General features: G+C 43.1%; 1 pseudogene; it reads left to right on the top strand.

Moving 5' to 3' along the window:
* The first annotated feature begins 36,792 nt into the window (after positions 1-36,792).
* On the top strand, positions 36,793-47,026 carry LOC136551951 (ubiquitin carboxyl-terminal hydrolase 17-like; annotated as a pseudogene).
* Positions 47,027-72,089: the final 25,063 nt, after the last annotated feature.

Below are 72,089 nucleotides of genomic sequence, written 5' to 3'. Positions count from 1 at the left end.
TGTTTGCACCTAGTGTGTCTGTGTCCGTCCTAGAAGCGGCCCTAGTCGCTCACTTTTATAGTTGAAGGGAGGCACAGGGGTGGTACATGTATTTGCTACGTGGCGTTTTGTGAGCGGAGGCGGCATGCCGAGCCCTATAGCTCGTCACTAGTGGCAGCATGGTCGGTGGAGCGGCCTTGTCCTCGGTGCACTGGAGTGACGTGCCGGTCACGCCTGATCCTGTGCGACGTGGGAGCTCCTGCAGGCTTGGCACAGGGTATGACCCATACTGTAGACGACGTGCCGGTCACTGTATGTTGACAACGTAGAGAGCCGAGGCCCAGTCGGTGCAGAGGCTGAACCATTGTGGGAGGCTTGGTGGGTGCGAGTCCCGAGGCTACAGGAGCCCGGAAGCGGATAGCCGAGGCTCGGAGGGAGCTAGTTGGTCTTGTACGTCGATTCCAAGGCTACAGGGACCCGGACATGACTCTCCACGCCACGCTGTCCTTGGAGCAGGGGTTAGGCAACATAGTGTAGCACGGGTGTCAGTCGTGGGCACAGTGCCAAGCACAGCGGCCGATAACCCCTGCCCCGTCCTGTCCCAGGCGGTATGGTGTCGATGTGACTCCCATCTCGTCGGCCACTCCGCTGTATCGAGCCGCCTGTTTGGCTGACGTCAGCGGGAGTGGTTGGACGTGTTGGTTGGATGTGACGTCCTTGTCCGAGGCCTCGTGGCGCGGGGCCTCAGGGCGAGGCGGAGAATCGGTACCTCGTCCGAGGCCTCACGTCCGAGGCCTTATGGGCGGGGCCTCGGGTGAGTCGGAGAATTGGTACCTCGTCCAAGGCCTTACGCGCGGAGCCTCGGGTGAGACGGAGAATCGGTACCTCGTCCGAGGCCTTACGGGCGGGGCCTCGGGCGAGTCGGAGAATCGGTACCTCGTCCGAGGCCTTACGGGCAGGGCCTCGGGCGAGGCGGAGAATCGGTACCTCGTCCGAGGTCTCGTGGTTTCATTTTGGGCCGAGCCCGCTTCGGGTGAGCCCGGACATTGTTCGAGGTGGGCCGGGCGGTCCAGCCGAGCCTCAGGATAAGGTGGGAGTTTGCCGGTGGTTGTCTCTTGGCTTCGATATTTACATGGTCTAAGCGATTTTTTCGGTTCTTGCTTAGGGGATCCCTTTTTATGGTACCCGACAGTATGTTTCAAAAGTAGATCGAGTATTGTACATGGGATGCACATGAGAAGCGGGAGGAGACGTGAGTGGTCCCCACACAAGCGTGCGGCGAGGGCCCCGCGTGGGCGCGAAAGCAGGCACTGATAGGTGACTCCATGTGGAACGGGCCCTCGCGTGGACGCAGCCAAACAGAGGTGCAAACCGTAGCCGTGGACGTCCGTCCAGACGCTAGCAGTGCCGAAACTGTTGCGTTCTTTCACCTTGCGCCACAAAACCTATGGCTTCTCTATGGGTTAAATTAAATCCATTACGAACCATTTGCAACACACTAAACATGTGGCTTCTCTATGAGTTAAATCCACTAGGAACCATTTGCAACCCACGTTTTGACGGTTTCACTCTTGCATTCTACTATGAATGGTACATAATACCACCAGTTACCAGATCAAAAACTATCTTTCCCGCCAAAAATGCAGCGGGCAAGTTGACAAAGTGACACTACATGTAGTTCAAATTCGGTTTATCAAAACTGTCAGCTTGTCCTATATGTAACAAAAAAGTGACACTACATGTAACAAAGCTGACAAAGTGACACTACATGTAACAAAGCACCACGGCAACAACCAGTCAACAATGTCAAGCCAACCGCAACAACAAATTCTTCAATGCCAAATTCAACTACATGCAGAATTCACTTGCTACAAGGAACAAGAACACAAGGGACCCACGAGATTAAATAATTGCCAAAGGTGAGCTATCTGCTATCTGAAAGCCAAAGTCCTTTCGACCTTAAGGGGCTATGGGCCTCTGGCACTCATTCGATCATTCTCATCGAATCATCATGCCAAATAGTAAAGGTAAGGAGGGGCCAGCAACCTTTGGTGAAAGTGGGTACATTTTAGAAGCCATGCTAATGTCGCACCTAACAGAGATACTGAGAGATGACTATGATATTCTCTATCCAGCAAAGCTATAGTCAATAAAGTCAACGGATCATCTCCACTACATGGTAGGGTGAGCAATCAAACAATGGTTTACTCCCTCTGGTCCAGTTTGTAAGACATTCACGTAGGTCAAAGTCAAATTTTACGGACTTTTACCGATAGTTTGGCCAATAAATTTTAACTATTTTAATATAAACTTAATACTATTAGATTTGTAATCAATATGCTATCCAATAATTATAATTTTGAGAGAATTACTTCAATGGCTCTAAAAAAGGTTGTGCTTACTTTTTTTAGAAAGTCGTGCTTACTTTCCTGGCCCTTTATGTTTTGAACTTCCATATTTGGGTCCAAAATGAAATTTGGTTCCTTTCTCGGACCTTCCGTTAGTTTGAGGCTCTAACGATGTTAACTTGTATGTAAAATTACCATTTTACCCTGGCGCCGAAGGCAAATGTACAACCACCTCATGTGCAACAGTACAACCATACATGCCTTTCATGCTACCTACTATTAAGAATTTCCCAAAATAAGGTAAAATATATTTTTAAGCATGGAATTATTTTTACAAGAATTTCCAAATTCCCAAAAAAAATGTGGCTCTAGAGACCTCTTGAAAGAGACTATGCATGGATGGATATCAGGATCAGCATAGTACTCGCAGTCACGGCAGTCGGCGATGATGGCGTTCACCCGGACACCATTGTCGCCTTTCTCCTTGGATGCATTGATGAAGTGAAATGCCACAAAAGGTCGCATTTAGGTCTTTTTTTGTTGCTCCGAAAGACTGGTTCACGGTAGAACCTAATGGATTAGACGGAAGGGCCAAGAAAGAAACCAAATTTTGTTTTGGGGCCAAATAGAGAAGTTCAAAACAGAAAGGACCAATGAAGTAAGTACAACCTTTTTTAGGGCCAAGGAAGTAATAATTTTCTCTATAATTTTATAACCATAAAAAATATAATAAATGAATGGTCACAATGTCATTTAGGAGAACGTACTATGTTAGACTACGCCTTAGTAGATCAGAAGGAGTATTAACGAATCTACGGATTTGATTGGGGTCGGTTGACCACTAACAAAGGTCGGGCTCAACCCCTGCTCTACTCCCTCTGATTTTTTATAGGGCCTATTATTAGGTTGAAAAAGGTTAAATTTATATGACTAATAATTTATCAAATTTATGTGCATGATTTAACGTACGAATGTACCCAAGTTGAAATCGTTGACTTAGCACGATTGCTCGCATTCTTTTGGTTTTATTACACTATTTCCTAGGTTAGTCCCTCTTAGGTGCTCGAAGTGGTGGATGACATGCGTTTTCGTAGGAGTGACTATGCAAGTGTGACGTTTTCATCAGTGCACACACGCTGTCAGATATCTATACCCTAGGTATCTAAGCCAAAAGATTAATGAGTGTCACGTCGGCTCATCCGATGGTTAAGGACGCAACTACGGCCTCGTCCGACCCCAAGGCATGGGCTTCGACTCCGAGGATGAGGTTTTCGCCTTGTTTGACCCCAGGGCGAGGGCTCCGACTCGTCCAGTCCCATGGGAGGGCTCCGTCTCGTCCGACCCCCGAGGGTCGGATTCCGCCTCGTCCGTTCCTTGGGGGTCGGATTTGCTACAGGACAAAAGCAGTGGCCCCTAGGTGAAAGATCCTAATAGTGGCTAGAGGGGGGGGTGAATAGCCTATTTAAAAATCTACAAATCAACTAGAGCAATTTGATTAGTATGACAAATAGCGAAATGCAAACTTGCTCTAGCTCTAAAGGGTTGCAAGCCACCTATCCAACAATTCTAGTTGCAATGATAGCTAGACACACAATTTGCTATGATACTACTCACTAAGAGCTCTCAATCTTTCTACTCTAAAGAGCTCCACTAAGCAAACTTAAATAGCAAAGCAAGCTCTCAAATCTAATTACACTAAAGAGCTTGCTACAACTAATTTGCAAGAATGTAAACGAGTGAGTAGGATGGTTATATCGCCGTATAGAGGAATGAATCAATCACAAGATGTATATGAAACCAATCACCAGGAGAATATCAAATGGCAAGAGACAACTGATTTTTCTCCTGAGGTTCACATGCTTGCCAACACGCTAGTCCCCGTTGTGTCGACCAACACTTGGTGGTTCGGCGGCTAAGAGGTGTTTCACTAATCTTGTCCACACGATTGGACACCGCAAGAACCTACCCACAAGTGAGGTAACTCAATGACACGAGTAATTTACTAGAGTTACCTTTCGGCACTCCGCCACGGAAGGTACAACTCCCCTCACAATCACCGGAGACGGCCATGAACAATCACCAACTCATGCCGATCCTCCACTGCTGCACCGAGCTGTCTAGGTGGTGGCAACCATCAAGAGTAACAAGTGAAATCCACAGCGCAACACGAACACCAAGTGCCTCTAGATGCAATCACTCAAGCAATGCACTTGGATTCTCTCCCAATCTCACAAAGATGATGGATCAATGATGGAGATGAGTGGGAGGGCTTTGGCTAAGCTCACAAGGTTGCTATGTCAATGAAAATGTGCAAGAGAGTGAGCTGAGCCGGCCATGGGGCTTAAATAGAAGCCCCCCACAAAATAGAGCCGTTGGCTCAAATATTTGGCTGACTGCGCATCGACCGAACGCTCCGGTCACAATGCACCGGACGCAGCACCGGATGCTCCGGTCGTGAATACCAGACACGTCCGGTCAGCCTACCGGACGTGTCTGATAGCTCCTAGACTGCCACGTGTCTAGTTCAAACCAACCTAGCCGTTGCTGCAATTTTGCCGATGACCGGACTCTCAAACACAATTGATCGGACGCTGAGCCGCCGAGTCCGGTCGAGTCCAATAAGCCACTAGGGCCGACCGGATGCATCAGTTAAAAACTAAATGGACGTTGAGCCTCAGTGTCCGGTCGAGTACAGTAAGCACCCACGAACGACCGGATGCGTTCGGTCACATCGGACCGGATGCTGCCAGCGTCCGATCAACTGCTCTGCCGAACACTGCCTTTTCTGATTCACACCGGACGTGTCCGGTGTGGCGACCGGGACACGTCCAGTCGCTGAGTACATTGCCAAATACTGGATGTGTCCGGTCACCATACCGGACGCGTCTGGTCTCTCTGTAACTGGAGTGACTAACTCCTTTTTGACTCTATCTCCTTCACCCTTGCTCAAATGTGCCAACCACCAAGTGTATCACCTTGTGCACATGTGTTAGCATATTTTCACAAATGTTTTCAAGGGTGTTAGTACTCTACTAGATCCTAAATGCATATACAATGAATTAGAGCATCTAGTGGCACTTTGATAACCGCATTTCGATACGAGTTTCACTCCTCTTAATAGTATGGCTATCGATCCTAAATGTGATCACACTCGCTAAGTATCTTGATCACTGAAACAAAATGGCTCCTACAATTTTACCTTTGCCTTGAGCCTTTTGTTTTTCTCTTTCTTCTTTTCCAAGTTTAAGCATTTGATCATCACCATGCCATCGCCATTGTCATGATCTTCGCCATTGCTTCATCACTTGGAGTAGTGCTACCTATCTCATAATCACTTTGATAAACTAGGTTAGCACTTAGAGTTTCATCAATCAACCAAAACCAAACTAGAGCTTTCAATCTCCCCCTTTTTGGTAATTGATGACAACCCTTTCACAAAGATATGAATTGAGATTTAATTGAATTCATGTTGCTTGCCCAAGCATATCTACCATGTGTAAAAGAGTATGGACAAGTTTCATGAACTCCAAATGGTAGTAATTGCTCCCCCTACATATGTGCTAAGAGTTTAGATTGTAGCTTGCACATATGCTTAGATAGGAAATATAGGAGTCAATTTCTACCAAATGATGCTAAGGTATCAGAGATGGACCTTTGAAGCATGATACCAATCGGAGTACACCAATATACCATCCTTAGCATCATTAGTAACTAGACATACACAAAAACTAGAATACCCCATGAGATCAACATTACAAGTAAGGGTCTAGTTTTTATAATGTGAGCATGAGTCTAGTTACTTAGCCTATGCATGCTAGTTTTTCATTTTATCACTCAAACCTATAACTAGCATACACCACACAAGCATGGATATTGAAATTAAGAACTTGTATCATGCAAGCAAATATATGAAATGTTCATTCAAATGCATCATACAAGTTTATAAGCTTGCTCCCCCTACTTGTGTGATCAAAAATTTTAATTGATCCCTTTCCTTTATCATATCTCTCCCCTTATGTCATATCTTTGTTTCTCTCCCCCTTTGTCAACAATTAGCACAAAAGGTGAGCTCAAATTATAGATAGGTTGGGGTGAAACCATGTGAAATGAGGATTATTTTCCCAATTTGGTTCAATCTAGATTACTTGCAAAAGATATTTAACTCGGTTTGATCCAAGGATAAGCTTCTTCACACCTCCAAATAAGGGTTATCTTGTACCATGTTGAATTAAACACTTATAGCTCATTTTCTAAATCAAACACTAGGTTTACAAGCCCACAAATATGTCATATGCTACCACTAGATCATTTCAAGCATACAAGCAATAGTGGTACCATACAAGCATCAAATTCATTTGATTTTCATGAATGAGCCTAGGACATGATAGGAATGACTAGATGCACTAAACAAGTCCTTAGCAATGGATGGATGACATGTCAATCAACTTTACCTTGCTTTGCTTGAAGGAGAGGCATGTCATATAGTGGGGTGCATCAACACATATTTGAGAAGTCAAGTATGTTCAATTCATTCCTTAGCTTGCAAAACCTCTTCTCATCAAGTGGCTTGGTGAATATGTCGGCAAGTTGATCTTCGGTGTTCACACTCTCAATGCAAATGTCCCCTTTTTGTTGATGATCTCTTATGAAGTGATGACGGACATCTATATGCTTTGTTCTTGAGTGTTGAACCAGGTTGTTGGTGAGCTTTACGGCACTTTCATTGTTACATAGCAATGGCACTTGCTTGAACTTGATCCCAAAGTCACTCAAGGTAGCCTTCATCCAAAGTAATTGAGCATAACAACTACCAACCGAAATATACTCTACTTCGGAGGTTGAAAGTGCAACACTATTTTGCTTCTTTGATGACCAAGACACAAGTGATCTTCCCAATAGTTGACATGTGCCCGATGTGCTCTTTCTCTCAACTTTGCATCCCACATAATCGGAATCCGAATATCCAATCAACTCAAATCTTGCTCCTTTGGGATACCATAATCCAACATGTTGTGTATGCTTCAAGTACCTCAATATTCTCTTTGTTGCTTTCAAGCAACTTTGCATCCCAAAAGTATGCTATGTTGGGCTTTCTTCAATTTAAAAGCTCATAAGGTGTTTTCTCCATCATGGGGTGACAATAGAGTCAGGTTGCTATAGTAGCACGCTGTGTTGATTGCTTCGGCCCAAAATGAATGACTCACATTGTACTCACTCAACATTGATCTTGCCATATCAATCAAGGTTCTATTCTTTCTTTTAACTAGCCCATTTGATTGAGGAGTATACTTGGCCGAGAATTGATGTCTAATTCCAAATTCATCACATAGCTCATCAATTCTAGTGTTCTTGAACTCACTTCCATTGTCACTTCTAACTTTCTTGATTGTTGTTTCAAACTCATTGTGAATGCCTTTGACAAATGATTTGAATGTTGCAAACACATCACTCTTGTCAACAAGAAAGAACACCTATGTGTATCTAGTGAAATCATCCACAATTACAAATCCATATTTGTTTCCACCAATGCTAGTGTATGTGGTTGGTCCAAACAAGTCCATATGCATCAACTCAAATGCCTTAGATGTGCTCATTATGCGCTTTTTAGAATGTGTGTTACCAACTTGCTTTCCGGCTTGACATGCACTACATAGTTTATCCTTCTCAAATGTGAAATCTTTCAAGCCTCTAACTAAGTCATGCTTAATCAACTTGTTCAATTGTTTCATTCCAACATGACCAAGCCTTCTATGCTATAACCAACCCATGCTAGACTTAGTGATCAAACATGTTGACAATTGAGCTTCTCTAGCATTGAAATCAACTAAGTACAGATTCTCATATCTAAATCCTTTGAATATCAAGTTAGAGCCATCTACACTTATGATCTCTACATCATCCACACCAAATATGCACTTGAAACCAAGATCACAAAATTGAGCTATCGATAATAGGTTGAAGTTCAAGCTCTCTACTAGTAGCACATTGGAAATGCTCAAGTCATTGGATATTGTAATCTTACCAAGCCCTTTGACCTTGCCTTTGCCATTGTCACCAAATGTGATACTATCAATCTCATTGCTCTTAGTTTTCATTGATTGAATTGAACATTCTTGGATCACCGGTCATGTGTTGTGTGTACCCACTATCAAGCACCCAATGCCTTCCTCCGGCTTTATAGTTTACCTACAAAAGAAGATCAATTCTTTTTAGGTACCCAAACTTGCTTGGGTCCTTGTAGGTTAGTTACCAAGGTCTTTGGTACCCAAATGGCCTTCTTCTTTGGGCCCACAATTGGTGTACCAATGAACTTAGCCTTCACACCGTTGGCACCCTTGTAAAGCATGTAACAAGAATCAAATTTGATTGAGGATATATTAGGTAGCTTGTTCTTGTTAGTCTTGCAATTTTGCTCTATATGCCCAACTTGCTTGCATATATTGCAAAACCGACCATTGCCCTTCACACAGCTAGCTTTGGGAGTGATAAAGGCCGCCTTGCCTTTCTTGGGGGTATAGCCTAATCCCTCTTTGTTGAAAGAAAACCTTTGGCTACCCAAGCACTTTAGCAAGCGAGCATCTCCACCATAGGCATTGCCTAAGGCATGAGTGAGCTTATTCACCTCCTTTTTGAGGGTCTCATTTTCCACTTTTAGTGAGTTTTCACAAGTGAGACCATCACTCAAGGGTGAAGTGGAAGTGGTAGTGCTACAAGAAGTGTTAGTGGGAGCAACTAAAATGGATTCATCAATAAGATCACATGTTAGTCCCACATCACATGATATGATCATTTGCTCCTTCTTGGCTTCCTCCACTTTGACTTTCTCAATGAGAGATGTGTGAGCCTTTTCAAGCTTAGAGTGAGCTTTGCCAAGCTTCTCATGGCCTTCCATTAGCCTCTCATGAGTAGCATTGAGCTCATCAAAGGATTGCTCAAGAAATTTTACTTTCTTGTGCAATTCTTTACACTCCTTTCTCTTCATCTCATTGCAAGCGTGCACTTGCTCACATATGTCCAAGAGCTCCTCCTTGGTGTACTCCTCATCCTCATCATCATCATTCCTACAAGAGTCACTTTCACATTCATCATCATCACTCTCATCATATTTTACCTTGGTAGGCTTTGCCATGAGACATGTCAATGGAGTGTCGAAGATGGAGAGCTTCTTGTTGATGGCGATGCTTGCTAGTGCTCTCTTGATAGATTTCTTGTCATCATCACTAGAGCTATCACCATCCGAGGAACCATCACTATCCCAAGTGACTACATAGCCTCCACCCTTCTTCTTCTTTTGGAAGGTCATTCTCTTCTCCTTCTTCTCCTTCTTTTCTTTCTTATCCTTCTTGTGCTTCTTCTTCTCATCCTCATTATTGTCATTATTGTAGGGACAATTTGCTACAACAGTGATCAGGACTCTTGCAATTGTAGCATCTTCTCACATATTCTTTGCTTTTGGTGTGATCTCTTCTCTTTCTTGCACCATAGCCCTTCTTCTTCATGAATTTTCCCATCTTGCATACAAAGAGGGCCATAGCTTCATCATCAATATCACTAAGATCATCATCATCACTTGATTCTTTCTTGGACTTGCCCTTGTTCTTGGATGATGATGAGCTAGCCTTGAATGCTATACTCTTCTTCTTCTTATCTTCTTCTTCCTTCTTGTCATCCTTGTCATCCCCTCCCTTTCCACACAGTATGTCTTTTGGGTCATGACATCACCTAGTACTTGGTTAGGGGTAATCTCCTTCAATCCTCCTCTTATGATAAGCAATATCAACATCTCAAATCTTGGAGGTAAGCACATCAAGAACCAATGAGAGACATCATCATCCTTGATCTTCTCTCCCAAGGCCTTCAAGTCATTTACAATCACTTGCAACCGATGGAACATTTCCAGGAATGCTCTCATCTTCCTTCATCTTGAAGCTTGTCAACTTATCCTTGAGAATGTACAACTTAGCACTCTTCACCGCCGATGTGCCCTCATATGTTTCCTCCAATCTCCTCCACACCTCATTTGCTCTTTCACAATCCTTGATTTGCTCAAAAACCTTGGAATCAATGGCATTGTATATGGTGTTGAGAGCCATTGTATTGCATTGCTTGTTGGTCTTGTCTTGATTGGTGGGATCATCAGGATCAATGATAGCATAGTTATTCTCGGTCACCTCCCATACTTGATCATTGATTGAACCAAGATACATCCTCATCTTTCTCTTCCAATAATCATAGCATGTGCCATCAAAGAACGGTGGTTTGCCCCCCACATGGTTGAACACAACTTGAGCCATAATTTGACACCAATGTTGTTAAGCCTTTAATCAAACTGGTGACCACGGCTCTAATACCACTTGAAAGGTCCTAATATGGCTAGAGGGGGGGGGTGAATAGCCTATTTAAAAATCTATAAATCATCTAGAGCAATTTGATTAGTATGACAAATAGCGAAATGCAAACTTGCTCTAGCTCTACAAGGGTTGCAAGCCACCTATCCAACAATTCTAGTTGCAATGATAGCTAGACACACAATTTGCTATGATACTACTCACTAAGAGCTCTCAATCTTTCTACTCTAAAGAGCTCCACTAAGCAAACTTAAATAGCAAAGCAAGTCTCTAAATCTAATTACACTAAAGAGCTTACTACAACTAATTTGCAAGAATGTAAACGAGTGAGTAGTATGGTTATACCGCCGTATAGAGGAATGAATCAATCACAAGATGTATATGAAACCAATCACCAGGAGAATATCAAATGGCAAGAGACAACCGATTTTTCTCCCGAGGTTCACGTGCTTGCCAACACGCTAGTCCCCGTTGTGTCGACCAACACTTGGTGGTTCGGCGGCTAAGAGGTGTTTCACAAACCTCGTCCACATGATTGGACACCGTAAGAACCCACCCATAAGTGAGATAACTTAATGACATGAGCAATTTACTAGAGTTACCTTTCGGCACTCCGCCAGGGAAGGTACAACTCCCCTCATAATCACCGGAGACGACCACGAATAATCACCAACTCGTGCCGATCCTCCACCGCTGCACCAAGCCATTTAGGTGGTGGCAACCACCAAGAGTAACAAGCAAAATCCACTAGCACAACACGAACACCAAGTGCCTCTAGATGCAATCACTCAAGCAATGCACTTGGATTCTCTCCCAATCTCACAAAGATGATGGATCAATGATGGAGATGAGTGGGAGGGCTTTGGCTAAGCTCACAAGGTTGCTATGTCAATCAAAATGTGCAAGAGAGTGAGCTTGCGCCAGCCATGGGGCTTAAATAGAAGCCCCCCACGAAATAGAGCCGTTGGCTCAAATATTTGGCTAACTGCGCATCGATCGGATGCTCCGATCACAATGCACCGAACGCAGCACTGAACGCTCCGGTCATGAATACCGAACACGTCCGGTTATCCTACCTGGACATGTCCGGTAGCTCCCAGACTACCACGTGTCTAGTTCAAACCAACCTAGCCATTGCTACAATTTTGCCGATGACCAGACTGCTCAAACACAATTGACCGGATGCTGAGCCACTGAGTCTGGTCGAGTCCTAGTAAGCCACTAGGGCTGACTAGACGCGTCAGTTAAAAACTAACCAGATGCTGAGCCTTAGCATCCGGTCGAGTACTAGTAAGCACCCACGGATGACCAGATGTGTCCGGTCACACCGGACCGGACGCTGCCAGTGTCTGATCGACTGCTCTACCAAACACTGCCTTTTCTGATTCACACCGGACGTGTCCGGTGTGGCGACCAGACGCATCTGGTCGCTGAGTACGTCGCCAAATACCGGACGTGTCCGGTCACCATACCGGACGCGTCCGGTCTCTCTATAACCAGAGTGACTAACTTCTTTTTGACTCTATCTCCCTCACCCTTGCTCAAATGTGCCAACCACCAAGTGTATCACCTTGTGCACATGTGTTAGCATATTTTCACAAATGCTTTCAAGGGTGTTAGTACTCCACTAGATCCTAAATGCATATGCAATGAATTAGAGCATCTAGTGGCACTTTGATAACCGCATTTCGATACGAGTTTCACTCCTCTTAATAGTATAGGCTATCAATCCTAAATGTGATCACACTCACTAAGTGTCTTGATCACCGAAACAAAATGGCTCCTACAATTTTACCTTTGCCTTAAGCCTTTTGTTTTTCTCTTTCTTCTTTTCCAAGTTTAAGCATTTGATCATCACCATGCCATTGCCATTGTCATGATCTTCGCCATTGCTTCATCACTTGGAGTAGTGCTACCTATCTCATAATCACTTTGATAAACTAGGTTAGCACTTAGGGTTTCATCAATCAACCAAAACCAAACTAGAGCTTTCACCAGGGTGGGACCCGAAACCGCTTCAATCACTATGGCATGGAGGCACACACCTAGGAGCACATCTTGGGTGCATCCTGATGCGACTAGCGGTCGCATTGGGCCATGCTGGGAGACTCACATTACCCACTACGTCAATAGGCCAGCACCGTGCTGCCAACTCCCTATCTAACCACCGTCCAACGTCAGTCGACCAATGCTAGTTGACTAGCACTGTACCGCTAGCCCCTGGTATGGCCTCTATCAGGGGACCCTTTGACCATTCCGTTCGCTCAGATGGGATGGAAGACAAGAACGGCGCACGACGCCTGCACATATGATGTAGCAGCCAACAAGACCCCAATGCGATGCTGCTGCCACCACGATCTACAGGGTTAGTGGGACCCACGTGAAGAGGAGGACGTCACACCCCCGGGAGCCTTATTTCTCGTTCTTTTTCCCCCTTCACTTCTCTCGGTCGCTGGTATCCTGTTCTCTCCCCATGGTCTATAAAAGGGAAGGCAGGGCACCATTCAGAGGGAGATCGATCGACCTGATAGATCAAGCAGTCGAAGCATCGAGCAATCGAACCACAGAGACTTGGGAGCTCCTCCCTCTCTCGCCAGTTTGTAACTCCCCTACTATAAACTCAGTGCTGGTAACACGAGCAGCCTAAAACTGGACGTTGGGACATTCGACCCTGAACCAGTATAATCCTTAGGTCCTCTTAGCACACCATATGGGTCAGACACGCAATATACAAATTTACTAGTTGGTGGCAACTCAAAACACCGACAGTTGACGTGCTAGGTAGGGGCTTTTTGTGTGTCTCGACATCAACACTAGACCTCGGATGGCTAATCGCAAGCGTCAGCTGGGTCCCTAGGCGTGCATGTGCGCTTTGGTGACCTAGACTTCATCACCACGATAGATGGAGAGTTGGTGCAGGCTCCCACCGTCGTCTAACCTCTCCACTCCACTGGCCTCGGCGCAATCATCGAGGCGCTAGAGGAGCTGTAGCTGCATGCACTAGAAGCCCGCACCGCCGAAAACGACCTAGCTCCTCAACTTCGACTATGGGAGGCTAGAGTGCCAACTCAGTGCCTTCTTGGGACCCCAACCATCCTGGGAGGACCTACGCCACCTTACTTTTTCATTCATCAACATCATGACATGGCTTATTAGAGGAGAGCCGCTCTCTCTAGAATACCTCACCCAGAGCACACCGACAAGCACTCCTAGGCAGGCCGCACACCGTGGTTTCGATGCACGAGCGTCTTCAGCCCCCACTGTGACGCACGCGATTCCCTCGATGCTTGTAGGCATAACGTGCCCTTAGAACAACCCAATGAGGATGTACCGGTCCATCAGGCCTAGCAAGGCAGTGCACCATGCACCATGGTTTTGGTACACTGAGCATCTCAGGCCCCACCACGATGCCAGCGACACCCTTGATGCCCGCGGGTGTGCCTACGGCTGATGCGAAGGAGGGGGCTAGCCGCGGCTACCATCCATGTTGTGGTGGATGCTATGACAGTGGTGAGGACCGAAGCCCGTGCCTTGACTTGATGGGACCTTAGGCCTTTGACCGATAGATCCTCAAGGGCAAGGCAAAGCGGGATGAGGACGTCGATGAAGGCGCCTCCAACTATCCCAACAAAAGGAAGAACAAGCGGCGGCATAGGAGCTCGCTCATCACCAACACCGACCGTAAGAGGGGCCAGAAGCCCACGGAGGGTACCCCGGACCACTTCAAGACTCTGCTTGAAGGGTCATGCCTAAACCATGCTTTCCCCGTCGAGCACCTATACCAAGACTGTGTCCTTTTGAAGCGATTCTTGTCCGAAAGCTCCAACAAGGGGGAGCATAGGATGGAGCCCAACTAGATGAAGTGCACGATGTCACCCTCCTTCGCTCATCCAAGTACCAGCAAGCATTGTGCTAGTACCACAGCCGTTGAGTGTGGGGTTGGTCCTTCAATGTCAGGGACCTGGTGCTCTGCCTCATCCAGAATAGCAAGGACCACCACAAGCTCTCCTCGCCATAGGAGGGACCGTACGTCATCATAGAAATGCTCCAGCCAGGCGCCTACAAGCTCAAGACCATCAACGACGAGGTCTTCGTCAATGCCTAGAACATCGAGCAACTACATCGCTTTTACCCTTAATAAACGCACACTTTCTCTTATTATCAGTTTCTCTATCGAACTCCCCGATCTTTTGTGACACCCACCCCTAGCAAATGGCAGAGGGTCAGGTCTCACTCAAAGACTAATAAGAGCATATCTGTTCGGTAGATAGTCTCTATGTTCGACCCTTTCTCACAATTAAGACCCACAAGCGAAGTTTGCGGAAAATAAACCCTGAGTAAAACTGGTCGGACTGTGAGAAACCTACACCCTAGTGGCTACGGCACCTCTGCTCACCAACATAATAAGAGTTTGTTTTCCGCACCCCGGGCTTTTTGGCCTTAGCCATGGAAAGGGTCGGTACAAGTTTAAGAGTCTATCCATCTAGCAAACATTCTCTGTGCCTGACCCCCTTTCACATTAAGACCTAGGAGCTAGGTTTGCGGTAACACGCTCTAAGTATAACTGGTTGGACTATGGGAAACCTATGCCCTAGTGGCTACAGCGTCTTTGCTCACCAGCGTGATTCAGAATTGACTCACCCGCACCCTGAGCTTTTATGACCTTAATGACGAAAAGGGTCGAAATGCACTAACCTTTTTATACAAAAAGGGGAGAAGAGCTAAAAAGTTGTTTGCTATAACAAAATTTAAGAGCTTGTCCATTTATTTCAAGTTCTCTGCCTGGCTTATCTACCTAACTCAATTCTTGCGCGAGATGTTCTCATCCTCTATCTCCACAAGAAAGTCTTGTCTCAGTAGGTAACACAAGTTGATCGGATGGCTTGGCCGCTATAGGGAAACGGGTAGGGAGCAGCAGGATGCCCCACACGGGTTATGCCAACCCTATCGCAAATAGCGGACCCAGATCCCGCTCGATCAGGTCCACAATAGCAAGGGGTCAGACATCGAAGAAGTACTTCAACCTAGCACCTATAAGCTCAAGACTGATGATGGCAAAGCCATCGCCAACGCCTAGAACATCGAGCAGCTACGTCATTTTTCCTTAGTCTTCCCATTCCAAAGCTTCTAATATGCTTATCAAACTAAGTAATGTTTATGCAAAAACCAAAAAATGTTACCTCCTATCGGGTTCGCTTCTGATCTGATCAGTCTTCAGTAACACTCAACCCCAGCAACTACCTAGGGTTGGGTTTTACTCAGGGGCTAATATGATTACATATACTCAAAAACATTTTCCCATCCGATCCTTCTTTTTTATGACAAGACTTAGAAATAAGAGTTGCCAAAAATTAACGATGAGTAAACCTGGTCAAAATGCAAAAAGCCTATGCCCCAACGGCTACGACATCACTTGCTCACTAGCATGATCATTACTTAGTCGCTCATAACTTTATATATATAAAGGCCAAACAACATTTTCGGCCATAATAAAAGTCTGTACAAAAAGACCGACGTCGGACTCAAATATCTAACTAAATACCCTTGGGCATGATTTCTTCTCCAACCTTCTCTGCTAGGTCCTGTGCTGGGGGAGCCACTTCCTTCTCAATTTTGTCTAGCTCGGCATCAGTGTAGTCAGGCACGAAGCCCTCACTGATCACCGGTAGGTCGATGTTGATGTAGTGGGAGCAGGCGATGGCGAATGCGTGATGGACGCTGGTGTACAGGGCCTCCCTTACGAGTGTGCGCGCTCAATCCGGGATCTAGGTAACCCAGACTACGAGTGAGCTCATCTCCATGGCTAGGGTGACCCCGAGGTCATTGAAGAACAACCCAACTGCAGTGCGCAAGGTGTTGTGGTTGTTGCTCTCTGACTGGAGTTGACCCCGCACCTCGTAGAGTTGCCCCTGTAGGACTGTCCAAGCTGAACATCAAAGAGTGTCAGAAAATTGACTGCAAACGTCAAGCAAAAAGGTAATTAGAGCCTCACCTTTCACTTGCTCCTCGAGGACCGTCTTCTCCCTCTAGAGCACGCCAACATCCCTGACTAAGGCGGCGGCCAGGCCCTCAGCTTCTTACTTCAACTTCTGCTCGTTTTTGAGCGCACACCGAGCGTTGGTGCTCTCTTGATGGGCAAGGTCGAGTTCCAGGCAGAGTCATCCAAGCTCCGTAGCATCTTCCTTGGCCTTGGCGACCACAACCTTGAGCTTGTCCTTGGCCTTGTTGGTGTGTTGATGGGCTTCCCATTCCTTGGTCTAGAGTCTCGCCACCTCCTCCTACAGCCTGCTAGCACTTCGATAGCAAGCCCCCAGACCTCTTTCTCACTATAGAGGAATAGGGACTTCTCCCTGGCTGCGCATCACAAAGGACTATGAAAGAATTAGGTTAGAATTATATAGATAGGGCTGGATAGTAGAAAATGTGAAGACATGACAAACCTGGCCGATCGGGGCAACATCATCCTTCAACACCCCCAACATGTCGGTCAGAGAGTGGACTGCTGGACTCAAGTCCTGAGCGCACGCTCATCTAGTCCTTCACCTCCATCGGGTCATCAAGGGTGAACACCGAGTCGCTCGGGTCCAGCCACCTAGCCCAATGGAGCCAGTCTCTTCCCCACGTGAGCGGATTGTCGCCTAGCCGAACAAGGGACTAGGAGGGCCTAGCCCCAATCGAGGGGTCGACCGTCACAACCGTCGGTGTCAGCCCGATAGGAGCCAATGGTACCTCCTTGAAAGCTCTAGTTTGGTTTTGGTTAATTCATGAAACCCTAAGTGCTAACCTAATTTATCAAAGTGATTATGAGATAGGTAGCACTACTCCAAGTGATGAAGCAATGGCGAAGATCATGACGAATGGTGATGGCATGGTGATGATCAAATGCCTGAACTTGAAAAGAAGAAAGAGAAAAACAAAAGGCTCAAGGTAAATGTATAATAGTAGGAGCCATTTTGTTTCCGTGATCAAGACACTTAGCGAGTGTGATCACATTTAGGTTAGATAGCCGTACTATTAAGAGGGGTGAAACTCGTATTGAAATGCGATTCATCAAAGTGCCACTAGATGCTCTAACTCATTGCATATGCATTTAGGATCTAGTTGAGTGCTAACACCCTTGAAAATGCTTGTGAAAATATGCTAACACATGTGCACAAGGTGATACACTTGGTGGTTGGCACATTTGAGCAAGGGTTAGAAACTTCACCGATGGAGTGTCCACCCGTAGAGCGTGGACAGTCCGTCGGTGCCACCAGGCACCCTATATAGAAAAGATAGAGGTTCATAGAGTGACCGGACGCTGGTAGTGTGCAGTGACCATACGCTAGATTCAGAGTCTGGTCAGTGACAGCAGTAAGCACACGGTCTTGGTCTTATGATGGGACGCTGGCGTGTAAACTGACTGGATGCTCATGGTCTGAGTCCGGTCAGTGCTGACGTACGCTGACGTGAGGCGCATAGAGGAAACATTGAGTGACCAGATGCTGGGTGAGTCCAATCGAGCATGACCGGACGTGTTTGGTTGTGAAATTTCATGTTTGGAACCTTACTATAAACGACCGACGCTGGGGTCCTATGTCTGGTCACTTTCTAACTGACGCGTCTGGTCATCACTTGACCGTTGAGATCGGGCGATCAGCGTTTGAAGCCGATGACATGTGGCAAGCATCGGGCAACCGAAATGCTAGGGTCCTGTGTCTGGTCAAACTGACCTGGAGCATCCGGTCACCCCGAGTTGTGCCCAGTGAAGGGTACAATGGCTCTATTTCGTGGGGGCTTTCTATTTAAGCCCCATGGCCAGCTCAAGCTCACTCTCTCAGCCATTTGCATTAACATAGCAACCTTGTGAGATTAGCCAAAGCTCTCCCACTCATCTCCATCATTGTTTCATCATCATTGTGAGATTGGGAGAGAATCCAAGTGCATTGCTTGAGTGATTACATCTAGAGGCACTTGGTGTTCGTGTTTTGCTATGAGGATTCACTTGTTGCTCTTGGTGGTTGCTACCACCTAGATGGCTTGGTGTAGCTGGAGGAGGATTGGCACAAGTCGGTGATTGTTCGTGGCCATCTCCGATGATTGTGAGGGGATTTGTACCTTTCCCGGCTGGAGCGCCGAAAGGTAACTCTAGTGGATTACTCATGTCATTGAGTTACCTCACTTGTGGGTAGGTTCTTGCGGTGTCCAAATTGTGTGGATAAGGTTTGTGCAACACCTCTTAGCCGCCGAACCACCAAGTGTTGGTCGACACAACGGGGACGTAGCGTGTTGGCAAGCACGTGAACCTTGGGAGAAAATTGATTCTCTCTTACCATTTGATATTTACCTGGTGATTGATTTCATATTCACCTTGTGATTGGTTCACTCCTCTACACTGGCAGGTATAATCACCCTACTCACTCATTTATATTCTTGCAAACTAGTTGTGGCAAGCACTGTAGTGTAATTAGAATTGAGAGCTTGCTTTGTTATTTTAAGTTCATCTAGTGGAGCTCTTTAGAGTAGCAAGATTGAGAGCTCTTAGTGAGTAGTAATATTGCAAGTTGTGTGTCTAGTAATTATCGCAACTAGAATTATTGGATAGGTGGCTTGCAACCCTTGTAGAGCTAGAGCAAGTTTGCATTTCGCTATTTGTCATACTAATCAAATTGCTCTAGTTGATTTGTAAATTTTTAAATAGGCTATTCACCCCCCCCTCTAGCCATATTAGGACCTTTCAAGTGGTATCAGAGCCATGGTCACCGTTTGATTGAAGGCTTAACAACCTCGGTGTCAAAGTATGGCTCAAGTTGTGTTCAACCATGTGGGGGGCAAACCACCGTTCTTTGATGGCACATGCTATGATTATTGGAAGAGAAAGATGAGGATGTATATTGGTTCAATCAATGATCAAGTATGGGAGGTGACCGAGAATGACTATGCTATCATTGATCCTAATGACCCCACCAACCAAGACAAGACCAACAAGCAATGCAATACAACGGCTCTCAACACCATATACAATGCCATTGAGTTCAAGGTTTTTGAGCAAATCAAGGATTGTGAAAGAGCAAATGAGGTGTGGAGGAGATTAGGAGGAAACATATGAGGGCACATCGGCGGTGAAGAGTGCTAAGTTGTACATTCTCAAGGATAAGTTGACAAGCTTCAAGATGAAGGAAGATAAGAGCATTCCGGAAATGTTCCATCGGTTGCAAGTGATTGTAAATGACTTGAAGGCCTTGGGAGAGAAGATCAATGGATGATGATGTCTCTCATTGGTTCTTGATGTGCTTACCTCCAAGATTTGAGATGTTGATATTGCTTATCATAAGAGGAGGATTGAAGGAGATTACCCCTAACCAAGTACTAGGTGATGTCATGACCCAAGAGACATACCATGTGGAAAGGGAGGGGATGACAAGGATGACAAGAAGGAAGAAGAAGATAAGAAGAAGAAGAGTATAGCATTCAAGGCTAGCTCATCATCATCCAAGAACAAAGGCAAGTCCAAGAAAGAATCAAGTGATGATGATGATCTTAGTGATATTGATGATGAAGCTATGGCCCTCTTTGTACGCAAGATGGGAAAATTCATGAAGAAGAAGGGCTATGGTGCAAGAAAGAGAAGAGATCACACCAAAAGCAAAGAATATGTGAGAAGATGCTACAATTGCAAGAGTCCTGATCATGTTGTAGCAAATTGTCCCTACAATAATAACAATGATGAGGATGAGAAGAAGAAGCACAAGAAGGATAAGAAAGAAAAGAAGGAGAAGGAGAAGACAATGACCTTCCAAAAGAAGAAGGGTGGAGGCTATGTGGTCACTTGGGATAGTGATGTCTCTTCAGATAGTGATGACTCTAGTAATGATGGCAAGAAATCTATCAAGAAAGCACTAGCAAGCATCACCATCAACAACAAGCCCTCCATCTTCGACACTCCTTCGACATGCCTCATGGTAAAACCCACCAAGGTAAAATATGATGTGAGTGATGATGATGAATGTGAAAGTGATGCTTGTAGAAGTGATGATTATGATGAGGAGCACTCCAAGGAGGAGCTCATGGACTACATGTGAGCAAGTGCATACTTGCTTTGAGATGAAGAGAAAGGAGTGCAAGGAATTGAACAAGAAAGTTAAATTTCTTGAGCAATCCCTTGATGAGCTCAATGCCACTCATGAGAGACTAATAGGAGCCCATGAGAAGCTTGGCAAAGCTCACTCTAAGCTTGAGAAAGCTCACTCCTCTCTCATCGAGCAAGTCAAAGAGGAAGCCAAGAAGGAGCAAGTGATTGTATCATATGATGTGAGACTAACATGTGATCTTATTGATGAATCTTTTTATAAGCCCATTATAGTTACTCCCACTAACACTTTTGTAGCACTACTACTTCTACTTCACCTTTAAGTGATGGTCTCACTTGTGATGCCTCATTAATGGTGGAAAATGAGACCCTTAAGAAGGAGGTGAATGAGCTCACTCAGTGCCTTAGGCAATGCCTATGGTGGAGATGCCCACTTGCTAAAGTGCTTGGGTAGCCAAAGGTTTTCTCTCAATAAAGAGGGATTAGGCTATATCCCCAAGAAAGGCAAGGCGGCCTTTGTCACTTCCAAAGTTAACTTTGTGAAGGGCAATGGTCAGTTTTGCAATAGATGCAAGCAAGTTGGGCATATAGAGCAGTAATTGCAAGATTAAGAAGAACAAGCTACCTATTGTATCCTCAATTAAATTTGATTCTTGTTACATGCTTGTTAAGAGTGCCAATGGTGTGAAGGCTAAGTTCAATGGTACACCAATTGTGGGCCTAAAGAAGAAGATCATTTGGGTACCAAAGACTTTGGTAACTAACCTTCAAAGATCCCAAACAAGTTTGGGTACTTAAAAAGAATTGATCTTCATTTGTAGGTCAATTACAAAGCCAGAGGAAGGCATTGGGTGCTTGATAGTGGGTGCACACAACACATGACCAGTGATCCAAGAATGTTCAATTCAATCAATGGGATTGATAGTATCACATTTGGTGACAATGGCAAAGGCAAGGTCAAAGGGCTTGGTATGATTGCAATATCCAATGACTTGAGCATTTCCAATGTGCTACTAGTAGAAAGCTTCAACTTTAACCTTTTGTCGATAGCTCAATTGTGTGATCTTGGTTTCAAATGCATATTTGGTGTGGATGATGTAGAGATTATAAGTGTAGATGGCTCTAACTTGATATTCAAAGGATTTAGATATGAAAATCTGTACTTGGTTGATTTCAATGCTAGAGAAGCTCAATTGACAACATGTTTGATCACTAAGTCTAGCATGGGTTTGTTATGGCATAGAAGGCTTGGTCATGTTGGAATGAAACAATTGAACAAGTTGATTAAGCATGACTTAGAGGTTTGAAAGATGTCACATTTGAGAAGGATAAGCTATGTAGTGCATGTCAAGCCGGAAAAACAAGTTGGTAACACACATCCTAAGAAGAGCATGATGAGCACATCTAAGGCATTTGAGTTGATGCACATAGACTTGTTTGGACCAACCATATACACAAGCATTGGTGGAAACAAATATGGATTTGTGATTGTGGATGATTTCACTAGATACACATGGGTATTCTTTCTTGTTGACAAGAGTGATGTGTTTGCAACATTCAAATCATTTGTCAAGGGCATTCACAATGAGTTTGAAACAACCATCAAGAAAGTTAGAAGTGACAATGGTAGTAAATTCAAGAACACTAGAATTGATGAGTTGTGTGATGAATTTGGAATTAGACATCAATTCTCGGCCAAGTGCACTCCTCAATCAAATGTCTTAGTTGAAAGGAAGAATAGAACTTTGATTGATATGGCAAGATCAATGTTGAGTGAGTACAATGTGAGTCGTTCATTTTGGGCCAGAGCAATCAACACGGCTTGCTATTATAGCAACCTGACTCTATTGTCACCCCATAATGGAGAAGACACATTATGAGCTTTTGAATAGAAGAAAGCCTAACATAGCATACTTTCGGGTTTTTGGTTGTAAATGCTATATATTGAAGAAAGGCACTAGATTGAGCAAGTTTGAAAAGAAATGTGATGAAGGTTTCTTGCTTGGTTACTCCACTACTAGCAAGGCTTATAGAGTTTGGAATTTGGCTAGTGGTACTCTTGAGGAGGTTCATAATGTGGAGTTTGATGAAACAAATGGTTCCCAAGAGGAAGATGAGAATCTAGATGATGTAAGAGGCACTCAATTTGTCAATACAATGAAGAATATGGACATTGGTGATATAAGGCCTAGAGAGGTGATTGATGTTGAAGATGACAAGAATCAAGTGCTCTCTAACTCAAATGTGCAAGCTAGTGGTTCTCATGATCAAGTTCAAGCAAGAACTAGTGATGACAAAGTGCAAGATCAACAACAAGTGGCTAGTTCATCATCTCAACCAAGTGATCTATCAAATGCAAGCAATCAAGTGCAAGTGCTTCAACCAACCAATGTTGCAAGAGATCATCCCTTGGACACTATCATTGGTGATTAGACGCTGTCAGTTAGAAAGTGACCAGACATAGGACCCCTAGCATCCGGTCGTTTCTAGTAAGGTTCTAAATGTAAAATTTCACGACCGGATGTGTCCGGTCATGCTCGACCAGACTCACCCGGCGTCCTAGTCACTCAATGTTTCCTCTGTGCGCCTCACGTCAGCATACATCAGCACTGACCAGACTTAGACCATGAGCATCTGATCAGTTTACACACTAGCGTCTGGTCACAAGACCAAGACCGTGTGCTTACTACTGTCACTGACCAGACTCTGAACCCAGCGTCCGGTCACTGCACACTACCAGCGTCTGGTCACTCTGTGAACCCCTGTCTTTTTTGTATAGGGCGCCAGTGGCACCAACGGACTGTCTGCACTCTATGGGTGGACACTCCGCTGGTGAAGTTTCTAACCCTTGCTCAAATGTGCCAACCACCAAGTGTATCACCTTGTGCACATATGTTAGCATATTTTCATAAGCATTTTCAAGGGTGTTAGCACTCCACTAGATCCTAAATGCATATGCAATGAGTTAGAGCATCTAGTGGCACTTTGATAACTGTATTTCAATATGAGTTTCACCCCTCTTAATAGTACGGCTATTGATCCTAAATGTGATCACACTCGCTAAGTGTCTCGATCACCAAAACAAAATGGCTTCTACCATTTATACCTTTGCCTTGAGCCTTTTATTTTTCTCTTTCTTCTTTTCAAGTTCAAGCACTTGATCATTACCATGGCATCACCATCATCATGTCATGATCTTCATTTGCTCCACCACTTGGACTAGTGCTACCTATCTCATAATCACTTTTGATAAACTAGGTTAGCACTTAGGATTTCATCAATTCACCAAAACCAAACTAGAGCTTTCAATCTCCCCCTTTTTGGTAATTGATGATAACCCTTTTACAAAGATATGAATTGAAATTCAATTGAATCCATGTTGCTTGTCCAAATATATTTACCATGTGTAAAATAATATGGACAAGTTTCATGAATCCCATATGGTAGCGATTGCTCCCCCTACATATGTGCTAAGAGTTTGGATTGAAGCTTGCACATATGCTTAGATAGGAAATATAGGATACAATGTCTACCAAATGATGCTAAGGTATAAGAGATGGACCTTTGAAGTGTGATACCAATCGAAGTGCACCAATATACCATCCTTAGCACCATTGGTAACTAGACATACATAAAAACTAGAATACCCCATGAGATCAATATTACAAGCAAGGGTCTAGTTTCCATAGAATGACCATAAGTCTAGTTACTTTAGCCTATGCATGCTAGTTTCTCATTTCATCATTCAAGCCTATAACTAGCATACACCACACAAGCATGGATATTAAAATTTAAAACTTATGCCATGCAAGCAAATATATGAAATGCACATTCAAATACAACATACAAGTTTATGTGCTTGCTCCCCCTACTTGTGTGCATTTTTATTGATCCCCTTACAATGTTATTTCATTTGTTTGCTCCTCCTATCTTACTATCTTTGTGAATTTATCTCCCCCTTTGTCAACAATTAGCACAAAAGATGTGCTCAAATTATAGATAGGTTGAGGTGAAACCATGTGAAATAAGGATCATTTTCCCAATTTGGTTCAATCTAGATCACTTGCAAAAGATATTTAACTCGGCTTGATCCAATGACAAGCTTCTTCATACCTCTAAATAAGGGTTATCTTGTACCATGTTGAGTTAAACACTTATAACTTATTTTCTAGATTAAACACTAGATTTACAAGCCCACAAACATGTCATATGTTACCACTAGATCATTTCAAGCATATAAACAATAGTGGTACCATACAAGCATCAAATTCATTTGATTTTCATGAATGAGCCTAGGACATGATAGGAATGACTAGATACACTAAACAAGTCCTTAGCAATAGATGGATGACATGTCAATCAACTTTACCTTGCTTTGCTCGAAGGAGAGGCATGTCATATAATGGGGGGTGCATCAACACATAATTGAGAAATCAAGTATGTTCAATTTATTCCTTAGCTTGTGAAACCTCTTCTCATCAAGTGGCTTGGTGAAGATATCGGCAAGTTGATCTTCGATGCCCACACTCTCAATGCAAATGTCCCCTTTTTGTTGATGATCTCTTATGAAATGATATCGGACATCAATATGCTTTGTTCTTGAATGTTGAACCACGGTTGTTGGTGAGCTTTATGGCACTTTCATTGTCACATAGCAATGGCACTTGCTTGAATTTGATTTCAAAATCACTCAAAGTAGCCTTCATCCAAAGTAATTGAGCATAATAACTACCGACCAAAATGTACTCTGCTTCGGCGGTTGAAAGTGCTATACTATTTTGTTTCTTTGATGACCATGACACAAGTGATCTTCCCAATAGTTGATATGTGCTCGATGTGCTCTTTCTCTCAACTTTGCATCCCACATAATCGGAGTCCAAAAATCCAATCAACTCAAATCTTACTCCTTTGGGATACCATAATCCAACATTTTGTGTATACTTTAAGTACCTCAATATTCTCTTTATTGCCTTCAAATGACTTTCTCTTGGTGAGGCTTAAAATCTAGCACACATACATACACTAAACATCACATCCGGCCTTGATGCGGTCACATAGAGTATGCTTTCAATCATAGACCGATACATCTTTTGATCCACCATGTTGCCACTAGCATCACTATCTAAGCTTTCACTTGTTCCCATTGGTGTACTAATAGCTTTAGCATCATCCATTCCAAACTTCTTGAGCATGTCCTTGATGTACTTGCCTTGACTCACAAATGTGCCATTCTTCATTTGCTTGATTTGAAGACCAAGGAAGTAACTAAGCTCTCCAATCATGGACATCTCAAACTCACTTGCCATCATCTTGCCAAACTCTTCACAAAAATCTTGATTTGTTGACCCAAATATGATATCATCAACATAGATTTGCATTATAAACAAGTCATTTTCAAGCTTCTTGGTGAAGAGAGTGGTGTCAACCTTTCCCATTTTGAATCCCTTAAAGAGTAGGAAATCCCTCATACCATACTCTAGGTGCTTGTTTCAATCCATACAAAGCCTTTCTCAACTTGTAAACATGGTTGGGTTTCTTTTCATCTTCAAAACTGGGAGCTTGCTCAACATACACAAGCTCATTGGTGTACCCATTGAGAAATGCACTCTTCATATCCATTTGCTACAACTTGATGTTGTGGGCACAAGCATAGGCTAACAAGATTCTAATTGTTTCCAATCTTACAACTGGGGCATATGTTTCTTCAAAGTCAAGGCCTTCAACTTGAATGTAACCTTGAGCCACTAATCTTGTTTTGTTCCTTATTACTATCCCATCTTGATCTTGCTTGCTCCGGAAGACCCACTTGGTTCCAATCACATTATGATCCTTAGGCCTCTCAACTAACTCTCATACTTGGTTTCTTGTGAAGTTGTTTAGCTCTTCATGCATAGCATTGACCCTAATTAACATCCTTCAAAGCTTATCTATCTTCTTAGGTTCAATGGATGACACAAATGAGAAATACTCACAAAATAAAGCTAATCTTGATCAAGTTTGCACGCCTCTTGAAATATCACCAATGATAGTATCCAAGGGATGATCTCTTGTAACATTGGTTGGTTGAAGCACTTGCACTTGATTGCTTACATTTGATAGATCACTTGGTTGAGATGATGAACTAGCCACTTGTTGTTGATCTTGCACTTTGTCATCACTAGTTCTTGCTTGAACTTGATCATGAGAACCACTAGCTTGCACATTTGAGTTAGAGAGCACTTGATTCTTGTCATCTTCAACATCAATCACCTCTCTAGGCCTTATATCACCAATGTCCATATTCTTCATTGCATTGACAAATTGAGTGCCTCTTACATCATCTACATTCTCATCTTCCTCTTGGGAACCATTTGTTTCATCAAACTCCACATCATGAACCTCCTCAAGAGTACCACTAGCCAAATTCCAAACTCTATAAGCCTTGCTAGTAGTGGAGTAACCAAGCAAGAAACCTTCATCACATTTCTTTTCAAACTTGCTCAATCTAGTGCCTTTCTTCAATATGTAGCATTTACAACCAAAAACCCAAAAGTATGCTATGTTGGGCTTTCTTCTATTCAAAAGCTCATAAGGTGTCTTCTCCATCATGGGGTGACAATAGAGTCGGTTGCTATAATAGCAAGCCATGTTGATTGCTCTGGCCCAAAATGAATGACTCACATTGTACTCACTCAACATTGATCTTGCCATGTCAATCAAAGTTCTATTCTTCCTTTCAACTAAGCCATTTGATTGAGGAGTGCACTTAGCCGAGAATTGATGTCTAATTCCAAATTCATCACACAACTCATCAATTCTAGTGTTCTTGAATTCACTACCATTGTCACTTCTAACTTTCTTGATGGTTGTTTCAAACTCATTGTGAATGCCCTTGACAAATGATTTAAATGTTGCAAACACATCACTCTTGTCAACAAGAAAGAATACCCATGTGTATCTAGTGAAATCATCCATAATCACAAATCCATATTTGTTTCCACCAATGCTTGTGTATGTGGTTGGTCCAAACAAGTCCATGTGCATCAACTCAAACGCCTTAGATGTGCTCATCATGCTCTTCTTAGGATGTGTGTTACCAACTTGTTTTCCGGCTTGACATGCACTACATAGCTTATCCTTCTCAAATGTGACATCTTTCAAACCTCTAAGTCATGCTTAATCAACTTGTTCAATTGTTTCATTCCAACATGACCAAGCCTTCTATGCCATAACAAACCCATGCTAGACTTAGTGATCAAACATGTTGTCAAGTGAGCTTCTCTAGCATTGGAATCAACCAAGTACAGATTTTCATATCTAAATCCTTTGAATATCAAGTTAGAGCCATCTACACTTATAATCTCTACATCATCCACACCAAATATGCACTTGAAACCAAGATCACACAATTGAGCTACCGACAAAAGGTTGAAGTTGAAGCTTTCTACTAGTAGCACATTGGAAATGCTCAAGTTATTGGATATTGCAATCTTACCAAGCCCTTTGACCTTGTCTTTGCCATTGTCACCAAATGTGATACTATCAATCCCATTGATTGAATTGAATATTCTTAGATCACCGGTCATATGTTGTGTGCACCCACTATCAAGCATCCAATGCCTTCCTCTGGCTTTGTAATTGACCTACAAAAGAACATCAATTCTTTTTAAGTACCCAAACTTGTTTGGGTCTTTGAAGGTTAGTTACCAAAGTCTTTGGTACCCAAATGGCCTTCTTCTTTGGGCCCACAATTGGTGTACCAATGAACTTAGCCTTTACACCATTGGCACCCTTAACAAGCATGTAACAAGAATCAAATTTAATTGAGGATACAATAGGTAGCTTGTTCTTGTTAATCTTGTAATATTGCTCTACATGCCCAACTTGCTTACATGTATTGCAAAACTGACCATTGCCCTTCACAAAGTTAACTTTGGGAGTGACAAAGGCTGCCTTGCCTTTCTTGGGGGTATAGCCTAATCCCTCTTTGTTGAGAGAAAACCTTTGGCCATCCAAGCACTTTAGCAAGCGGGCATCTCCACCATAGGTATTGCCTAAGGCACGAGTAAGCTCATTCACCTCCTTCTTGAGGGTCTCATTTTCCACCATTAATGAGGCATCACAAGTGAGACCATCACTCAAAGGTGAAGTAGAAGTAGTAGTGCTACAATAAGTGTTAGTGGGAGCAACTATAATGGGCTTATAAAAAGATTTATCAATAAGATCACATGTTAGTCTCAAATCATATGATACAATCACTTGCTCCTTCTTGGCTTTCTCTTTGACTTGCTTGATAAGAGAGGAGTGAGCTTTCTCAAGCTTAGAGTGAGATTTGCCAAGCTTCTTATGGGCTTCCATTAGCCTCTCATGAGTGGCATTGAGCTCATCAAGGGATTGCTCAAGAAATTTGACTTTCTTGTTCAATTCCTTGCACTCCTTTCTCTTCATCTCAAAGCAAGTATGCACTTGCTCACACATGTCCATGAGCTCCTCCTTGGAGTACTCCTCATTATCATCATCACTCCTACAAGCATCACTTTCACATTCATCATCATCACTCACATCATATTTTACCTTGGTGGGTTTTGCCATGAGGCATGTCGAAGGAGTGTCGAAGATGGAGGGCTTGTTGTTGATGGCGATGCTTGCTAGTGCTTTCTTGATAGATTTCTTGCCATCATCACTAGAGTCATCACTATTCGAAGAGACATCACTATCCCAAGTGACCACATAGCCTCCACCCTTCTTCTTTTGGAAGGTCATTCTCTTCTCCTTCTTTTCTTTCTTATCCTTCTTGTGGTTCTTCTCATCCTCATCATTGTCATTATTGTAGGGACAATTTGCTACAACATGATCGGGACTCTTGCAATTGTAGCATCTTCTCATATATTCTTTGCTTTTGGTGTGATCTCTTCTCTTTTTTGCACCATAGCCCTTCTTCTTCATGAATTTTCCCATCTTGCGTACAAAGAGGGCCATAGCTTCATCATCAATATCACTAATATCATCATCATCACTTGATTCTTTCTTGGACTTTCCCTTGTTCTTGGATGATGATGAGCTAGCCTTGAATGCTATACTCTTCTTCTTCTTCTTATCTTCTTCTTCCTTCTTATCATCCTTGTCATCCCCTCCCTTTCTACATGGTATGTCTCTTGGGTCATGACATCACCTAGTACTTGGTTAGGGGTAATCTCCTTCAATCCTCCTCTTATGATAAGCAATATCAACATCTCAAATCTTGGAGGTAAGCACATCAAGAACCAATGAGAGACATCATCATCCTTGATCTTCTCTCCTAAGGCCTTCAAGTCATTTATAATCACTTGCAACCGATGGAATATTTTCAGAATGCTCTCATCTTTCTTCATCTTGAAGCTTGTCAACTTATCCTTGAGAATGTACAACTTAGCACTCTTCACCGCCGATGTGCCCTCATATGTTTCCTCCAATCTCCTCCACACCTCATTTGCTCTTTCACAATCCTTGATTTGCTCAAACACCTTGGAATCAATGGCATTGTATATGGTGTTGAGAGCCATTGTATTGCATTGCTTGTTGGTCTTGTCTTGGTTGGTGGGGTCATCGGGATCAATGATAGCATAGTCATTCTCGATCACCTTCCATACTTGATCATTGATTGAACCAAGATACATCCTCATCTTTCTCTTCCAATAATCATAGCATGTGCCATCAAAGAATGGTGGTTTACCCCCCACATGGTTGAACACAACTTGAGCCATAATTTGACACCAATGTTGTTAAGCCTTTAATCAAACAGTGACCACAGCTCTGATACAACTTGAAAGGTCCTAATATGGCTAGAGGGGGTGAATAGCCTATTTAAAAATTTATAAATCAACTAGAGCAATTTGATTAGTATGACAAATAGCGAAATGCAAACTTGCTCTAGCTCTACAAGGGTTGCAAGCCACCTATCCAACAATTCTAGTTGCAATAATTACTAGACACACAACTTGCAATGTTACTACTCACTAAGAGCTCTCAATCTTGCTACTCTAAAGAGCTCCACTAGACGAACTTAAAATAACAAAGCAAGCTCTCAATTCTAATTACACTAAAGAGCTTGCCACAACTAGTTTGCAAGAATATAAATGAGTGAGTAGGGTGATTATACCGCCGTGTAGAGGAGTGAACCAATCACAAGGTGAATATTAAATCAGGAGAATCCCAAATGGCAAGAGACAATCAATTTTCTCCCGAGGTTCACATGCTTGCCAACACGCTACGTCCCCGTTGTGTCGACCAACACTTGGTGGTTCGGTGGCTAAGAGGTGTTGCACAAACCTCGTCCATACAATTTGGACACTGCAAGAACCTACCCACAAGTGAGGTAACTCAATGACACGAGCAATCCACTAGAGTTACCGTTCGGTGCTCCGCCGGGGAAGGTACAAATCCCCTCACAATCACCGACTCGTGCCAATCCTCCTCCGCTACACCAAGCCGTCTAGGTGGTGGCAACCACCAAGAGCAACAAGTGTATCCCACAGCAAAACATGAACACCAAGTGCCTCTAGATGCAACCACTCAAGCAATGCACTTGGATTCTCTCCTAATCTTACAATGATGATGAAACAATGATGGAGATGAGTGGGAGAGCTTTGGCTAAACTCACAAGGTTGCTATGTCAATGCAAATGGTTGAGAGAGTGAGCTTGAGCCGGCCATGGAGCTTAAATAGAAGCCCCCACGAAAGAGCCATTGTACCCCTTCACTGGGCACAACTCGGGGTGACCGAACGCTCCGGTCAGTTCAATCGGACGTAGGACCCCAGCGTCTAGTCGCCTGATGCTTGCCACTTTTTATCGGCTTCAAACGCTGATTGCCCGATCTCAACAGTCAAGTGATGACCAGACGCGTCAGTTAGAAAGTGACCGGACATAGGACCTTAGCATCTGGTCGTTTATAGTAAGGTTCCAAATGTGAAATTTCACGACTAGACGCGTTCGGTCATGCTCGACCAGACTCACCCAGCATTCGATCACTCAATGTTTCCTCTGTGCGCCTCACGTCAGCGTACGTCAGCACTAACCGGACTCAGACCATGAGCGTCCGGTCAGTTTACATGCCAGTGTCCCATCATAAGATCGAGACCATGTGCTTACTGCTGTCACTGACTGGACTCTGAACCCAGTGTCCGGTCACTGCACACTACCAGCGTCCGGTCAGTCTATGAACCCTTGTCTTTTCTGTATAGGGCACCGATGGCACCGGTGGACTGTCCGCACTCTACGGGTGGATACTCTGCCGGTGAAGTTTCTAACCCTTACTAAAATGTGCCAACCACCAAGTGTATCATCTTGTGCACATGTGTTAGCATATTTTCACAAGCATTTTCAAGGGTGTTAGCACTCCACTAGATCCTAAATGCATATGCAATGAGTTAGAGCATCTAGTGGCACTTTGATAACCGCATTTCAATATGAGTTTCACCCCTCTTAATAGTATAGCTATCTAACCTAAATATGATCACACTCGCTAAGTGTCTTGATCACGGAAACAAAATGGCTCCTACTATTATACCTTTGCCTTGAGCCTTTTGTTTTTCTCTTTCTTCTTTTTAAGTTCAGGCATTTGATCATCACCATGCCATCACCATTGTCATGATCTTTGCCATTGCTTCATCACTTGGAGTAGTGCTACCTATCTCATAATCACTTTGATAAACTAGGTTAGCACTTAGGGTTTCATCAATTAACCAAAACCAAACTAGAGCTTTCAGGAGGCTAGGGAGAAACGACTCCGTTTATAAGGTAAGGGCGAACGGGCGAGGGGCAAACCATCCGCCTAAATTAACGCGCCCCATGCCTCGCCAGATCCGTTTCCTTCAAGGGTTGTGCCCTCATTGCACCACGCTGCATCAATTGCATCGCTGCCTCGAGAGACGAGCGCATGCCTATCCAAATCTTCCTCGCGAAGTATCTGTCGGGTGATGGTTCACCTTCAAAGGCTATGGGCCACCGTAGGTAAGTGGGATACGGAGGTAAAAATATTCCCATGGCCCATTAACGCCCTAGGAGTTTGAAGGTTGGCCCACTAGTTGGTTCACGGCCGCTCTAGGGCACCCTAGAGTGAGGGGAGGGAAGGACGGGCCCGCTAGCAACCAATACTCGAGGCGCGCGAAGCGCCACGGGTGTCCTGACCCTCATTTTGAGTCTTGGAAGACACAAGGTCTATGGTTTTTCCTCAAAGAAAGGCATCGGGCCCTTGGACTGGTCGAACGAATTCGAGAACTATATGGACCGACCACCAAGAATCTAGAGTCAGTCACCAGTTGATCTCGAACCAGGCCCCCATGAAGGGAATGCCGGGGCTTCACTCGAACATGCCCGTTAACAACTCACCGAGCACTGTGCTTTGTCCAGCAAGGAAAGCATAGCATGGCTCAGCCCCTCTGTTCTAGCGAATGGACGCGTGAGGGATGATGATCACAAGATGAACCGACCCCCTAACCAGACCCCCGTTACGCGTGGGGGCTCGGGGGCTCGATATCGTAAAGAGACCGAACACACGGGCGCAAACAAATGACGAGTCACCTTCGGTTGCAAAAACCACGGGCGGACACCAAAGTTCCAATAACAACCCGCCTCCACGGCACAACGATTGCAGGAGCAACAAATCACAAAAAGCCTTTGCAGGAGTGTCTCACTCCTCCAAAAGTTCAGGGCTACTATCGGATATCTATACCCGGGTATCCGAGCCAAAGGATTAATGAGCATCACGTCGGCTCATTCAATGGTTAAGGACGCAATTGTGGCCTCGTCTGACCCCTAGGGGGCCGAGCCACGCCCCGTCCAACCCCAAGGCGTGGGCTCCGACTCGATGACAAGGTTTTCGCCTCGTCTGACCCCAAGGCGAGGGCTCTGACTCCTCTAACCCTAGGGCGTGGGCTTCGACTCGTTCAGTCCCATGGGAGGGCTCCGCCTCGTCCGACCCCCGAGGGTCGAATTTCGCCTTACCCGTTCCCTAGGGTCGGATTTACTATCGGACAAAAGCAGTGGCCCTAGGGTGGGACCCGAACTGCTTCAACCACTACAGCGTGGAGGCACACACCTAGGAGCACGTCTCGGGTGTGTCCTGATGCGACTGGTGGTCGCATCAGGCCATGCTAGGAGACTCACGTTGCCCACCGCGTCAACAGGCCAGCATTATGCTGCCAACTCCCTGCCTGACCACCGTCCAACGTCAGTCGCCCGGCATCAGTTGACTGACACTGTACCACTAGCCCCCCGTATGACCTCTATCAGGGGACCCTTTGACCATTCTGTCCGTTCGGATGGGATGGAAGACAAGAACGGCGCACGACGCCCGCACATATGCTGCAGCGGCCAACAGGACCCCGGTGCGACACCGCTGCCACCACGATCTACAAGGTCGGCGGGATCCACGCGAAGAGGAGGACGTCACACCCCCGGGAGCCTTATTTCTCTTTCTTTTTCCCCTTCCCTTCTCTCGGTCTCTGGTATCCTGTTCTCTCCCCTTGGTCTATAAAAGGGAATGTAGGGCACCGTTCATAGGGAGATCGATCGACCGATAGATCAAGCAGTAGAAGCATCGAGCAATCGAACCACAGAGACTTAGGAGCTCCTCCCTCTCTCGCCAGTTTGTAACCCTCTACTACAAACTCAGTGCTGGTAACACGAGCAGCCCAAAAACTGAACGTAGGGACATTCAGTCCGAACCAGTATAATCCTTGTGTCATCTTAGCACATCATCTGGGTCAGACGCGAAATATACAAATTTACTAGTTGGTGGCAACTCGAAACACCGACACACGCTATACAGATACAGATACAGATATAGAAACAGATACAGATATACATATAGATATAAATATAAATATAAATATAAATATAAATATAAATATAAATATAAATATAGAGATAGAGATAGAGAGGGGCATGCGTTATGGTAACACATGAGATGTTCTCTAACAAATAAAAAAATGTTAGAAAAGCCTTTACATGACCCAAAGCTCGACATAGAATAAGACTTTGACAAAAGGTACCATTTTTAGTAGTCTTAAGTCAACAAATCAACTGGTTCGAATTCTCACTTTTTTTTACTATATAAGTCTATAAAGATGAAATTGTAGACTTTTATGACACTTTTGAAATAAATACTCACATAACTTTCAAATACCAAACCTAACATGAAAATGGTAATGTATAGTCATTAGTCAAAGTTTCAAGTAGTTAACTTTGGATAATCCTAAAACATCACTAATTTCTAAATGGAGTAAGTATGCATATTTACTATGCAAGTGGTTTGATCGATTGGTGTTTAGAGTTGTATGCATATTTATAGTTGCTACTTGTTGAACTCTTGTGTTTTCAATGGCTATCTGCAACTTGCATCGGTCAAATGACGACGGCACAGAAAATACTATCACATTTATAGTATCAGGTGCAAAAGCAAGCACCCCCAACTAAGAAGGTGGTTCCTAGCACCCAAGCTCCAATGTGAAGCAACCTTGAAATCATACCTGCCGCTGGATATTCAACCCCCATATTCAAATCCACACCCGCATTATTTGGGGAGGGTATGAGTAGAAATAAATACCCATTTTGGTTTGGGTGTGGGTAGGATAATATCCACCTTATTCATTCAGTATTCATTTAGCCGTGCATGTACTCCACCTTCAGGCACGTGCAAACTCCCACTCAGTATGCACCGCGCTAATGCTTGTGCTACTTATCCGTTGGGTATTCAAAATCCATCGGGTATTATCCACTTTAGTACGCATGGGTATGGACAATAGGCGGGTGTGGGCATGGATGCCCGGTACCCTCACCAACGGCAGCTATACTTGAAATCAATCTCTCACAAATTGCACTACCTAGAAACAAACATTGTAGCTGCTCTTACCCGTGGAGGAATTTGTTAAGATGGAGCCCAAATTAGGGCAAGCATATATGACTGGGCACACTAAACTTCTAAGGATCAGGATTCTAGATAGGATCGTTTTTTGCCTGACAACATCAGATAATGATATCATAATCCTATCAGATTATACAAAATATATACTTATATATAACATTTGTAATATGTTGTAAAGGTTGTGAAGCCTATAATATCAATTTTGATTAATTTCAGGAATTTTGGTAGGTGGACCTATTCACATTATTCTCAATCCACCTTAACTTTAAATCGTTTAAATAGTAATTCATATCAATTGCTACGTAGGATCTAGGATCATGATCTTATTATGTTAGACGTATAGAGCTTTCGTGTAGGGTAGAAATATTTTAGGATATATGATATCGTTTCTACGCACATCAAAAGGTGAGGTTCTTTTTTTTTCCACATCTACTGACTAACAATGAAGAAAGGGCTTTCGACGTCGATGCCAAACTGTGTTTTCCCTGGTAGGATGCCCATGGAAAACTTTGCGATTGTGAGAAAAACAATCACGTCAATCTCTAGTTCAAACAATCTCCTAGTTTAACCAAACATTGAGCATGACCCAAGATTTCTAGACTTACTACCACTCCTTTATTGCTTGATATGCAAATCTTTGGACGTATTAATAACTGAGACTTATTATTCTGCCAAATCACTGATTGAATAATGATGGTTGCTCAAATCTTAGAGTAATAATACAACTGTACTCCACGTCACTAGTAGTCAATTAAACATTGCCGATTCCATCCCTTCCATGTTTGGAAGCATTATAGGACTACTACTAACTATTATCTGGACTAAAAAAAATGGCCTGCTAAATTCTAATTCTGCAACTCTCTCATCATCAAATCAAAAATGAAAATTCGAATTCTGCAATTCTCTGCGGTCAACAACAGTCCACAGCGCCATGAAACCATCAATCCACCTGCCAGTTCTGCCGGTCGCGCGAAGGCCGGGAACCAACGGGCAGCGCACAGCACCCTGTATAGTTTCCCGCGGTCCCTTCCGCCGTCCCCAGGCCATCGGACGGCCCACAGCAGCCGCGGGGGCACCCGATGCTTTGCATTGCGGCGCGCTCCCCTCGCCCTTGCGGCTGCCGCTCGCTCCGCGACGCGCCGAAAGGGAAAAAACAGCCGTTACTACCGCACTCCCCGCTGGGTGTCTCTGGCTCTGGCCTGCGCGCCCGCCGCGTTTCCACGCCACCCTTCTCTGGGCTGGAGGGAGAGCCCCGGAAACGGACGCCGACGCGCGGCAAGCGCCCCCCCCTCGCCGCCTTCCGGAGCCTTCCGCGCCTTCCGTTACTACTCCGGGGCCATCATAAGGGGGCGAGGTCGAGAGGGGGTCGCCCCGTCGATCCCTAAATCCCTTCCCCCCACCCATTCCTCTCCTCACCGCGGGCGGCGGCGGCGGCGGCTCGCGCTTGCGGGGGCCGGGTATATAAGGCTGCTGCTGTGCTCGACGAAGATCCGCTGAAGCGGGGTTGGACTCTGAGAGTCCGACCGAGCTTCCTCCGGGGATGGAGGTACCCAAGGCGGTGGCGCTTGTGGCCGCCCTGGCGTTCGTGGAGCTGGGAGCGCTGGCCACCAGGTGGCTGCAGCGCATGGAGGCGCGGAATGAGGAGGTACGCCGCCTCGCGTTGCTCGCGGCGGCGGAAGAGGAGACCATCGAGAAGGAGGCGGCGGCCTACTACTATGGCCAGTACGGCGGGTTCGTGCGCGCGCCCGACTTGCCGGAGGTACCTTCGCTGTGGACGACGGCGCAGGAGGTGGCTCCTGCGCCACTGTGGACGATGCAGGCGCAGGAGGTGGCCCCTGCGCCGCTGTGGACGACGCAGGCGCAGGAGGTGGCCCCTGCGCCGAAGGAGGTGGAGGCTGAGGCGGCGGTTGCGGCCTCCCCTCCGGTGGGGAAGGGCGTCTGTGCGATGTGCTCCAAGCCAACGACGCTCCGGTGCAAGCGATGCAAGAGTGTCAAGTACTGGTCAGTGAGCTCTCGTCCTGCTCTTGATGAAATTCTTGTTTCCTCTTTGATTCATACGTTGCTGCATTGCGCGACGGGCGCTTGATTGTTGCACTAGGGAGTTTTGGTGCTTTGTAGGGGTTGGTACTTAGTATAGTGTCAGTGGACTTATAGTGTGAATTGTTTGTTTTCCCCTAATCATTTTTTTTTGTCCCAAGCGTGTCAGGCTAGTGGCTTACCCCCGACTGCTTATTGTTTCACAAGTTATTTGCTCAGCAAGGATAGGCCGAGGGCAGCATTGCCTCTCTGATACTTGTGTTAGAATTTCTTAAGATAACCTTACTATTTCATCAGTTATTTCATTTCCGAGTGCCTACTTTGGCCCAGCGGAGTTTGAACGTGGATGCTGCTTTCAGATAAAAGTTACATTAGAATTGGCATGCATTAGCAGAATTTTGGCTTGATTTATCGAGTAGCGATTCCCACATTTTGGAAGTTTACGCTGGACAGGTGGTTCAATTCTTGTCTATATTTCTGTACAAGTTCAACAATTCAGCCATTCTACAAAATGACGAGTTAACATTCAAAACCAGTTTCTAGGCAGTTGAGGCTGCCTTTTTTGTCTGTCTATATGTTGCATTGATCTATGCTTCGACATTTTGGGGCTTGCAAAGTATTAAGCATGGGTAATTTGAGTTATGCCTAGGTAGTTGTATTTCTCTTCGATTACACTGTCAGTTTTTGTTTGGCAAGACATCTGTGTGATTTTGAGGGTCGGATTACTTATATTTTAGCCAATGTCAACTGTCAATTTGTCCCATTATGAAGTTGGATTTTAATGGAAGACCTTCTTTTCCACCTTTATAGGAGTACCTTGCATGCTACTAGTTCTCCAACTGCCCGAAACAGATATGTGATGCATGGGTCTCCAATGTCTTAAGAATTGCATTTTTTATTTGTTTTTCATTTTAAAAAGGCTTAGGTTGGAGCGTATCAAATGAAACATTGATTTTTTTTCAGGTTATTTTTGAGTTACTATATTTCTTGAGGAGCAAAATTTCTCTATTTTTCCGGGTTATGTTTGTCTTACAATATTTCTTGTGTTACTATAAGGTGAAGCCTAGGTAATTTATGTTCGCAAGTTCACTATAGCGATTGGTGCTTGCACAAATTGTTCTCGTCATTGAACTGTGGTGCTTATCACTATAGCGATTGGTGTCAGTTTTATGCTGGACAGATGATTTGATCATTGTACATTTTTGTAGTCAAGTTCGACATTTCAGGCAATCTGTACAATCAGGAACGTGTTGTTTCAAAATCTGTTACTAGGAATTACCTTTTATTCTGTCAGTGTTGGCGTGTTGCATTGATGAGCACTTCGACATTATGGGATTAAATAGGATTTAGTATGACTGATTTGATTATGCAGGCAGTTTCATGTCTCCTTCAGATTAGTCAAATAAAATCTCAGAGAGACAATCTTCAAATATGCTGCCAACTTTTGTTTGTTGATAATCTATGATATGTTATATTTAGCCAATATCAACTGCCGATATGTCAAGTAATGAAGTTATATTCGTGACCTCTGTTTGAATCCCTATTTCAATAGGAGACCTCACTTTTCCACCTTTAGTACCTTGGGTGCTACTTTAATTCTCCAGTGCTCTGAATAGAGAATGCAAAATAAATGCATGGACATTCAATGTCTTAAGAGCCATGTTTTTTTTTCATTGTGCGTTTTTATTCAAGCAAAATTTCACTATAGTGTGTTGCTTTAAGATGGTGGCAATTTATGTTCGCAAATTTCCAATAGTGATTAGTGCATGTACAAATTGTTCTCAACATTGAGCTGTGATGCTTATATTAACAATACTTCCATTGAAAGCTATACCCAGCTGCTTGACTAAACGTGAAACCTACCTCTTTAAACTATAATACCGGTGACGTGGATGATTGTAAATTTTACAGATGAAAATAGCTCCAGACTCAGAAGCTCCTGTTTTTGAAACCAGCTCTCTTAGGCATTAGGACTTCTGTTTCACAAATTTGATGCATTCCTCTCTATAATGTAACATACATTATACGGCATCAGGTCTAAGATCGTTAATTCAAAAGGGTACATCTGTAACTTCTTTTTTATGTGTGGAATCAGAGAGCTCTATTGTGTGAATTGTTTTACTTCAGTAACTTCCTTCTTGCAGGTTTGTACTTATTTCCACTCTTTTAAGTAACTTCCTTCTTGTTCAGTTGCAGCACCGTCAAATGCCAAATAGATCACTGGAGAAATGGTCACAACGATGAATGCCATCCTCTAGGTCATGGTGCCACACGAGATGATACACCTAAAAATGTGATGGCTGGAACAGAGCTTAAGGATATGCCATTTGAGGCATCCACTACCTACGAAAAATGTGATGGCAATAAAGATATGCTTTATTCTCATTTTACGGGGAAGGCAGGAATCTGTTGATTTTTCAAGGCTTTCAACTTCAAGTGAAATTTGCAAAGGTCATGACGGCGCTGTTCGTGAAAACTGTTGTCTTACTGCTCATGACCAGCGTGCTGGGTTGGAACCTGAACCGGAGCAATCCAACAAGCAAGCTTTTGGTTCAGAAAACCATGAAAGCTTAAGAAATTTGCCATGCATGCCAGTTGTCGACAAAGTTCCTTCCACTCACAGCGGTGCATATTGTTTGGCAAGTAACCCACTTAAAAGAGAAGATAATCCTCCTGGTCCCTGTGCTAGGTCAGAGAGCTCAGGTGTGATGCCAAATTATCCATCAACAGATAAGAATTATGCCAGACAACAAACAACTCCAAAAGCTGCGAGGAATTATCCAACAGAATCGGTAAACAGAACTGGGCAGCTCAAATAATCACTAACATATACCTCTATACAATCATATTGCCTAATGATTATCCAAATTTCTCAGACGCTTTTTGCCTACAAACGTTTTGTTGAGCTCTACAGCTTCAACAAGTTGGAATTGCACCTGTTTGGTCTTTACAACCTTGGGAATAGGTAAGTGATTGATGGATCAGTTATTATTGCATATATGAACCATATTATTTGAGATGTAAAGCCTAACTGAGGTGTGCCCCAATTCCTTTCTACCTTTCTACACATATGCTATATGAAAATGAACATACTTGTACTTCTATGCCTCATTTGGAGATTGTTAATATCTGCATTACTTCTGTAATGTTTCCTTAAAACACACTCTGAAACTATTTAATTTGCTTCTTCCATTAAAGTTTGAATGCTGGAATTTTTTAACTATATTTTCTCGAACACATTTCATAAACTTCATTGATGTGTTAATCCATGAGCTGGGCCATTTATCACTTTATACTGTTGTACTTTTCATGTACTTCACTTATTGATGTGCTTCATGTATTCATTGAATATGCATTCTATTCTATATGAACTGTGGGATTCAAATGAATACAAATGAGAAGAAATGAATGAGATGGTGTTGCTGGCTTTAAAGTGCATTTAATGTCAATGTTTGCATATTCCTAGGTTTTGATTGATCTCATTGCATTAGGAATGGAGCCCATTAACATTTGTATAGCACAAGATAATAATATAGTTATTGAATCTGAACACACAATATAAACTTAAGGAACATAACCAACCTGGTAGTGCTTCTAGTGCAGGAAACACATCAGGCCATGCAGACTGCAGCTCTGCACATCAGTCAGTAATGCTTGAGTTTCCTTGTAAGCTGTATTAATATGAATATGGTTTTATGAATTTGATGTTATCTTAACGTAATTATATCTGTAGCAATGCTTCCTCCACTGTAGCATGGATAAATAGATTGCGGAAGATACATGACTCTAATTTTCTTTCAGAAAGATTCCATGTAATATAATTTTACAATGACGATAGTTCTATCACGGCACTCTGTTCTACTAGTAACTTGTGTTTGTGTATGATTGTACACCATTGGCTGCAATATGATTGTTCCCTACTGAATCCCAAATACCCATGGGAGCTAGCAAATTACACTATACAAATGTTAACACTCCTTTTTTTTCTCAAACACACGTTTAACACGCTTTCATTCAAACTGTTTTCACAAGGATGGTTTAAATCATATTAGGCAATTATTATGGAGAAACTGACACCAGAAACACTGATGAAAATCAAACTATCCACATGGGATTGGCACCGGGGGATTAGGATGTTCAAACTGATGCTTCCACAATAATTTATAGTTTAAAGTTTTGAGCCAAAGCAGCTTGGGGATTGAGTTCCAACATGTGTTCTGCATGACACTAGTTTCCAGGCTTCTGTGATAGGCACACTTTATATTCTTTTCTCCCTGTGTTGATTTAAAATTTTGTTCTCCAAAAAAAATCAACTGGTGTCTCTTCTCAGGAGATTGTATATTGTTTGCATTATGTCTAACGAATTATACTGCATCACAGTACTAAACATGTTATAGTAACAAATTTATAATTGAACATGTTAGGACCCTTTATTAAATGGAAATGGTTTGTGGAATTTTAGCGTGGCACTTAATGCTGTTTTCTTTGTCTAACATTTCTACCTTTGTTTCTTTTGCAGCTGCTATGCAAATGCTGTTCTTCAGTGCTTGGCATTTACCCGGCCACTTACGGCATATCTTTTGGAAGGATATCATTCACAAAATTGTAATTTATACTTAACCTGCATTTTATTTGTTACATTCTGTTCTTTGGTTAATAATGTAGCACTTTTGTATTTTTGTAGGTTCTAAAACTGAATGGTGCTTCATGTGTGAGTTGGAAAAGGTCTTGATAGAGGGCAAACATGGAAAATCTCCAGTATCACCTACTGGAATACTATGTCATTTGAATGAGATTGGGGTCAGTTTTGGCCAGGGCAGTGAGGAGGATGCCCATGAATTTCTAAGGTGAGATTTTCTTTTTCACTTAACTGCCTAGGTCACATAGTCAGCATCCAAAATGTGCATGAGAATAGTGATGGCTGATCATGTTACGCTTATTATATTGAATTATTGATGACATTTCACATAATGTCGTTGATTGCATACCTAATCCATGAAAAACTCAGTTGATTTGTTCATGCATAGCACATGGAAAGATTATTTTACCTACTAATATACTATAACTGGGCAACCCTTAAGAGGTATTTTACCAAACATTACTGTTGTTTTCCTGGTCAGTATACTCTTGTGACCTTTGAACAACAAATATTACACACCTGTTTATTGATTGTTGATTTTTTGGTTGCAAAACATATAATATCACTGTGACCGAGAGTATTCTCTAGGGCTATTTATTGAAACTAGAACTGATGTATTCCTTAGCAGCATACTCTGTTCCCTTTGGAAAGGGAACTCTTCATCTTTAATTTTCTTCCCTATAATTTAGTATCTGACTATCTGCAACCGCACCTAAAATTATGAGCACTGATGAATACTCTGTGTCAATACGTGCACTTGCTGTTTTGCTAACAGGCACATTTGCTAAGTTGGTTATCACACTAGTTCAGATGCTAAAAACTATTGCTGTTCTTTCAGATATTAGATGGACAATCGAAAACTTACACAACTTATGGAGCACATTTATTCTTTACTGTAAATTTAAACATGAAATGACAACAGAGCACAAATTACCAATTTTTTGGGTTAGTGCTGATGGTGTCATCAATGATATGCTAGTCTGTGTACGTACTTCATACATGTGGATATTCAGTCTTTGCACTGCCAACGTGCTATACAAGGTTTTGCTGTTTGACAAACCAATCATGAATGTCTATGACAACATTGCATTATGAAGGAGGCAGGGACAGATGGTGTTAGTTCTTAGTTGGCACAGTAGGTGTGTATCCAGTGCAGAGAGCTCCCGCTCTGTGCGGGGTCTAGGGAAGGGTGTCAGTAGCAAGCCTTACCCTCGTCTGTGCAATACGAGGAGACCGCGACTCGAACCCGGGACCTTCTGGTCACAGGCGGTAAGACTCTACCGCTTGCACCAGGCCCACCCTTCTTAGTTGGCACGGTAGGTAAATAAATAAAATATCCTGTTGATTGGGAACGGCCTGGCTGACCGAGTGGTTAGTGCAGGCTCCGTACCTCCCCCCTGGGGTGGTCAGAGTTTGAGTCCCAAGGGACTCACTCTTTATTTGTGGCTTCGGCCGCAGTGACCAGGGGAAAAAAAAACTCCCTCGTCTACCCCACATCCAAAGCACATGTTTGTGGCCAACTCATCTCATGGAGCTGCGGTGCCGTTGTGTATGGGTGGGGTAGGGGTTCGGGGGTTTTCTCGATCTGCGTGAGAAGATCTTCTTCTTAAGCCGGAATACCTGGGGGCTGTCTAGCCACCGCGGATCGAGTTTTTTAAAATATCCTATTGATTGTAAATTGTAAACTGATCTAGCCATACAATAATGTAGCCCTTCTGTAGCAAATACAGTCGTGAATCTTTCATAACAAATATATTATGCTCATAAGTTAGGGAATTCTCTGTCGGGATGGAATGCTGTGATATGGTTGGTTTATTCTTACTAGCATATATGCTCTCGTCATTTACATGGCTCCTGCAACACCCACCCCCACCCCTCCTGCAACACCCACCCCCACCCCTATGCCCATATCTGTTCAATGGCACTATAGTATGTTGATTGCATTATATAGGCCAAGTGTCATGGAAATGTCTTTTCTACATCCGTAGGTATCTTATTATTTCATGACTACACAGTTGCCCCCCCTCCAAAAAAAAAAAAACTAAATTTCAAATGGAATGTTCTGTTTGGGTTTATAACAATTGCAACCCTGGAACTATTTTGGTCTCTATTTATAACAAAACTGTTTGCTAGTTTGCTGATAGCAAATGATTGATCCAAAACATCCCATTAGTTGGTTTTGTTGAATGATTTGGTCAGATCTTCCCACTAGGAATAATGTTTCATGAAACTGCTCTGAGTGATAAGTTTTAACAGGTATGCAATTGATAAGATGCAATCTGCTAGCATGAAGGAAGCCAAGAAAAATGGTATCCAGCAGCTAGCTGAAGAAACAACTCTGGTGCAGTTTATATTTGGGGGTTATCTGCGATCTAAGGTTTTCTTCATGCAGACCACTCAGCCTTTCCATGCCCTACATATTTCTACTGGAGCATTGAATATCTAATGAAAATGCACATTTATATTATTTTTTAACCATTTGTTTTTTTCCTAGATAAAATGCACAAAGTGTCAGGTCAGTTCAAAACAGAGTGAACGTATTTTGGATTTAACTGTTGAAATAGATGGGAATATCAGTACCCTTGACGGCGCACTTTGTCGGTTTACATCTTCAGAAGTTTTAGACGGTGATAATAGGTACCATTGTAGCAGGTTGGTCCCCTCCATAATTTTTTTTGCTTCTCTAAATGCTTACAGTGTGCACTTGTATTTTCATAATGTCGCTTGCATATATCACATTGCACGGTCAAGGGCCTTAATCAGCAACCGATCTTGAACCAAAGTATTGTCAATTTACTTCGCTTATTGTGGGGTTGAGTTTGGTTATCACTGGGTATCATTACTTGAGATTTATTTGAGAAATGAATACATTAGTTAGCACTGCCTACTCGTTTAATCTGCTTGGCCTAATGATACCTGACCTGATCCTTCTTTTGCTTCTATATACAATCTTCTTGAATTTATTTACTTTCACCAGATGCAATTCGTACGAGCGTGCCCAAAAGAAGTTGACTATATTAGAGGCCCCGAATATATTGACAATTGCACTAAAAAGATATCAGGTACCATTAACACTCTTAGGTTATTTCCTTCACTCTTGACGTATCATGCGCTATTGCTAATTTTTTGTGTCTGGGATGATATTTTCCTGTGTTAAGTTTGGATCAAAATTTATACATCATCATAGTGTTTATTTTCACTGCAAATCCTTTTTTTCCTTGAACAGTCTGGTGTTTTGGGCGAGACCAGCAAGGTTGTCAAGTTCCCAGAGCACTTAAATTTATCCCAGTATATGAGTAGAACAGATGATTCTAGTCCTGTATACAGCTTGTATGCTGTGGTTGTCCACCACAATGTTGCGAATGCAACTGTGTCTGGTCATTATGTATGTTATGTCAAGGATTCCCAAGGGAAGTGGCACGAGACGGACGATAACAAGGTAAACAATACTTTCTAAACTTGCTTAGTACAGTGTATTGCATACTGGAAGAATTTAAAATGATACCATGTTATAGCATCTATCAATTTTTTCCTTCAATAATTCCCTTTGCCTGCAATTGGTTTTTGATAATCATTGAAGGAATCTTGCATTGGAATCCTCATAAATTTTGATTCATTTTTGTATGAAAAAAAGGCTACTTGTCTGGATACAATTATTTGGTGATGTAAGAACGATAAGCCATGTGCCACTTGAACTAATTTTGTCTGTAGGTGAAACCTGTCTCTATCCAAAAAGTCCTGTCAAAATGTGCATACATGCTGCTTTATGCAAGGTAAATACTGTGTTGCTCTCAGTTATTACGACAACTTTATTGTCCTGCATCTCGTTGTATTGATTCTGTTGACCGTCCTAAATTATGTCGTGTTAATTCAAGCAGAATTTCACCGCGTGCCCCAACCGCTGCAAGGGGAGCAATGCTTAGTCAAGGAGCATCATCACGTACTAATAAACCCAAGCAGATGGCACGTTCAGGATCGTTTCCTTCGGGAGGAGGCAGGTACCGGAGCAGCAGGCACCAAGGTGGGCAATTGTCTAAGGATGATGCTGTGCACGACCTTACATACACATTGGGTGCATCTGATAGTTCATCATCGTACCCGGTACCACCGTCCTGCTTCAGTCGCAGCAACAGCTCCTCGCTGTTCAGCAGCTCTGATGCAGGGTCAAGCTGCACTTTCAGCAGCGACAGCACTGATAGTACAAGGAAATCCAGCATGGAGTATGACCACATATTTGGAGCCTCGGGCTACATGTGCCCGGTAAGCCCAGCGGTCATACCCGAGGAAGACAAGCTGAGTTACTTGCGGCAAAAGTCTAGCTGGAACCCTAGCTCTTCAGGTCATGACATGGATGGGGAGGCAGGTAAGTTTGCGCGGCAGTACCAGCGAAGGTATCATCAGTATCATGCTGCCAGAGGGGCTCGTGTAGACTCTGGTGGGGAGACCACATCCTTCTCTTACGCTGATCAAGGTAAATATCAGGGCAGTAGTAGTAGTCGTAACAGTAGTAGTTTCGGTAGTAGTAGCTGTAGATTAACAGAACAGCGGAGGAATACAGGGCCAGCGTTTTTTCTAGAAGGTCGACTAGGGAGAGGACTCTCCAAGTATTTTTATTTTACTGATATACAAGGGGGCTTGGGCTTGTAGAGAGAGATTAATTATTCATTCATCATGTATGATGATTACACCATTCAATTGCAATTGAAAAAATGGGGGGCGCGGTTCATACCGGGAGTTGTGCGTCTCGTTTATAGGATCCTTTGGTTGGCATCTGTAGCAAAGTACTCTAACCTGTCAAGGTCGGGCAAAATTCTTTTTCCTTTTTTTTTTTTGGCCAAATGGTTTTGAGAAAAGGAGCAGCAGTAGTGTTCGAGTTTCTCAACGTCTTCAGCGAATGTGATTCTCTGACCCTGTGCAGATCGGGAGAAAGAAAAGATAAATTCAGAGAACCGTGACAAAAAAAAATGCCGAAGTGTGCTTTTTTGTCACTGTCGGCCTTTATTTCTGTCGTGTTGTAAACGGTTGGATTAAATACATTTGGAAGGCGCTGAACATGTTGAGCACTATCTGACTTTATTTCTTGACTTGAAATTTGGGCAAAAAAAAAAAAAAAAGAAGAAGAGTCAGTATATTGCACAACGTTGCAGGTTCAGGGGATTTGCACTAGGTACTGATTAATCACCCCCAAAGAAACTCGTATTTCTCTGCTACCGTCGTGATCTCCTTCAGTTTAGGTCAGGTCTGCATGTTGATTGAACCTATAGGAACGAGGATCATCACTATCAGCCCATCAGTGAAACCTTTCACTAGCTGGGCTTGACTGTATACAAACCTGTTCAGCCCGACTGAAGCAGGCCGGAGGAGTCTGTGAAGAAGTCCTTTCGTTTCAGTTTGCATTGCATGCAATGTCACTTCAGCCCGACTGAAACAGGCTGGAGTCTAGGAAGAAGGCCTTTCGTTTCATCTGCATGCATGTCACTTCAAAGCTCTAACGTTCATCTTTCTTTGTTCTTTCTGTTTAGAAAGAAAACACGCTGTAGGCAAATCTGTGCTCTAACACGTTAGGGCCCTTTTCTGCGAACAGCTTAAGATCAAGTGTTTCAACATTTAAGTTGCCAGTTCCATACATGATGCATGCATGACACTTTTTAAGCTGCCAGTTCCTATAAACTAGTTTAAACAATATTACATTCACGTCCAAACATTTGCTTAGGTTAGGCATTTAGATCTTTATAAACATGTGAACATTTTATCAATTCAAAGCTCTAACATCCGTTTATCTTTTTACTAAAAATATAAAACCTTCAAAATATTTCTAAAAACTAAAACTTAATTGTTTTTTCGAAAATGTCAAGATTATTTTTTTTAATTGACGTACTTGTGGCCTCTGTACTTACCAGGAATGCATAAGAGTTGAGCCCTGGTGTGGAGTCACCAGTCATGCATCTACAACTGCATACCACCACACAAAACATGCATGGCCCTTTCCAAATTTTCCAACCAAATTCATGTGATGTCCATGTCTGGATATCTCCTTTTTTTAGCTACCATAATTTGAATAGATGTTGCATTTGCATTCTCAAATTTGTATAATAATGCACAATTACATCTGTACTCTGTGAGCATCTCGAACTCTAAAGTTGTCAACATGTTGTTTACATCTCAAAACCTATCAACATATAGACACTTTGGTCCATAAAATAAAAATATTTTTACATTTAGATCCAAAGTAAAGAGAATAATTTGACATTGTTTGACCCTAAAATAAAATTAAATTGCCATTTTTCATTTTATCTTGTTTTGTGTCATGGGTGGTTAATTATGATAAAGCCCTCTTTGTTTAAAATGCAAAACTATTCTTTTTACAGTGCCATTCACAGATGATTCAACAAATTTGATTTTCTGGATTTGACATGCAATTGCTATGCTAACTACTGCAGCTTTCAAAAGCCTTTTGCATTGCAACATGCTAGAAAAAAATGTTTTTAAATATACTTATATACAAAAAATCGAATGGTACATTTTTTTTAATTACTAGTTTTCAAATGCAGTGATGAAGATTTATGTTGTTAAAATTCTCACACACCATATTTAGCATTTAGGAAAGTGGTATTCAACAGCCAATAATGTTAAGTTTCATCTTTGCAATGGCTTGGTGTGAGGACAAGCTCATATATATCAGAAGCATGCATGTGTCATCTTAGTATTCATGGAATCAACCTAGTTGAACTTTGAGCAACTTTTTTTATATTGAATTCAAGATTGGCCATGTGAAAAATGATTTCAGTTTGTTGAAAATAATCTTGGAAATTGTACAAATAATTTTGAAAATGTTTTTTTTCCTTGGTGCAATAATAAGTTTTTTTACATCTTGCTGCCCAAACTGATAATGTAAATACATCAGTGGAAAGCACTTTTTTGTGCATGTGTGACGTGTGCTTGTTTGGGCACAAGCGGGTGTGTGTGTGTGTGTGTGTGTGTGTGTGTGTGTGTGTGTGTTGATAGTTGGCCAAACACATTATCTTAAAACCATATATATGTGTAATGTAATTGAACATTACATCCCATTGTGAGCAAAGGGTACAATTCTTTTACCTTACCATCGTGCTACATAGATTTTCATGATTTTGAAAAGGAAACCAGTAAATATATACATCCCACTGGTCCCCTCAAAATTTCTGCCAAGTACCGTTCTCCAGTTCTAGTCCCTTTATTTTCAACCTTTCATGCATGACAGATATGTGTAGGGAAAATTTTGATTACCTACTTTGCTTGATCCATGGTTGTCTGCAAGGAACCTTTGTCCTTCTTCTTTTAATTTCTTATTTATAATGGCCTGAATTCTGCATGTTTTAAGTAAACATTGATATAATGCATAGCTAACAAGGTGAATGACTTTGCCAGTGATTTTATGGGTTATATATGAAGATGGAATAATTCGGTTCAATAATCTAGATATTTACCAATAAGTTTGGTCGGAGTTGGATCCAATGATTGTAGGACCAGCATTATTCCTTTTTCTTTAAAACTGATCAAACCTTTTTAGCCTTGATCTCTTGGTTGCATGGAATTCTTCACAGTACAACCCCAGTTATTTCATGTGAACTCCCTTGCTGAGTAATGCTAGCTTTTTATCTAGCATATTCCTCTTACTGTATATAGGTTTTGTTAGTTCTGTTAGGTGATCATATTATTTGAAAAACTGAACATTATTTGTCCCTTAATTTATTCCTCAAACACATCACCATTTATAATGCCCAAAAATCTGGCTTTTGTGTTTCGTTATGACCACCAGTATGCATATACTATGTTTATATTGTCACACTAAAATTATACTACTGGACATGTGCTCCAAAATAAATGATGATAAGTACTGTGAACATGTAGTGGATATCTGTGGATGTAAAAGTGTTCCTATAGTATTCTCTTGTGTTTTTTTATTCTGTAACTAGCTTAATGATATAAGAAACATCATGAATGGTGAAAACCTGCTTGCTTAGAAAGCTAGACGTCAAAGGCTTAACCTACTTTGTTAAGTCCAGACTGGAGAGTGCTAGGGTTGTGTGAGGGGTTAAACTAATAGAGCCAACAACACAAGGGCTTTTATATATCATGTGTGGCACTTCTTCTGTTATACTGTACATCTCTCTCTCTCTCTCTCTCTCTCTCTCTCTCTCTCTCTCTCTCTCTCTCTTGTTTTTACTTCAACCAAATTTCATGGATATACCTCTTGCCAGTATGTCTGTGGTTACAGTAAATTCATTAACGTCTTTAGTTCTTTCTTTCAAAAGTTTATGAGGAAGCTAAGCCTAATGTTTTGCAGGTGGCCTTTATCCAATCTGGGAAGAGTAGACGGGGAGAGTTATGAAGCCATGCATGCAGTGATGCAGAGAGCTGGAGGCCTACCGTCGTCAGGGTCGAACCGTTGAAGGGTGCATGCTTGTTCTTCCTCCACCGCGCAACTTGAATACAAACTGAATCCTCGTGAAACATACTTCGATTAAAACTCAGGGGCAGAATAAATGCCCAGACTGATGAGCAGACGTTTCGATGACATGGGCGGTGCCCATCGTGCTTTCTTTTTTCTCTGATGGTTTTTTTAACACCTTTTTCTCTGATGCATGCATGGCAAGAAATTGGTTGCTATGGTTACTGGTTGTAAACTTTGTGGAGTACTCCTAAGCGGAAGTTAAACTTTTGACCGTGACAGTTGTGGTCTCACTGTGATTCTATGTAGTAAACTGTAGACTCACCCCCTTCTCCTTTTAGGCCTGGTCAAGAGATACTCCTATGGTCCTACCTGCCGTTGTGTGCACTGTGGCAGCCGCCCACCAGATGACGAGACGGCCAGACCATGTGAGGACCAGCCTGCGGCTGTGTTCAGGTGAGCAAATGCATGCAACTCCACGCGCCGTGCACTGTGCCGCCAGCAGTCTGCCTGTGACCCTCCCTGTGGCTGTGTGCCTGTGTGCGGTGTGCCAGGCTGCCAGCTCCAAGCTCCCAGCAGCTGCTACAGGCAGGCTGCAGCCTCCAGCGCAGCGCACACAGCCAGGTTGCGCCACGGCCACGGCCTCCTGATGGCGAGGCTAGGCTAGGCAGGCTACGGCGCGAGTAGGCCTGCGGCATGGGCGCAGACACGATAAGCCGGTGGGGGCAGTCCGATAAGCCAATTACTCCGACGGCGCTAGGCCGATCCATCGCGTCCGTCGCCGGTGCTGGGCAGGGCCGGCCGGCATTCCTGATTCAGGGCCGGCCGGTTGCGTTCCGCTACAGCATCCACTACTACACAGATTATCTTTAGGGACGGCTCTTAACCCTCTGTAAGATCGGTTTGGCCAGTTGTCCCTATCCAACCGTCTCTATAAATCACGCATTACAAATTGATTTGTAGAGGTGGCTTGTATTACCAGCCGTCTCTATAATACCTGTTTGTAGGGGCGGTTCAATCTAGAACCGCCCCTATAGTACGTTTTTCTGCAAAAAAAAATTCAAATTTACAATTCAAATTCGACCGGAACACTGTTTGTTTCCGCGTATTCCATAAAGCGTTCGCGTTGCCGAACGCCCCCGACCAACGTTCCGAACCACGTTTGCATTGCCGAACGCCCCGCGACCAGCATTCCGAACCGCGTTCGCGTTGCCGAACGCCCCGCGACCAACGTTCCGAACCGCGTTCGCGTTGCCGAACGCCCCACGACCAGCGTTTCGAACCCCTTAGACTACAAGCACAAGAGTATTATATAAACTACAATTATAAGTCCAATTCACAAGAATATATACAATCCATCATTAAATATATAAATTCCATACACATTGTTATCAACGTCCTAGAGCTAGCCTTTCAGTCTCACGAAGGTGTTGGTACTGAGGATTTCTACCTAAATCAGACTCTTGGTCATAGTAGGCGTCTTTGACGTGTACAATCTGGTCCAATATGAAGTTGCAAAGGTCGCCGACGAGCTCTAAGAGTTGGTCATCCTTTTATGGGTCTCTTTTAATTCCTTTCTCTTCTTTCCACTATAAGAGAACGAGTTTCGGTTTAGTATTTCATACCATGTACGAAGTTTTTATACTACGGGTGAAGAGGTTCAAACTTACCCTTAAGGGGTGTCTCCTGTAGGCACTAGTGTTACTCATCATAGAACATATATAGTATCCATAATGTACACTTCCAGACTTTTGATTGGGGACACTGTGTGTTTTGCATATGAAAATATTAAGTAATGCTTTTGACAGCCATGTAATGGAGTACTGAAGAAGTAAGTTATACTTACCGCACATAGTGTTTTTATAGCCAGCTTTTCCTTCCTTACTGAATCATGCCTTCCGTGATGATTAGTGACATAGAACCTAAATGCCATGTTCGAATTATTTTAGCAAATATAACTTGTTAGTATCCAAAAGTGAACGTTACAAGTATGTATACAAACATATATTGTCGATATGTATACGTCTTGAGAATCGATATAAAGTCTTTGTATGTCACCGGGTCTCTATCTATTGAATCAAAGACCCATGCCACGCTCCTCCCGACATCAACGGCTATACAAATCCAGTGGTTGCTGCACGGATTTAATCATAGAACTAGATAAGCTCTTTTGCATCGAATAAAATATATCGAACAAAGCTTTAAGCATAGAGTTGAACTTACTTGAAGTTGTATGGTAGCCATATAGTAGAGTGTTGTTGGAGAGTTTTGAAAGCCAGGGCAATGTATGCCGCAACCTTAAGGACTCTTCCCTTAGTTTTGCCGTACGGATGTGCTCTTTCTCCCGAAGAGTCTTTGCAGCAGCTAGCTCTTTGGCATCCAGTTTTCACTGTTTAGGGTAATTAAAATTTATTTGGGCTATAGCTTGAGGGTCTAGATATCCGACTTTCACACTTAGCATTTGTTTGACAGTGCACATGCATTCTACAAATCACGGTATGGGTTAGTTACAATAAAATTTAAAGATTACATTCATATCATATCGGGAGGACAAGGACTTACAGGCACCACGTGCGAATTAGATTTATCTCCATTTCTCCTAGGTGAAAGCATGTGTGCATGTCATTGAAGTCAAAGACAATTTTCCCGGCTAGGCTTCCAAATGTGCCGGTGGGGAAACATGCTTGTATGAGGTCTATGCTCGTTGGGAGAACACGCAAGTACCAATCATGGAACCTTCTCATTCTAAGTGGTAGGCGCTAGATGTCCCGGTTTGGTAGGAAGGGCTTGCCTCTTTCATATATTTTTGGGCAATCCTTTGACTATTTGATACGTCTCAAGCGGTCGATCAATGGCAGGTACCACATTACCAAGGTAGGAATTCTTCTCTGCTTTGCATCGTTGCCTAATGAAGTGTCCTCTGGGGGCTGAGATTCTTATACCACCTTTTTTGTACCCTTGTTATTCCTCTTTTTCCCCATAGAGGCTTCGTCCCCACCGTAAAGGTCATTGTTCTTGTACCGGCTGGCCCCACACCGAGGACATTTATCCAGTGACTTGAACGTTTCGCCATGAAAAAGTATACAGTGGTTGGGGCATGCATGGATTTTTTCAACCCCCATTGTCAATGGACTTATGACCTTCTTCGCTTGGTATGTGTTCGCGGAAACTAAGTTTGGTTGTGGCAGCACCCATGATAGGAGATGTAATAGATCATTGAAACTACAGTCTGACCAGCCATACTTAGCCTTCAGGATGAGCAGCTCAAGCACAAAACGTAGCAATGTCCAATGTGTCAGACAACCCTTTTCAACACCATACACAGTCTCATTCGATGCTTTTATCACCCTTTCCAAATTTTCTAGACCTTTCGGGCTATTTAGTAAAATCTCTAGTCCAAGGGCTCGAATCATGTCCTCCAAATCATATTCATCCCCGACACGTGCTCCACCATTATTATTGGCACCCCATTCGTCATTACCATCCCAACCACCAGCATCACCACCTTGTTCATTGCCAAACTGCTGAATATTAGGACAGGGATTCTATGGTTTCGTCATCGTATTCCTCCTCATCCTCATCGTTAACAATAACTGTTTCACCATGATGAATCCACACTGTATAGTCCTCAATAAATCATCGCATAATCAAATATGTTCTGATAATAGTCACATCTATCCATGGCATACGGTTCTTGCAATCTTTACAGGGACAAATAATTGTATCCTTATTCTCTTTCAATGTCGTTGCATGCTTCTTTGCGGCTTCAATAAATTTATCCACCTCTTCACGAAAACCTGCCTTGAACCTTAACGAACCATACATCCAAAAGTTCCTGTACTCCATCTTTTACAACAACAACAAAACAAACATTAAAGGACTACTTATTCAGATATATATAAAAATAAATCAAATTAATAATTACTTGTGAATAATTATATATACTTCAGATACATATGAATATAAATCTAATATAATTACATGAAGCATACAAACACACCATGGTAGAGGAAAATTAAAATAATTAAAATACATATTTATTGATTACAATAAACAATTTCAAAGACAACAATTAGCAACAATTATATTTTACCCAATATCTTTCATACTAAACCCTAGTCCAATTTTATCAAACATAAATTTACAAAAATGAAATTAATAAAAAACCAAACCCTAGATCTAGATCTACATGCACATGAAACATGCATAAAACTAACTAATTGTTCACTAAAATCAAGAAACATGGATCAAATAAGGGTATGATCTTGTTCCCCTCCCTAATTTACCCTAGTACAATTAAAACTTTGGTCTAATTTGCTTCATAAGTAGCTCAAGCACCATAGAAGAGAGAGAAAAACAAAACTCTAATTACTCACTAACCAACCATTAAAACTTCAAAAAAAAGTGTGGAATAGCATTTTCTTACCTTCTACAACCTCTCCACCAAAGGATTTGAGACCAAAACCTTCTCCCCTTAGTAGAGCAATTTTTAGGAGGTGCCCAAGGCCTCTCTACCTTTCTTTCACGGGTTGGAGTGAGTGACCCGAGGAGAAAGAAGGTGCCTGCAGTTGTTTTATATGTGGATCATTTGTAGGGACGGCTGGTATTGAGCCGCCCCTATAAATCGGAAGTATTTATACACGGGCATTTGTAGGGGCGGCTCAATCACCAGCCGTCCCTACAAATAGAAACTCCTGGGGGCGGCTGGTGAGTGAGCCGCCCCTATAAATTAGACCCATTTGTAGGGGCAGCTCGTATCACCAGCCGTCCCTGCTATTCCATTTGTAGGGGCGGCTGGTGTCTGGGCTCCTGAGCACGCACTGTAGGGGCGGTTCCATCACCTAGTCGCCCCTACAAAAAATTCGTCCCGTTGCAACAAACCATTTTCACATAGTGATCTGCATGTGTGGGGTCTATCCCTATCCATGCATGGTGACCTGGCGACAGCCTGGTGATGATTGCATGCGCATTTCTAGCCTGGCCAGGCCCCGGTCGTGGACATGGCGCCCGACTGTCATGACGCCTCGTGTTGTATTGTTGGTTGGTGGTTGCTGGCTCGGTGCTCGATCAGGCGCTCGACTGTCATCGCGTGTGTGCCTGAGCCTGCGGACAGTGTACGGTTACGGAGCATGTGTTCAGATGGACATGGAGTCATGGTCTCATGGACCATGTCATGTCCGTCCAGGCTACCGCTGTGTTGCCGTGGGGTATCGATCGGATCGCCCAGTGGCCCCAGCCTTTTGTTCGGTCGGTGCATTGGAAGAACTGGATTCGTGCTTGCCGTTCGTTACTTGGTGGTAATGCGAAATCTGATGGAAGTAGTCTCATCTCGTCCATGCTAGCAACTATAGTACTTAGATAACCGCATTTGTAGTGTGGTAGTAGTTCGTCCCAATAAGGTGAGCTTCTCTTTATCTGTTTACCAAGCGTACCTCCTGCCGAGACAAATTATTAATGCGGTACCTGCTATTCTCATAAGTCACGAGCCATAATGATACACTCATCGGAGCAAGTGTAATAAAAAAGTTGTAGGTAGACTTTACGTTGGCATGGGGGAGAGAGAGGAAAAGATAAAAGAGAAACATGCTCTAAGACCGGACAACTACGCCCCCCAATCGGCTCTGCCTCTTTATGGTGTCCTCATGGCTAGGCAAAGCGGTCTCCTTCTGACTGCTCACCTTTGCTCATCTAGATCAGACTGCTCGGTCTCCTCCCATCAACCTGATCTCTTGCTGTGCCGGTCTCTTCCCGTGCGCTGATCGTAAGGCATGTAGCTCAGTCGATGAGAGTGAGGATGAGAGAATAATAGAGAATAACAAGTGAGTCCTTATGTTAGTATTTGTTAGAATAGATTTGAGGGCTCCTGTTGGAGTATATGTTAAAAATCAAGCCCTCAAACGTAACGGGGCCCTCGAATCAAAACTAGGGGCTCCTTGATTTGAGAGCTCATGCTATTCTAAGGGCATTCCCAACCTAGAGACCATGAGATAGTTTTTATACTTGCCAAGTCATATAAACACCATAACAAGAAAACATATTCCTGTTAGATGGTGTTCAAAATATTTTTTTATTCAACAACTTGTTTTCTCTCATACCATTCTATTTGTCAGCCTGTCATATCTTAGGTTACCGTATAGACATAGTTTGTCCTATTTTTTTGGTTGGGGCATGCTCTAAGGACAACCAGAATCCATGGACTATGATGGTTTCTATGGTCATTAATTAGGAGACTAACTAAGTGAAATAGTAATTTGACATTGAATTAAGGAGAGAGAAGAAATATGTTTACACGGGAAACAAATGTATGAAGAGATGTGATAAAGTAAATAATAGGAGAGAAGACACATAATTGGACAAAGAAATTGAATAAACCACCCATTGAAAATATGATTTCTCCGTGTAGTACCTACATGACTTAATCACATAAAAACTATTGTGAACACGCTTAGTGTGGTGGCTATGACTCCTCGATGTGGAGCGCGCCCCCTAGGTTCGATCCCTAATAACTTGGACGAACCGGGTGTCGCAGGGGTTTTTCCCCAGTGGGGCTTGGACTAGCTCTAAAACACTTTGTGAAAAAAGAAGTAGGCAATGTATTAATGATAAACTATGCACAAGTAAATGACTATATAGAATTGGGTAATTAGCTATAGATGCATGTACATTCAGTTAGTTAGCAGTGTGTTACCTCCTTCATCCATAAAAGGATGTAATTCTTATCTTTTGAGGTGTCAAACAATTTAAACTCTGACCAAAGTTATATACAAAAGTATTAACATTTATGCAAAATAAATACTATTAAACTAATTATTAAATATATTTTTCTAGTAAGCGTTTGAAAGCCCTAGTTTGATTTTGGCTAATTGATGAAACCTATTTGGACTAATCCTTGCATCTAAGTGTGTGACTAGATAGGATGGTCCAATCCAAGTGAAGGAGCTAGGTGGCACTCGTGGATGGAGATAGGTCACATGAAATGAAGTCCATGGTGGTGATGTGGACATGTGATGATGATCAAGCTCTGGGACTTAAAAAAGAAGAAAGAGAAAAACAAAAATGGCTCAAGGCAAAGGTAAAACTTGATAGGAGCTTTTTTGGTTTGGTGATCGAAACACTTAGCGAGTGTGATCACATTTAGGATAGATTATTGTACTATTAAGAGGGGAGCTCTTATTGGACAACTTGATCATCTAGTGCCACTAGGTGTTGAAATACTTGCATTGCATTTTAGGCCTAGTGCACAATCACTGAGAAGTGATTAACCTTTGAAAAATGATTGTGAAAATACTAACACACTTGCATGTGATGGTGAAACACTTGGAGTGTTAGCACATTTGCAAAGGTGGTGAGAAATGTGAAAAAGGAGGCGAAACTCGGCTTGGGGTGCTACCACGGGAGCACCTCCACCCCTTATCCGGTGCACCACCACCCCTATAGCGGTGACCGGCTAGGAGGCTGAGAGCAGTGAGTTGCCTTAGGGGCACTACCACTGTGTGTCCTGGTGGCACCACCACCCCTAGGGCGGTGCCCACCTAGCATGGCCGAGACTTAGGAGAAGTGAAGCAGGCACCTGTGCGTTCGGTGTGCACCGCCGCCCTAAGGGCGGTGCCACCTGCCATTTTCTTCCAGAGACTGGTGCAATGTGGTTGGTCACCGCCTCGGGCACCGCCAGCCCTAAGGGCAGGTGCACCGCCCTAAAAATCCAGAGAGGGGGTACTTGGGTAGATGGCCGGGTGGTCACCGCCACCCTAGGGGCTGGTGCCACCACCACCCTATCCAGGTGCCCCAATGGCTAGTTTTTAGCTATTGGAAAGTGACTATTGGGAGGGGCACCGCCATGTCCAGTGCCAGGCACCGCCGTGTCCGATGCCCTCGCAAAAAGCTACTCTAAAGGGATAATGGCTCTATTTATTTATGGGCTTATAAATAGAGCTAGTGGCCTACCTTGGCCACTCTCTTAGCACTTCTAATAGCTGCATACATCCTTTGAGAGCTCAGCACACCACTCCACTCATTTGCACACTTGATTTCATCATCTTGAGTGATATTGGAGAGCCTCTAGTGCATTGCTTAGTGTTCTAGCATCTTGTGGCACTAGTTGGGCGATTTGGGCTAGTAGAGTTCTTGTTACTCTTGTTGTTTGCCTGACACCTAGATGGCCCAGTGATTGGTGGATCATCGAGCGAAGGAAGGTGATTGTCTCCGGCTCCGATCATTGTGATTATGAGGGGTTCTTGTGCCTTCCCCAATGGAGCGCCAAATGCAACTCTAGTGGATTGCTCAGTGACTTGTGTGATCCTTATCTTGTGTTGGTTGTGCGGACACTCGATTGTAGGTTTGGCTTGTGATGCTAATTAGCGCGTGAACCTCCAAGTGAGTGAGTCGCCACAACGAAGGACTAGCTTGCCAGCAAGCAAGTAAACCTCGGTAAAAAATCTTGTGTCATCTTGCCCGAGGATTTGTTGGTATTCATTGTGATTTATTGTGATCATCTTGTGATTGGCTCATACCTCAACACGTCGGTATAAACATCACCTCCTCTCTTGCATTTACATTTTTAGTGTTGCTTCGCTCATTAGTGTAATTAGTTTTGAGAGCAAGCTTGTGTTGGGTCTAGTAGTTAGTGTGGCTCTTTAGTTAGTCTTTGAGAGCACACTAACTTAATGTAGTGACATAGCCATTGTGTGCTTAAAGATTATAGTAACTAGAATTGTGATAGGTGGCTTGCATTTTTAGTAGGCTAGCGCAACACTCGCTTCGCCATTTAGTTGTCTAACATCTTTGCTAAGTGTTGTTGTAGAAATTTTTAATAGGCTATTCACCCCTCCTCTAGCCATTAGGACCTTTAAAGTGGTATCAGAGCCATGGTCACCTTGATTTGAGGCTTAACAACCTTCGGTGTCAAAATAGGCTCAAATCAACAACATGAAGAAGCCACCCCAATTTGATGGCTCCAACTATCCTTATTGGAAGGCAAAGATGACCACCTACATCAAGTCAATCAATAGAAATGTGTGAAAGGTGGTGGAGACCAAGATTGAGATTACCGATGAAGAGGCTTCCATCCGCCGCCTGAAGAAGTGCTACTCCAAAACAATGACATTACTCTTAGTGCCATTCATGATGCATTGGCTTAGAGAACATTTGAGCAAATCAAGAACATTGGAGAGCTCATGAGGCATGGAAGAAGTTGGAGAAGTCATTTGAGGGCATTCAAGCCATGAAGGGTTCTAAGGCATACATTCTCAAGGAGAAGTTTGTAAGCTTCAAGATGAAGGAAGATGAGAGTGTGCCTGAGATGTTCCATAGGCTTCAAGTGCTTGTCAATGATCTCAAAATACTTAGAGAAGATGTGAAGGACAAGGACTTCTCCCACAAGTTCTTGAGATGCTTATCTTCAAGATTTGGCACATTGGTCACTATTCTAGTGAGGAGTGGTTTGGACACCATGACACCAAACTAAGTGTTGGGAGATGTGATGACCGATGGTACATATAGAGATGATAATGAGAAGGAAGAAAAGAAGGAGAAGAAAGATAAGAAGAAGGATGAGAAGAAGAAGAGTATGGCATTCAAGGCCACATCATCCAAGGGCATGGTAAAGCAAGAATCATCAAGTGAAGATGAAGGCTTGAGCTTTGATGAGATGGATGATGAGAAGATGGCTCTCTTTATCAATAGATTTGGTAAGTTTATGGTGAAGAAGGGCTACCGTGCTAGAAGAAAGATGTCTTCATCCAAGAACAAGGAACAGTCAAGGAGGTGCTTCAAGTGTGGAAGCAAGGATCATCTTGTTGCTCAGTGCCCATACAATAGCAACAATGATGAGGATGACAAGAAGAGCAAGAAGAAGGAAAAGAAGGAAAAGAAAGAGAAGAAGGACAAGATTGTGGCAGAACTGCCCGAAAATAACATGCTTTCGGAGGCGCTCGTCTTCCACTAGACACTAAGCACCCTAAAAGTTAGCTACATCGGATAGTTCCATCGAGCACACCCCATGGGAGAACTTGAATCAATCCACATTTTACCTCTAGAATCCAATAATGAGTACGAGCCTACAATACTTAGTCCATTTCATACAACAAGAGTTCTTAGAAATTATTTATTATGATACTAGAGTTCAGAGTGCGATAATTAAGCAGCGGAATTAAAATAAACATCTAGCGGAAACGATAAAAGGATTCGTCTATGCCCACCAGAAGAATCCTTCACACAAGAGCTACTCCTCAAGCTGCACCTACAATAGGGTAAAATAAACTCTGAGTACACAATGTACTTGCAAGACTTACCCAACTAGTGGGAATAGTTTCTCGACTCTCAAGGATATGATAGGCAATATGGGTTTGTTGTTTTCTTTTTGTTTGTGAAAAGCATTACTAAAAGTACGTCCTTAAGATCAAGTTTAATAAGTAGTCACGATTACTTCATTAGCTAACCATTCTAGGTAAGCACCCGTTCTACTTTTAAGAAAGGGTTGAGCAATCAGAACCAATTTACCATCTTTCATATTCTAGGTCTTACTATAGTGCTAGACCATAGCCAAGTCATACCGTCTCACAGAAATGACAATTCATGAACCAATGTATCCTAGCTGGGTACCCCGAAACACATGCCTCGCTTGTGCCCAGGCACAAACAAGACCAACCCATTCTACTCCTGTCATGAGGTCCAGGTCCCCGTCCAAACTTGGACTCCAAGCCCCCACACTTGAGACCCAGTCTCAATATGGTTCTTAGACCTCCACCTTTCCCCACCTCCAATTAGTCGGTCCAGAAAGAGCTAGAACCCACGACAAGAGCGTAACGAGCCTTCCCGCTCCTATAAGCAAGTATGTGCTCAGGATAAAAGGTCTGTGACCTGACTACCATCCACAGCAATGGACAATCCTCAATCAACATGGATAGGAAAAATAGTGTAACCAAGCTAAGCCCCATGGCCGTGGGACATAACTCATTACACCCACCAATACCCATACCATATCCCTGCCTGGTCTCCATTTTCATTTCATCATTTTTATCATGAGAGTAATTATAATAATCACCTATTGTGAGTAACGGTAGGTTACTCACACTACCAAAAACCTAAGCATAGCAGCTACTCAAACCTACACTAGTAAGACTCGTAGGATAGATATATCTATGCATATGGTTTCCATAAAATTCCTATAACATAAATGCACATCACATATATACATATAGTGATTATAAAAAATAAGGGTTATGCACTGGGGCTTGCCTTGGGCAGGCGTGATGTCAACCGAGTCAGTCAGTGGTGGCTCCAAGACCTCCTCCCTCACAAAGACCTGCTCCTCATATTCCTCGACGATCTCCTCAAACTCGTGATCATCGGTGGTCACTATCTCTACCAACTCATTCTCTATATGCATGCGATGATGATGCAACAACTTAGCATTTAGGCAACAACAACTCTTAAAATAAGAATACGCATATCAAGCTACTAAGCTAGCTCTAATGATTAAGATACTAAGCTAACTATCATCTTCATCAAGCAAAGTGTTGGGTTCAACTAACAAACACGTAGCTTTGCAATTTAAGGGTATATCTTTAGTTCTACTAAGGATTTAATGTATATTGAAACAAAGAGCATTGAACTACCCTAATGCTTAGTCTATTCTAAGTCTACAAAAATTATAGTGAGCACATAATAATATAATGAAGCTACCATAAAAATTTAAGGACTAAAGCTATCACCAATTTACCAAAAAATTCCTACAATATTTAACCTAATAATATTAAGCATTCTCAAATGATTTAATAGCTCCTAGTATCGACATGTATATGTATACATTAATTACACCAACAGATAGATCATAATTTTAGGAACCTAACAAAATTTGTTTGACAATTTTGGGCATCTACAAGATTTTATATTAATTAAACAAAACTGGCTCTCGAATAAAAATATAAAGCTATTTCTAATTCTTTACGAAAAAGAGAAACCAAATTGGCCTAGCGTGGCCCACGACGGGGAGCCCACACGCACTGGCATTTTAGCAAAAAAGCCCCCGTGCTTTCTGCTATTAACACGACCACTATGCGCCCTATTCCTTTAGTCAGCGATTATGCACGAAGGCCCCCAAAAAGACTCTGGGCATGGAGCCACTATGCTGGCCAACTAGGGCCCACGCAGACCTAGCTATGGGGTCGATGCTCACCTACGGACCAACGCGCTATGCTGGGCAGCGGTTAGAATTCCAGAGATGAAGTAGGGCTACTTCTCCACGTCGACGGGCAACCTACGGTGGCGACAACAACGTTTCAGTGAGCCACGATGCTAAGGGAGTAGTAGAGGTAGTGGGTGAGCATCAATGACTCACCAAGGACCTAGCCAAGGCGATGGTTCGGCTAGAGACGCCCCGAGCAAGGCTGGCCACGTACGCACGATGAGCTTAGTGACAAGCCACGGTGGACATGACCGTGTCAGCAGTGTCAGGATAGCGGTAGGGTTATGGCTCAGGTGCACATGGTGAGGAGGGGTTCAAGGCAAGTCTAGCAGTGTAGCTAATTTGGCTCGAGGTGGTCAGATGGGAGTTGCCCTCAGTGATGGGCGGACTCAGCCTTATCGGGACGGTGGTGGGGAAAAGCTCCAAAATTGAAGCTCAGCCGAGCACCATTCAAGGCAGGGTGGGAACGGTCGGCTAGGCAGCTCGATGGCAGCATCAAAGACATAAAGAAACAACCCAAGGTGACCTCTTCCTACCAAATTTACTTTCACGGCTCAGTCGGCCATGGTGGGAGAGAGAAGAGGGGAAAACTGGAGCTCAACACGACCTCATCTTGGTGGGACTCGGCCGACGCGACCAGGGCGATACGCACACCGATACTACGAACAACACATAGGCGTCTTCGACCGAGCACTGCCTACATTGCCGCAGCACCATAAATGGCAAGGCGATGGTGCGGGTAGCAGGGAAGGGGGCAAGCCCTCATGCGCACAGCGAGGAGACAAGAAACAGCACGATGCATACCAGCAGCTGCAGCATCGCAACAGAGCGACAGGGAATGGGGTGGCCGCATGGCAGGGCGACAGCGGCGGCTAGGGCATAGGGCCCACGACGCAGCAGCACTGCATGACAAGGGCAGGTGGCCAACTGTGGCTGGCCACGCCCAGCCATGGCCAAGCCAGGAGTAGGCTCGGTCCGGCATGGCATCGGCAACACACGCGATGCCGAGCTATGGGAAAGGCAGGTGATTGCAAGCCCCTAGCCTAGACAGCCCGAGGCTGTTCATGTGCACGAATTTGAAAGCATCAACCACAACTAAACCAACTCGATTGAGCCACAAGCACATAGACCATACCAATGAGGGTACATTGGACTACCATTAGGAGCAATAACATAGCACTTGTCCTTTAGCTACATTGTTTAGAATTAATTCCCTAACATGGCACTGCCATTCTATTTTTAGACTTAAGAAATTTGCTAAGTCTAGGGCTAATTTTTATTTCAACTTCAATTTCCAAGCTACTAAAAATACTAGCCAGCAATTTTATTTTTCTACAGCAAGAGTTGCATTGTTATCTACAAAGTTTGTACTTTAAACTTTATTTAAGTGACACAAGTATGTTTTATAATGTTTTTGCCCAATAAAAATTGGTTTTGAACCTCACTTGATACAACATGAACTATTGGATCAACTTTCATTTAACACTTTTATCAATCATTTTAGGTTACAAGAAATTCATCTACACTCTTTATCACATGCAATGTCACATAAACACAATGCTCATGACATGATTTAGTGGTTTGTTTAGGGTGTAACACCGAGGGTGTTATAGCTCTACCCCCCTTAAACAAAATCTCATCCTGAGATTTCATGTGTGTGCCTAGTGTGGGAAAGAGATAAGAAATAAATTTCAATTTACATAATTACCTTGGTGAACTAGAAAGGAGATGGGGATAATGTTTAAAAATATAGCTTTCTTGTTCCCAAGTTGCTTCATCCTCCGAATGATTTTGCCATTGGACCTTGTAAAATTTCATCACTTTGTTTCTAGTCACTCTTTCTTTTTCATCCAAGATCTTGACGGGATGCTCAATATAAGAAAGATCAGGTTGGAGAGGGAATCATTCAATTTCCACCACTTCATCGGGAACCTGCAGACACTTCTTTAACTAGGAAACATGGAAGACATTATGTACTAGTGACAAAATATCTAGAAGTTGAAGACGATAAGCAACTAGAACCACACCGCTCCAAAATTTTATAAGGTCCAACATAACGAGGAGCTATCTTTCAATGGACTCCAAACCGATGCACACCTCTCAGTCGGGGATACCTTTAGGTATACATGGTCACCAACTTCAAACTACAAGGGCCTTCTCTTGTTCGCATAAGCTTTATGACTGGTTCTGAGCTACTTTCAAATGACTCTGAATAACACTAACTTACTCTCTTGCTTCCTTTATGAAATAAGGTCCAAAGTAACCACGATCACCCACTTCAACCTAGTTTAGTGGTGTTCTACATTTCTTGCCATATAGGGCCTTAAAAGGTGCCATTTGAATGCTTTCTTGATAGCTATTGTTATAAGAAAACTCAGCTAAAGACAAGCATTCATCCCACTTTTCTGGATAAGAAATGGCACAAGCTCTCAACATATCTTCAAGTACTTGATTGACCCTTTCTGTTTGACTGTCAGTTTGTGGGTGATGAGCTAAACTTTTGAGGAGGTGAGTACCAAGGCACTTCTGTAGTGGTTCCTAGAAGCGAGAGATAAAAACTAACCCTCTATCAGAGACAATGGTGAGAGGAACTACATGTAAGGTTACAACCCAATCAAAATATAGCTTGGCATATTTCTTGGTGGAATACCTTGTATCCACCAGGAGAAAATGAGCAAACTTGGTGAGGCGATCCATAATGACCCAAATAGAATCATACCCCTTTGCTTGTGCAGGGGCAAACCCACAACCAAATCCATGGAAATATCCTCCCATTTCCAAATAGGGATAGGTAAGGGCTATAGAAAACCAAACATACGCATATGGTCCACCTTAACCCTCCCACAAATGTCACATTCTGAGATGTATTTAGTAATATCCTGCTTCATATTTGGCCACCAATACAAGTGACGCAAGTCATGATACATCTTGTTGCTTCTAGGATGAATGGATAACATGGAATTATGAGCTTCATCTAAATTTTTTCTCCTAAGCTCATCTCTTGAGGGAACCTGCAATCGGTTCTTGAACTTCGCCACACCTTGATCAGTCAATATCGAAATGAGAACCACGCCCTTTCGGCAATTAGCTTCTTGATATGAGGGATTTCCAAAGCATCTTGCCTTTGCTCTATAATAATTTGCTCAAGTAAATCCGAGACTAGAGCAATATGGGCTAACACTTTAGAATGGGTGAGGGGCAAAGATTCTTCTTCAACTTGATGCGACTTCTGACTTAAGGCATAAGCTACCACATTAGCTTTTCCCGGATGATAATGAACTTCTAAATTATAATCCTTGATTAACTCGAGCCACCTCCATTGCCTCATATTCAACTCGGATTGAGTGAAAATATATTTGAGACTCTTGTGATCTATGTAGATATGCACTTTATTTCCCAATAGGTAATGTCTCCAAATTTTAGAGCGTGCACAACTGCAGCTAGCTCTAAATCATGGGTGTGATAATTCATCTCATGTGCTTTTTCAGCTGACGTGAAGCATACACTATTACACATCCATCTTGCATAAGCATGCAATCCAATCTAGTCCTAGAGGCTATCACAATACACATCAAATGGCCTATCAATATCTGGTTGGGCAAGAATAAGAGCAGAGGTAAGAAACTTCTTCAGGGTTTGGAAAGCTTCTTCATAAGCTAGACTCCAAACAAACTTGACATCCTTCTAGAGCAACTTGGTCATCAGTTGAGCTACTTTAGAAAACTTAGGGATGAAGCGCCGATAATAACCAGCAAGACCAAGGAACTGATGAATATGATGCACTGACTTTAGAGATTTCTAATTTAACACAACCTGCACCTTGCCTAGATCCACATAGATGCCTTCAAGTGTTAGGATATGTCCCAAAAACTACACTCAATCCAACCAAAACTCACACTTGCTGAATTTGGCATACAGCTTGTATTCCCATAATCGAGTCAGGACTATACGAAGATGTTGTGCATGCTCTTCATTGTTCTTGGAATATATTAATATGTCATTAATGAACACCACTACAAACTTGTCTAACTCCGGTATGAAGACTGAATTCATGAGATACATGAAGAATGCAGGAGCATTGGTGAGACCAAAAGACATGACTAGGTATTCATAAAGTCCATACCTAGTAGAGAAAGCTGTCTTTGGTATATCTTGTGGCCGGATCTTAATTTGATAATACCCAGAACAAAGATCAATCTTTGAAAACACTTTTTCACTAGCCAACTGTTCGAATAAAGTATCAATATGAGGTAAAGGATACTTGTTCTTAATGGTTACCGCATTAAGAGGGCGATAATCCACACACATCCAAAGAGTGCCGTCCTTCTTCACAAAATAGCTGGACAACTCCATGGTAAAGAACTAGGATAGGATGAATACCTTCTCCAATAATTCTTCTAACTATTTCTTCATCTTAGCCAGTTCCTTTGGAGCCATGCAGTAGGGACACTGTGAAATAGGAGCAGTACCAGGTTCTAACTCAATGGTAAACTCCACATCCTGATCCAATGGTAACCCAAGTAGGTCTTCCGGAAAGACATCCAAAAACTCACAAACCACATGAATAGAGGCAAGATCAGGAGAAGCTTTAGTATGAGCAATAACTGGTAGGGTGGGAACTGAAGGCATAAGGAGAGACATTCTATCCTCAGAAGAAGGGAGCTTCAACTCAACAATTCTCTATCTAAGGTTCAGGACTACCCCATAATTTTTCAACCAGTTCATTCCTAGAATTGCATCTATGCCTTGACCAGGCAGCACCATGAACCTAGAGACAATAAGAGTGAGTTGCTAGCACTAGTCTCACGGTGTCCATCTGAGTTTTAATGCACAACTGTGCACCTAGGGTTCTGATTCTATAGGCAATAGGAATAGCCATAGTAGATATATTATGCCTTTGTGCAAACCACATACTCATGAATTGTCGCACCCAATTTTGCATAACAAAACCAAGTGCTCATATATGTGCACCCTAGGATGTCCAAACACACATATAATCTCAAATTGCAATAATATCAAAGTAAAGTACTTTATTACATCGCATATCTCATCACATAGTTATCACAAATCTTGCTCATCAGGCAACATTATTACATAGAATAGAAGACTAAGCCCAAAATGCTACAGGGACTCCAACTGGGAGACATCACCCTAGTAATCCTGGACATCCTCTAGAAACTCTTCATATGCATTATCTGTTACCCATTCGGGATTTTCATTGAATGTAAAACAAGTGTAGCGCACCATGCTTAGCAAGTATATCAAGGGATCTATGAGGCTCAAAGGCTAGACATGGTTTGACTATGGTTAGCAATTTTAGTTGGTCAAGTTTTAGCATCCTGAATCACTACTTTAGTGAATAAACCCAACCCAAGTGGTAATAATGAATAATCAAGATTATGTCAATTCCCAACCATCCATAGTAACCACTAATCATGAAGGATCCAGATCGCTCGTATCCGTGAGCACGGCTGTTATAATAGGTTAAATATTTCTGTAGAAATTGTACAACTTTACCCATTGAGCCATGATTCCTAGTGCTAGGGGTTTGCAAAGCCCACATCACCTCTACCTAGGAAGTGTGGGAGGGTTTCACTACGTAACCCTTCGCTAGTCGCACTAACAGGTCATAGCTACTAAGGTTTCAGCCATCTAGCCATATGTGGCCCTCCTCTAGGGGTGGCACTCATGGTCGTGGCATGGTACACACCCTAGCAGAAAAGGAAACATACCAACTAGTGCCCCCCCTCTTGCCCTTACGGAAAGCTACTAGATGAGCTAGTACAATCTAGTTAATAGGTTAAAGTCAGAGCCATTTGAAACTCGAGGTTGTATGAAACCTCCTGGGTGGCCGCTTTAGGATTAAGTCCTTATGGAGAGGCAATAGAGCACTCAACCTAGTACTCTAGCCCCCTAATTGTTGCTAAAAAGCTCTATTTTAACATATTGCATAATACCTTTAGTCATGTTTAACAATTATTTTATGCTGAGCGCTGCAGCATCTATCCAAAATGCATTCCAATCCATAGATATCAAGGATATGTGGTACAAATAGTAATTTAGGTAAAGTCCTTAAAGGTAAATCAAATTTAAACACATGCATGTATATGAATTGTAGAGTTTATAGGTACAAGGGGCCTTTGCTACACTTGCCTTCCTCAAAGTCTCCTTCCTGGTACTGCTGGTCACCCTGACTGATTCTCAGCATCCTCGAACTGATCACCCTCTAAACGTGTTCCAATTCACCAATCAAGCATCCATTCCAATCATCACATGCATACAAAAATACTTCTATTAGAATAGTACACCAAATAGTAGAAACATAGACTGAAAAGCTTATAAAACTAATCTACGTACTGCTATGAACACATGAGTGAAAGAATCACACTAATCGGACTTAAAACACAAAAGTTATGCATGAAATAAGGTTTTAGTGGCATTTTTATAAATAAAACAAACTGGACTTGAGTTAAAACTGAACTATAACATGTTCTGGATGGCGCAGACCATTATCCATCCAAAAGTATAGGGTCTAAAATAGAAGAAAACAGGACTAGAAAGAAATGATTTTGAACTAAGGTTGGACTATGGGTTGATTCCTTGAAAACCTGTGGGCTAAACTACAAAAGTGCATGGCTAACTGTGGTTTGACTGTGTGGCTGCTGACTGGGCACCACGCGGCATGCGTGGATTGGCTCGATGCACTACTTGTGCGGTGGACTCGCTGACGTGGGTGCGGTGCACCAAGTCCATGGTCCATGGAGGACTAATTACATAACTCCGAAGGGGTATCTAATCTTAGTTGTCTATCCATGATTGAACGGCGTAGAAGAAAGGGAGGGCTCCCCTCGCCGGTGTGTAGTGCCAGCATGGTGGCGCCATGAATGCCGATGGTCTAAGCTCGTCAGCGATCACCAGTACGGCAATTCTGGCTGCCTCAGACCCAACCGAGGGCACAAAAGTGACGAGCGCAACAACGTGAGTCCGACACGGCATAAACGAAGGGCGGGGAAACACATCGGGACGACAGCCCCATGGCGGCGCCATGGATGGCATGATCTAGAGCTCGTTGATATGGTGCTCCAGAGCGACATTCATAGAAAGGAGGGTACGGGGAGGTTGAGTGGCTCACTACAAGTCCGATGGAGAGGCTACCGGCGTCCGGGTTGGCTCCAAGAAGACCGGCGACGTGTGGTGGCATACTATGTAGAGGAAAGCCACCAGTGAGCTTGAACCCATGAAATTGGTGACCAACCGAGGAAAAGAAAGCACCTACAGATGCGACGAGGCACGACGAAGGTTCTGGATGAGACGTCAATGGCGATTGAGCACAAGAGCGAGCGAATTTCAGTGGCGGGAGCGAGCTCGACTATGAATGGGGAAAAAGAGGAGGGGAAAGGGCTCGGTGATGGGGTTTTATAGGTGAGCGGGGCGCGGTAGAAAAGGGAAGCAGGCACGGTGAAGCTATGAAATCAATGAATTTTGAATGCCTTCCTTGGATGGCTTAGGGGCGCGGTGGGCGAGCTGCCATGGATGGCAAGCGCCATCACTGGAAACAATGAAGAAGGAAGCAGAAGAGAGCGATTGACATGCGGGTCCCATGATGTAGTGAGATGAGAGGGGAATATGGTGGTGCGGGGTGTGGGCGCAAAGCAGGCCTGGCCGGCCGACGATGCGTCGATCAAGGCCGCGATGCACGCGCGCGCGTGCAGTGAAGAGATGGCGCTGGAGCGGGCCACTGAGCAGGCCACACTGCTGGGCCACGTGCACGAATCGGGAGGAGGAAAAGGAAGGGAGGCATCGGGCTAGGCCGCCAACAGCCCTGGGCTAGAATGGGGTGCGGGTGAAAATAGAAAAAAAGAAACCTTTTTCATTTTCTGGTTTTTGCAAACTTGCTCCAAATTCAAACTAGATTTGAATTCAAAGCCACTCAACTCTAACCCTACACTCAGACAAAAACCAAAATGCCTTGGCATGAATGCAGCAATCATGTTACTAAATCTTATAGTAAATTTTAATTAGTCAAAAATTATTATTTAACCTAGTTTAAATCCATAAAAATTAATTAAATGCTCAAATTTAATTACTAAATTATAATAAATTTTTAGGGTGTTACAAACCTACCCCCTTAAGATGAATCTCATCCCTGAGATTTGGATGATTCGAAAAGATTAGGATAGTCAGATTTTAGATCATCCTCTCTTTCCTAGGTTGCCTCATCTACCGAATGCCTGTTCCACTGAACCTTACACATTCTTATAATCCTGCTCCTTGTGATTCCCTCAGCTGTTTCCAAAATTCTCACTGGATATTCTTTGTATGAAAGATCCTCCTAGATATCTAGTTCATCCAAAGGTAACTATTGCTCAGGTACCCTCAAATATTTCTTAAGCTATGATACATGGAAAATATCATGAACACCTGAGAGCTGTTCCGGTAATTCTAACTGGTAAGCAACTTCTTCTCTCCTATTGATGATCTTGATGGGTCACACATACCTAGGTGACAACTTTCCCTTAGTATGAAACCTCTTAACTCCTCTCATAGGTGTTTGAGATAAACAAAATCACCAATCTCAAACACCAAATCCCTTCTTCTCGTGTCAGCATAACTCTTCTATCGAGACTGTGCAACCTTCAAATTTTGCCTTATTGTTTGTACCTGTTTCTCCGCCTATTGCAAAACTTCTGGTCCAAAGACTTGACTTTCCCCCATTTGATTCCAAAACAGTGGTATCCTGCACTTTCTGCCATACAACACTTCAAATGGTGCCATCTTAAGACTTTTCTGGTAGCTATTATTATAAGAGAATTCAGCATAGGGCAAACTCTTATCCCAACTTGTCCCATACTATAAAGCACAAGCTCTCAACATATCCTCTAAAATCTGATTTGTTCTCTCGGTCTACCCATCTATTTGAGGATGATAAGCTGAGCTAAAGTTCAACTTTATGTCCATGGACTCATGCAACTTCTACAAAAAATGAGATGTGAACTGTGTACCCCTATCTGAAACAATCTTCTTCGGTACTCCATGTAAACATACAATCCTTTCCATGTATAGCTCTGCCAACTTTGCACCAGAGTAAGTTGTCTTGATAGGAATGAAATGTGCTACTTTTATCAGACGGTCTACAATTACCTAGATAGAGTCATATCCCCTCGGTGTATGGGGT

This window comes from Miscanthus floridulus, chromosome 4 (genome assembly GCF_019320115.1).
Source record: "Miscanthus floridulus cultivar M001 chromosome 4, ASM1932011v1, whole genome shotgun sequence".
In the NCBI taxonomy this organism is placed as follows: Eukaryota; Viridiplantae; Streptophyta; class Magnoliopsida; order Poales; family Poaceae; genus Miscanthus; species Miscanthus floridulus.
Note: the sequence above shows the minus strand (reverse complement) of the source record. Positions and strands in the feature narration are given on the sequence as shown.